This window comes from Aedes albopictus, chromosome 3 (assembly GCF_035046485.1).
Source record: "Aedes albopictus strain Foshan chromosome 3, AalbF5, whole genome shotgun sequence".
In the NCBI taxonomy this organism is placed as follows: domain Eukaryota; kingdom Metazoa; phylum Arthropoda; class Insecta; order Diptera; family Culicidae; genus Aedes; species Aedes albopictus.
Window position 1 is genome coordinate 365513696 of NC_085138.1, and position 72089 is coordinate 365585784.

The window sequence follows — 72089 nt, forward strand, 5'->3', positions numbered from 1 at the left end:
TCACTGCTCAAGAGGTCACCATTCAAACAGCCACCGTGCGACGTACGATGGCAATCGTCGTCTCTCTGTGCACGTAGGAGTAATAGGATTGAGTTTATGGTCAAAATAGAGCATTTGCAGCCTAACGCACGGATCGCATGGACGCGAAAATTTACAATTCAAATGAAATTTCGCTCAAGTAATCTGAATATGTTTTTGATGTAATTTGTTTTGCAGTATTCTTCACCTAACTTTTGAAAAGGATGTATGAAATAAACCTAATAATCTTCTTAAAAAATATAACTCAAAAACGGACTGTTGGATTGAAACGATGTCTTGGAAGATGTTTGGGAGGGCATTTTAGAAACAGAATACACTGATAGTAATATTCATTTCCGATCTATGTTAGATTTCATATAATTACCTTTCCCTCGATTTTTTATTATTTTTTATATAAAGCTCACTTCCAGCCTCATAGCCAGGGATGCCAGATGATTTTTTGAAAAATCTATACGACAAATTTCAAAAATCTGTATCCCATACAAAATTTGGGTGAAAAAATCTGCATCCCATACAAAAATAAAATAGCCCCTCTAGTTCAAAAATATGTATTTCATAAGAATGAAATCTGTACGGATGCCCAAAAATCTGTATAATTCAGATAAATCTGTATATATGGCATCCCTGCTCATATCCTAATATGATCAAATGTTTCTGAATACGAATGGGTGTAATCAGTTGTGTACCGTCTAATTCCACCCTATATTGCTTATCCTTTGACAGATACGCGTTTTTCGACTACCACTTGTAATCTTCCTCAGTGTCAGTTATCCACTATGGATAACTAAAACTGAGGATGATTACAAATGGTAGTCGAAACACGCGTATCTGTCGAAGGATAAACAATACAGGGCGGAATTAAAAGGTACAAAACTGATTACACTCTTTCGTAGAGGGTATGCTGCTTAGAGGGGTCGAAAAGTCGGTACAAGATGTTTCTGAATGTTTTACTTGATTATTTATTTTTCATTGATTTTCAAAACAATCAAAAGTAAACATTTTTTTATATTTTTGATAACAAAATAAGAATCTACATAAAATTCCCAACGAAAAAAAATATATAAATCTTTTCTTCTACATTATATATAACAGCAAATTTAAAAATAAATTAATAAATAGTTTGAACCATTCATGGGATTTCAGTTGAACTTTTCAATGCGTTTAAATTTGTTTTAAAGCGTTACAGTGTACTTCACAGGATTTAATGCGAACCTCAGAGGAGTGAGATTGTATAGGCGTTGTAAGGCGTTTCATAGCGTTTCAGAGGCGTTTCAAGGGTTTCCAGAAGACGTTTCATTTATTACGCTTGTAGATTCGATGACCTTTACTCAGGGGAGTTCTTGAAGATCCTCAAACAGCCATTGATCTCACCACATGACAGAATATAGTTTCATGAGGATGTGTAAGCATGAATTTCAAAACGTATGTAGATCCGATGGCCTATACTCCCGTAACTTCTTGGATAATCTGAGATAGTCCTTGAAGTTATAGCTAGATGAATCATTGATGATGAGCTTTCATGGGTATATTCCATATTTTTAATACAGCAAGAGGTCACGAATAATGTTTGTAGATTTTTAAATGACCTCTGAATACCTTTTCCCATCGCTCACTCTTGCACACGCCTTGAAATTCCCATAACTCTCGCTTTTCTCGAAGCCAAGTTTTATCCCTAATTTTATGACCTCCCCAACCAAATCTTACTCTGGAAATCTTTTACGAGTTGCTTCAGAAATTCCTCCACAGATCCCTTCTGATATTCCTCAAGGGTTTGCTTCGGAAATTTTGATATTTATAACAAGCACTTGGTAGAGCATGGTAACTGGTTGTGTTGTACATACCGAACGATTTTTCTGTGCGAGTAGTGCAGACTTGTACCGCTATCTACTCGGTCGCTTCCAAATCAAATTATCACGCCCAGTGAAGAGAATTGTCAGACAAACGAGGCACAAAACAAGCAACAAAGAAGGTGCGACGATTACTCTTTATCCCTACTGGTAACAGATAATGACACGATTTCGAAATTTTTTGTTGCAGACAAAACGGAAGCTGAATTTGTTGCGTACTTTTCAACTCGTGAATAATCAATTATTGCTAACCCAAAGTCGAAACTGTTTGATGATAGAGCTTCACCAGAGTTGCAGTGTTTACCGACTCGAAGTTACCGTTCGAAAATCGCAATGCAGGGCTTAAAAATATCTAAACTCGTAGTGTACGATGTTAATCCCATTATTTTCAAGTTGGGACAAACTTATGTCGCATGGGTTTGTTTGTCGCAACAAATACAGGTTGCGACATTGTCATTATTGTTGCGCGATGGTTGAATTTTGATTCACTGATCACGCCATATTTCAGAAAATCTTTCATGTTTTCCTCCAGAAGTGTCACATAGAATTCTTCTACGAAATTTAGAATGAATTGCTTCATCACTTCCTCCATGATTTTTCACAGATTGTTTGAGAAATACGCCCAGGGATTACTTCAGAAATTCTTCTAGAAATTTATTCAGAAATTTCTCTAGGCATTCATTTGGAGAATCTATATGAGATTCGTTTAGAAAATCTACCAAAAATTTCTTCAGAAGTTCTTCTAAAAAATCTTTCTTAAAAAAAATCTTTCGGAAGTTTGTGCGAATATCCTTTAAAAAAATCTTCCATGTATTCATTCGGAAATTTTCATCAGGGATTTGTTTAGATACTCCTCCTATTCTAATAATTCCACAACGAATTCTTTCAAACCATCTTGAATGACCAACTTCTGAAATTCCTCCATATTTTGTTTCTTAAAAAATATGCATGAATTTGAACAGAAATTCCTCCAAGAATTAAATCGTTCAGAGATTCCTTCAGAAACTTGATTCGAACATGTATCAGAGATTCCTTAACCCTGAAAGGGATACCTAGGGTCCATTGGACTCCAGGCGCCTTTCAGAGCTCGTCTTTGATGGAACACACTCAGCGTGGTGACGAAACTGAGGCCATGAAGGTATTCCTATTAGGATTATTATTTATCTTTATTAAAGAGCCCCGGATACTTGGACATCAGCGAACGGCAATTCGTAATGGACCCCCAATCGGACTGGAAACAGGAACAACCAACAGCCACACATCAGCTTCCTCGTGCTCGTCATTCTACCATGATAGGGTAGAAAGTGAAAGCAGCCAATTCGAATCGCTCACGCAGTGCCCTAGTGGACAACAGAGCTGTAAATTATGTTAAGTGATTAAATAAAAAACTTCCAAGTTCTCCAGAAACTCTAATAGGAATCTCACAGAAGTTTCACAAACTTTTCCAGTTTTTTTTCGAAAAATCCTTCGGGATTTCATTTAAGCATTCTCTCAAACGATCTCCCCAAGATTTATTCCAAAACTTTCCCCGGTGTTTGTTTTAGAAAAAGCTATAAATTTTTTTTGGCAATCTTTAATTTCTGTCATTCAATTTTTTTGAGATATCTTTTGAAATTCCTCCAGGGACTCTTTGAAAAATGTGCGGTTCCTGCAGGGCTTCCTATAGAAATTCCCTTTAAGGGTTGCTTCAAAAATTTTTAGAGGTATTCTTTCAGAACATCTCCCATGGCTTTCTCTGTAAATTCAGCTAATCATTTATTTAGAAAATCGCCAGATTTTCCTCTAGAGATTTCTTAACATTTCTTTCGAAGGATTATTTTGAAAATTTACACAGGTTTTTCGAAAACTGTTTCATAGACCCTTGCACAAATCCATCCTAGCTTAAATATATTTAAAAACTCATTCGCGAGTTCCTGAAAAAACCTCCCAAGGATTCTTAAAAAAACTCTTTTAGGGATTTTTTTTGAAACTCTTCGTAGATTTACTAAAAAAAATGCAGAAATCCTAAATAAATGCAGTCAAAAATTCTTTCACAAAATCTTTTAGAATGTCCTCCAGAAATTTCTTCAAGTAGCTTTCAAAAATGTTGCATAGATTCCTTCAAAAAATACTTCAAGAATTTCTTTCAAAAAAATGCAGATGTTCCAGCAATCTACGAAATTCATAAATTTTATTTTCCATAGTGATTCTTCCAAAAGTTTTTTAAAGCATTCATCTAGAAAATCTTCCATGAATTTTCTCAAAAATATTTTATGAATTTTAATTTTAGAAAATAATTCACGTAAACATTAAAAATCAGAAATTCACAACTCCTTCAAAATTTTTTCAGGCGCTCTCTAAAGATTATTAAGGAAATTTACATGACTTCTTTACATTCCTTTAGATATTTCCTCAAGACATTTCTTTTCCAGACATTGCTCCAAGGATTTCGTAAGAAAGATTTAGAAAATCCTCCAAGGATTCCTTCATTTCTTTTCTACAGTTTCTGTTAGAGATTCTTAGAAGGATTCTTACGGACTGCAAGACATTCTCGTAGACATTACTGCAGAAAATCACACAGAGATTCCATCAGAAATTCTGCTGGGTATTATTCTAGGATTTTTTTTCTAGGATTTACCTCTAGAAATTTCTCTTGGATTCCTCCACAAAGAAGTTTTGTTACGTATTCCACCAGGGGTTTCCAAGTATTTCTTCAGGTATTCCAAATGGCATTTTCGCAGAAAATCCATCTATGGATTTTGAAAATTTTCCTGTTTTTCAGAAATTCTTGCAGACATTCATGTGAAATTTTCTTCAGTTTTTTTTTTAATTCATTCTGAAATTTCTTCAACGATACTATCGGAAACATTCTTAGAGACTTTTTGAACATTCCTAAAATTATTTCAGAAATTTCAGCAGAGACTTCTTCAAAAGTTATTCCATGGATTCTTTCAGAAGGTGGTCTAGCAGTTCCTTCCGGAATTCATCATAGGATTGCACCAGTGAAGGGGTGCTGAAATCGGGGAACCTTGACTATCTAGCTCGGATTTTACAATGACAGCACTGGAAATAATTTATCATACATCTTATTCCACAAAAAGGTCATTGTAATCTGCCGAAGCATTACCATGACCTTTTCGTGGAATTTTCTAGCGAATCGCTGAAAATTATTCGAGTTGTATATCTAACCGTTCCAAAGGATGCTTCAAACAGAATGAGTTTCTAAAGTCATGGTGAAATGTCTGAAAATGAAATAAAGTGGGTTCAACACTTATCCAAAATACCCGTAGAACGTTTGAGGAATTGCGTCAAAAAGAATTCGGGTTTTCATCTAAACATCAATAAGAGGTCATCAACGATTATTCCAGTGATCGACTTAACTGTAGATCTTAAGATAAGTTTCGCAACAGCTTTTAAACATATTTCTCAAGACATTCTTCCATTTCTTTTTTCAAATTTCCTAAAAGTGAATTTTTAAATTTTTAAAAACAAATGTTATGAATGCTGGAAGATTCTGTACGAACTTCTTCCTTTCTGCTATATTCTAAAAATTAAGTTCAACGTTTTAATTCATCAGCTTCATCACTGGTCCTAAAAACTTCCTGGATCATGGATCTAAGTTTTCGCTGTATCTTCCTAAAATGGGCGAAGTAGCATTTTTTTAATTCCCAGGATTATTTCAATGAATGGTTGTGTTAGAGAGCAGCTTATTTTTCTAATGTTGGATTTCATGTTGTCATTTAGGTTCAAACCATATAAAAAGAGAGCCACCGAGTTTGAGGCAATATACTGAAATTTTGAGATGGCGAGAGATCTCAAAGTTTTTCGAGAAAAAAATAAAAAAACTTTCACATGATTTTGTCAACGTGCAATCATTTTCCAATCTTCTAGCATGGCTTCTTTTGAATTTCAAGCTAGTTTGTTGAACATAACCATTTTCTGAAATCACATAAAACATAAGTTCAAGTGGATTTACCGTAATTTCGGGTGAAATTAACCGACGTCAGGGGCATTTTTATTATCAAAAAAAAAAAAAAAAACTAAAAACTAAAAAAAAAATGTGTGGGAAATGACCATCATCTGGATCAAGGGTTATTGAATGATAAGTTTGCATGGTTTCAATAATCAATAAGTTTGCAGTTTATTACAAACATGTTTCTGCTCAGAAGAAATGTGTAATTAAGATTCAGCCAGAAATCATGCACATAAAGGGAATGCTAGAGTTAGTGCACTTTTACATAAGATATAATGTAAAATTACATTACCATCGTGTAAATTTCCGCCAACCATCGCGTAAACCATCATGGACTCCAACCGGTTACGCGACTATTTGCGGAAATTTACACGAACGTAACGTAATTTTACATGATATCTCTTGTAAATATGCACTAACTCTAACATTCCCTTTATGTGCATGATTTTTTGCTGAATTTTGCTTGAATATTTTTTTCTGTGTGTATTAAATTCAATATTTTCCAAAACTGCGTGTTGGACAAGCTTCAAAAGCACTTTCAAACTGATATTACCGTAGCAGCATCGAACATGTAATGAATATTCGAATGAATGTTTCTAGCTGATAAGTATTCGCTAAACCAGTTTTTGTCATAAAAATTTCAATAAATATTCAAATCCATAAATAAAATTTTACTTTTCGATGGTAATCACATATTTAGTTTCGACATTGCTTACTTTCAGACGTGTTCTTTGGATTTATTAAACTAAAAACTTAAATAATTAAAAATTAGAAAACTTTTTAAAGTTAGCTTTTCGCATTCTGGAATGGCTAATTCTGGTGGAAAAAATATTTTCAGCCATTATAAAAACGTTTCACCGACTGATCATTCCTTTTCTTTTGCAAAAGTTCCAGTGTTTATCCTGATTTTTTCTTAAGGTCTCTTTACGAGTTATTTCTAGGATCTCTCCCGTTAAATCACCATTTATTTATCCAAGAATTATTCCAGTGATTTCTCCACAAATGCCATTCGTTATGAACCGTCATTGACAAACATTTGAAAGTAGTTCTTCAGTAAAAATAATTGTTTTGCTATGAACATGTTATATTACTATATATGCCACATCAGGAATAAAATACAGTGAAGGAATTTTTAAAGTAACCGTTTTGATGTACTTCGAGTAATTTTAGAAAAAAATCGATGACAGTTGCTTGAGCCTTGTGGTGGTTTCGTCAAAACCTCATTTATCGTAACAATTTTTTTTTATCTGTATTAACGAGATTTTTAGCCCTAGGCTATCTCGGGACCCACGCTTTACTTCCCTTCCGAAGGAAGAACCCACATTTTGTGAGTTTGTCGGGAGTGGGACTCGATCCCAGGTCCTCGGCGTGATAGTCAAGTGTTCTAACCATTACACTAGGTCCGCTCCACATCGTAACAATTAATTTAAACCATAAAATTGATCCTATTACTCCTATGTGCATCCCCTCAACATCAGACACTGAGTATCGATTTTACAACACAGAGCACCGAGAGCTAGACCGAGAACGACCTCTTCGACAGCTAACACACTCCAGCCTGCGTCGGCCTAGCAAAACACTGAAGTGAGAGGACTTCAACGTGCGTCGCCGTCGTCGTCGCCACCATCGTCTGCGGTGGACACGACTGTGGTGGCGCCGGCTATTCCACTCGCGAAAACCTCACTCAACTCGACGTGTAGCACTTTGCAAGCGCGTACCGCGGCGACCTCCGGAGGTCCTTATTTGGACAAATCCACTTGTGGGCATGGTCGAGCCGTGGCCAAAAATTCCAAACACTTTTCGGCCCGAGTAGCAATCCTATGAATATCTATGACATTGACTCCGACTCGGCCGCATTGGCACACGCGGGCCTGGAGATCAATGTGAACCACTTTTGAAGTTCTGGGTCGCCGCTGGGATACTCAACAACACCTTCGCACACCGAAATCGATTCGGCGGATACTGCACCGTCACACAGTTGGACGGGCAACGAAATGCCTACACACTACTGTGCAATCGAAACCGAAATCACCGGAGCCGCGGAATCGCGTGTCGCTGCTGCTGTATGCAAAAGCAGTGCGCTCCACCACGCGCGTGAGATGCAAAACTGGCGAGTTCCGAAATGCCACTGCCGATGCGGAGGCCGGAAAGCAAACTCAGAGTCGTCGAGTTCGGTTCGGTGGTCCTATTTTTCGACTTTCCTATTTTCCGTCGTCCTCGCCGTCCTCGTGGATTTCGACGACGACGATGACTACGATAAAAAAAAATCGGTACTGGCACTAGCCCGGCAGGATAACGAACTTCTGGTGTGTGCGGTTGGGGGCTTCCGCATTAACAGCAATGAGTGAAAAAACAAATCTCAATGGGATGGGGTAAACGAGAGGTACATGGGGACAACGGGACGTTCGGAAGCCAGTGTGCTGGGGATTGATGGGGCTGCGAAAATAAAAACACACTTATAGGCGGGGTAAAAAGGACGTTCGAAAGGACGACGACGTCGACGGTAGCTACTATTTCTGAACTAGGTCTTGCCGCTCTAGGCAAGGACCGGCTAGTGGAAGTGTATCTTATAGGGTGTCCCAAAAATGTAATATGGCTTGAAATCCCGGTGAACTTTGTGTCATTTTTGGACCCTACACACTCTTCAGAAACTTAAAAGCTTGTGCAGGTTTCTTTATTATACATATGTGTTTCAACCCTCGAGCAGTCGCGTCTTCGACTAACTGTAGCGACACCACGCTCACGTTGTATACCACAAGCGTGCATTTTCCATGGTTGCGTGTACTTAGTACACGATGCGACCGCTCCCGGGCTTCCCAAGTAACACACATGTTATATAAAAGTTACGACCGCGCAAGTTTTGGTTGTATAGAAGTTTATTTTACGTTATTTCAACACAATGTTGAAATTACGTAAAATAAACTTCTATACAACCAAAACTTGCGCTGTCGTAACTCTATTATAACATGTGTGTTGCTTGGGTTACTTCTTTAATAAACTTCCTTATCCAACGTCTTAAGAATATGATTCAAGTTTTAATAAGGAAATAGTGAAGCGAAATATAGTGCATTGTATCTCAGCACATCCTATGGGCCCGTTGGACAAGAATGTGTTAAAGTTCACATGGTTTTTTCGAAGCATATCAAATCACTTCAAAATGTGCATGAAATCGAATATTATGATGTTAAATATTTAAATTTAAGTTAGTACTTTGATCCACCATATCATATTTAATTAATTAACACACTCACAAACACTTTTTGAGTGATAACTAAGAGAACAAACCAAAAACGGCCTAAATAAATTTGATCTTCCGTTTGCAAGTTATGCGCGGTTCAAATTAGCAATGTTCTCTATACCGCGTATAAACTAAAGGCAAAACTGGAAGCATTTCCTAATTTTTTTGGTTTTTGATTTTTTAATTACATAATGAAGTAATATTTTCAAAATCAGTTTTCGTACACATGTTGTGTATTCAGGTATCTTCTGATTTTTTTTGTGACTGGAAATGTTTTTCGTTGTTGCAGAAACATTTTTTTTTTTCGAAAAAAAATTGGTAAAAAATAGTTTTTGAAAAAACGAAATACACCTTGATAATATTGCTCCATTATGTTATAAAAGATCCAAAACCAAAAAATAAAGAAATGCTCCAGTTTCGCCTTAATTGCCGTTTGCAGTATAGTTGTCCCATATTTCCAAACAGTAAACTGAGACAAACGCTCCTTTCTCTACATGTGTTATGAAATACACGGCAAATTCATCAGGATAGCATCATTGTAGAATCGAAACAAATTATCATGGACATTCAATTAACTTTAACTTTTTAAAGGAAAACGGATTGTAATAAAATGGATATTTTCTGGATTTTCTCGGCATAAGCTGTCCTATGCCCCCATGATTCTTTCCACACTGGTAACTCTTAACTACTCCTTTCTCATTCCTTACAGAACCACTCTCTCGATCCTCAGCATCTACATTTCATAGTTCAATCCTCACTGATTACTTTTCACTCTCTCTTCACCCCTCACTCTAATTTACCACATATTAATTCCTCACTTTTCACTCCTCAATACTTCACTGCTCATTCCTTACGGTTCACTTCTCTCTCCCACCCGAGTAGCACATATGTTCTACAACAGTTTATATTGCTCCTATATGACTTAATATGGTCATATAAGAGTTGCATAGACTCATAAATAACATGTGTGCTACTAGGGCATTTGCTCACTCTCCACTTCTCACTCATAACTGCGTACTTATGACTACTCACTACTAAGAGCTTAACACTCATTACTTTCTTTCTTCACTGCTTACTCCTCACTCAACACTGCTTACCTTTCACTCCTCACTTTTCACTGCTCATTCTCCACACACTTTTCTTAGGGCCAACTGCTCTCTGACTGCTTTTTACTCACTCCTCACTAGTTTCCTTAAGCTCGCTTCGAACTTTTTATTGGTGACTACTCACTTCTCGCTTCCCCACAGTCTTCATTTCTCATTTTTCACCGCTCACTCATCACTTCTCACTTTTCAATTTTTTTATTTTTTTATCTGTATTAACGAGATTTTTAGCCCTGGGCTAGTTCATCTCGAGACCCACGCTTTACTTCCCTTCCGAAGGAAGAACTCACATTTTGCGAGTTTGTCGGGAGTGGGATTCGATCCCAGGTCCTCGGCGTGATAGTCACGTGCTTTAACCATCGCACCAGGTCCGCTCCACCACTTTTCAATTCTCATTCCTCACTACTCACTTCTTATTCCTAACCAGTGGTGTCATCGTGGTTACTCCAAATTACTCACTGAGTAACCAGCTCTTCAGTTCAAAAAAAAAAAAAATTTTTTTTTCAGGATGCAAAATATAATAAAATACCAATTTTGATTATTATGGGTGCACACTGTTAACGCCCTGACCACATCAGTTTTAGTGAATATGGATTTTTAAACAATTCGACATTCTGAACCGCCCCCTCAGGAAGCGAAATATTATAAAATGCCAATTTTGGTTATTTTGGGTGCACACTGTTAACGCCCTGACCACATCAGTTTTAGTGAATATGGATTTTTAAACAATTCGACATTCTGGACCGCCCCCTCAGGAAGCGAAATATTATAAAATGCCAATTTTGGTTATTTTGGGTGCACACTGTTAACGCTTTGACCACATCAGTTTTAGTGAATATGGATTTTTAAACAATTCGACATTCTGGACCGCCCCCTCAGGAAGCGAAATATTATAAAATGCCAATTTTGGTTATTTTGGGTGCACACTGTTAACGCCCTGACCACATCAGTTTTAGTGAATATGGATTTTTAAACAATTCGACATTCTGGACCGCCCCCTCAGGAAGCGAAATATTATAAAATGCCAATTTTGGTTATTTTGGGTGCACACTGTTAACGCCCTGACCACATCAGTTTTAGTGAATATGGATTTTTAAACAATTCGGCATTCTGGACCGCCCCCTCGGGCAGTGGTGTCATCGTGGTTACTCCAAATTACTCACTGAGTAACCAGCTCTTCAGTTCAAAAAAAAAAAAAATTTTTTTTTCAGGATGCAAAATATAATAAAATACCAATTTTGATTATTATGGGTGCACACTGTTAACGCCCTGACCACATCAGTTTTAGTGAATATGGATTTTTAAACAATTCGACATTCTGAACCGCCCCCTCAGGAAGCGAAATATTATAAAATGCCAATTTTGGTTATTTTGGGTGCACACTGTTAACGCCCTGACCACATCAGTTTTAGTGAATATGGATTTTTAAACAATTCGACATTCTGGACCGCCGCCTCAGGAAGCGAAATATTATAAAATGCCAATTTTGGTTATTTTGGGTGCACACTGTTAACGCCCTGACCACATCAGTTTTAGTGAATATGGATTTTTAAACAATTCGACATTCTGGACCGCCCCCTCAGGAAGCGAAATATTATAAAATGCCAATTTTGGTTATTTTGGGTGCACACTGTTAACGCCCTGACCACATCAGTTTTAGTGAATATGGATTTTTAAACAATTCGACATTCTGGACCGCCCCCTCAGGAAGCGAAATATTATAAAATGCCAATTTTGGTTATTTTGGGTGTACACTGTTAACGCCCTGACCACATCAGTTTTAGTGAATATGGATTTTTAAACAATTCGACATTCTGGACCGCCCCCTCAGGAAGCGAAATATTATAAAATGCCAATTTTGGTTATTTTGGGTGCACACTGTTAACGCCCTGACCACATCAGTTTTAGTGAATATGGATTTTTAAACAATTCGGCATTCTGGACCGCCCCCTCGGGCAGTGGTGTCATCGTGGTTACTCCAAATTACTCACTGAGTAACCAGCTCTTCAGTTCAAAAAAAAAAAAATTTTTTTTTCAGGATGCAAAATATAATAAAATACCAATTTTGATTATTATGGGTGCACACTGTTAACGCCCTGACCACATCAGTTTTAGTGAATATGGATTTTTAAACAATTCGACATTCTGAACCGCCCCCTCAGGAAGCGAAATATTATAAAATGCCAATTTTGGTTATTTTGGGTGCACACTGTTAACGCCCTGACCACATCAGTTTTAGTGAATATGGATTTTTAAACAATTCGACATTCTGGACCGCCCCCTCAGGAAGCGAAATATTATAAAATGCCAATTTTGGTTATTTTGGGTGCACACTGTTAACGCCCTGACCACATCAGTTTTAGTGAATATGGATTTTTAAACAATTCGACATTCTGGACCGCCCCCTCAGGAAGCGAAATATTATAAAATGCCAATTTTGGTTATTTTGGGTGCACACTGTTAACGCCCTGACCACATCAGTTTTAGTGAATATGGATTTTTAAACAATTCGACATTCTGGACCGCCCCCTCAGGAAGCGAAATATTATAAAATGCCAATTTTGGTTATTTTGGGTGCACACTGTTAACGCCCTGACCACATCAGTTTTAGTGAATATGGATTTTTAAACAATTCGACATTCTGGACCGCCCCCTCAGGAAGCGAAATATTATAAAATGCCAATTTTGGTTATTTTGGGTGCACACTGTTAACGCCCTGACCACATCAGTTTTAGTGAATATGGATTTTTAAACAATTCGACATTCTGGACCGCCCCCTCAGGAAGCGAAATATTATAAAATGCCAATTTTGGTTATTTTGGGTGCACACTGTTAACGCCCTGACCACATCAGTTTTAGTGAATATGGATTTTTAAACAATTCGACATTCTGGACCGCCCCCTCAGGAAGCGAAATATTATAAAATGCCAATTTTGGTTATTTTGGGTGCACACTGTTAACGCCCTGACCACATCAGTTTTAGTGAATATGGATTTTTAAACAATTCGACATTCTGGACCGCCCCCTCAGGAAGCGAAATATTATAAAATGCCAATTTTGGTTATTTTGGGTGCACACTGTTAACGCCCTGACCACATCAGTTTTAGTGAATATGGATTTTTAAACAATTCGACATTCTGGACCGCCCCCTCAGGAAGCGAAATATTATAAAATGCCAATTTTGGTTATTTTGGGTGCACACTGTTAACGCCCTGACCACATCAGTTTTAGTGAATATGGATTTTTAAACAATTCGACATTCTGGACCGCCCCCTCAGGAAGCGAAATATTATAAAATGCCAATTTTGGTTATTTTGGGTGCACACTGTTAACGCCCTGACCACATCAGTTTTAGTGAATATGGATTTTTAAACAATTCGACATTCTGGACCGCCCCCTCAGGAAGCGAAATATTATAAAATGCCAATTTTGGTTATTTTGGGTGCACACTGTTAACGCCCTGACCACATCAGTTTTAGTGAATATGGATTTTTAAACAATTCGACATTCTGGACCGCCCCCTCAGGAAGCGAAATATTATAAAATGCCAATTTTGGTTATTTTGGGTGCACACTGTTAACGCCCTGACCACATCAGTTTTAGTGAATATGGATTTTTAAACAATTCGGCATTCTGGACCGCCCCCTCGGGCAGTGGTGTCATCGTGGTTACTCCAAATTACTCACTGAGTAACCAGCTCTTCAGTTCAAAAAAAAAAAAAATTTTTTTTTCAGGATGCAAAATATAATAAAATACCAATTTTGATTATTATGGGTGCACACTGTTAACGCCCTGACCACATCAGTTTTAGTGAATATGGATTTTTAAACAATTCGACATTCTGAACCGCCCCCTCAGGAAGCGAAATATTATAAAATGCCAATTTTGGTTATTTTGGGTGCACACTGTTAACGCCCTGACCACATCAGTTTTAGTGAATATGGATTTTTAAACAATTCGACATTCTGGACCGCCCCCTCAGGAAGCGAAATATTATAAAATGCCAATTTTGGTTATTTTGGGTGCACACTGTTAACGCCCTGACCACATCAGTTTTAGTGAATATGGATTTTTAAACAATTCGACATTCTGGACCGCCCCCTCAGGAAGCGAAATATTATAAAATGCCAATTTTGGTTATTTTGGGTGCACACTGTTAACGCCCTGACCACATCAGTTTTAGTGAATATGGATTTTTAAACAATTCGACATTCTGGACCGCCCCCTCAGGAAGCGAAATATTATAAAATGCCAATTTTGGTTATTTTGGGTGCACACTGTTAACGCCCTGACCACATCAGTTTTAGTGAATATGGATTTTTAAACAATTCGACATTCTGGACCGCCCCCTCAGGAAGCGAAATATTATAAAATGCCAATTTTGGTTATTTTGGGTGCACACTGTTAACGCCCTGACCACATCAGTTTTAGTGAATATGGATTTTTAAACAATTCGACATTCTGGACCGCCCCCTCAGGAAGCGAAATATTATAAAATGCCAATTTTGGTTATTTTGGGTGCACACTGTTAACGCCCTGACCACATCAGTTTTAGTGAATATGGATTTTTAAACAATTCGACATTCTGGACCGCCCCCTCAGGAAGCGAAATATTATAAAATGCCAATTTTGGTTATTTTGGGTGCACACTGTTAACGCCCTGACCACATCAGTTTTAGTGAATATGGATTTTTAAACAATTCGACATTCTGGACCGCCCCCTCAGGAAGCGAAATATTATAAAATGCCAATTTTGGTTATTTTGGGTGCACACTGTTAACGCCCTGACCACATCAGTTTTAGTGAATATGGATTTTTAAACAATTCGACATTCTGGACCGCCCCCTCAGGAAGCGAAATATTATAAAATGCCAATTTTGGTTATTTTGGGTGCACACTGTTAACGCCCTGACCACATCAGTTTTAGTGAATATGGATTTTTAAACAATTCGACATTCTGGACCGCCCCCTCAGGAAGCGAAATATTATAAAATGCCAATTTTGGTTATTTTGGGTGCACACTGTTAACGCCCTGACCACATCAGTTTTAGTGAATATGGATTTTTAAACAATTCGACATTCTGGACCGCCCCCTCAGGAAGCGAAATATTATAAAATGCCAATTTTGGTTATTTTGGGTGCACACTGTTAACGCCCTGACCACATCAGTTTTAGTGAATATGGATTTTTAAACAATTCGGCATTCTGGACCGCCCCCTCAGGAAGCGAAATATTATAAAATGCCAATTTTGGTTATTTTGGGTGCACACTGTTAACGCCCTGACCACATCAGTTTTAGTGAATATGGATTTTTAAACAATTCGACATTCTGGACCGCCCCCTCAGGAAGCGAAATATTATAAAATGCCAATTTTGGTTATTTTGGGTGCACACTGTTAACGCCCTGACCACATCAGTTTTAGTGAATATGGATTTTTAAACAATTCGACATTCTGGACCGCCCCCTCAGGAAGCGAAATATTATAAAATGCCAATTTTGGTTATTTTGGGTGCACACTGTTAACGCCCTGACCACATCAGTTTTAGTGAATATGGATTTTTAAACAATTCGGCATTCTGGACCGCCCCCTCAGGAAGCGAAATATTATAAAATGCCAATTTTGGTTATTTTGGGTGCACACTGTTAACGCCCTGACCACATCAGTTTTAGTGAATATGGATTTTTAAACAATTCGACATTCTGGACCGCCCCCTCAGGAAGCGAAATATTATAAAATGCCAATTTTGGTTATTTTGGGTGCACACTGTTAACGCCCTGACCACATCAGTTTTAGTGAATATGGATTTTTAAACAATTCGACATTCTGGACCGCCCCCTCAGGAAGCGAAATATTATAAAATGCCAATTTTGGTTATTTTGGGTGCACACTGTTAACGCCCTGACCACATCAGTTTTAGTGAATATGGATTTTTAAACAATTCGACATTCTGGACCGCCCCCTCAGGAAGCGAAATATTATAAAATGCCAATTTTGGTTATTTTGGGTGCACACTGTTAACGCCCTGACCACATCAGTTTTAGTGAATATGGATTTTTAAACAATTCGGCATTCTGGACCGCCCCCTCGGGCAGTGGTGTCATCGTGGTTACTCCAAATTACTCACTGAGTAACCAGCTCTTCAGTTCAAAAAAAAAAAAAATTTTTTTTTCAGGATGCAAAATATAATAAAATACCAATTTTGATTATTATGGGTGCACACTGTTAACGCCCTGACCACATCAGTTTTAGTGAATATGGATTTTTAAACAATTCGACATTCTGAACCGCCCCCTCAGGAAGCGAAATATTATAAAATGCCAATTTTGGTTATTTTGGGTGCACACTGTTAACGCCCTGACCACATCAGTTTTAGTGAATATGGATTTTTAAACAATTCGACATTCTGGACCGCCCCCTCAGGAAGCGAAATATTATAAAATGCCAATTTTGGTTATTTTGGGTGCACACTGTTAACGCCCTGACCACATCAGTTTTAGTGAATATGGATTTTTAAACAATTCGACATTCTGGACCGCCCCCTCAGGAAGCGAAATATTATAAAATGCCAATTTTGGTTATTTTGGGTGCACACTGTTAACGCCCTGACCACATCAGTTTTAGTGAATATGGATTTTTAAACAATTCGACATTCTGGACCGCCCCCTCAGGAAGCGAAATATTATAAAATGCCAATTTTGGTTATTTTGGGTGCACACTGTTAACGCCCTGACCACATCAGTTTTAGTGAATATGGATTTTTAAACAATTCGACATTCTGGACCGCCCCCTCAGGAAGCGAAATATTATAAAATGCCAATTTTGGTTATTTTGGGTGCACACTGTTAACGCCCTGACCACATCAGTTTTAGTGAATATGGATTTTTAAACAATTCGGCATTCTGGACCGCCCCCTCAGGAAGCGAAATATTATAAAATGCCAATTTTGGTTATTTTGGGTGCACACTGTTAACGCCCTGACCACATCAGTTTTAGTGAATATGGATTTTTAAACAATTCGACATTCTGGACCGCCCCCTCAGGAAGCGAAATATTATAAAATGCCAATTTTGGTTATTTTGGGTGCACACTGTTAACGCCCTGACCACATCAGTTTTAGTGAATATGGATTTTTAAACAATTCGACATTCTGGACCGCCCCCTCAGGAAGCGAAATATTATAAAATGCCAATTTTGGTTATTTTGGGTGCACACTGTTAACGCCCTGACCACATCAGTTTTAGTGAATATGGATTTTTAAACAATTCGACATTCTGGACCGCCCCCTCAGGAAGCGAAATATTATAAAATGCCAATTTTGGTTATTTTGGGTGCACACTGTTAACGCCCTGACCACATCAGTTTTAGTGAATATGGATTTTTAAACAATTCGACATTCTGGACCGCCCCCTCAGGAAGCGAAATATTATAAAATGCCAATTTTGGTTATTTTGGGTGCACACTGTTAACGCCCTGACCACATCAGTTTTAGTGAATATGGATTTTTAAACAATTCGACATTCTGGACCGCCCCCTCAGGAAGCGAAATATTATAAAATGCCAATTTTGGTTATTTTGGGTGCACACTGTTAACGCCCTGACCACATCAGTTTTAGTGAATATGGATTTTTAAACAATTCGACATTCTGGACCGCCCCCTCAGGAAGCGAAATATTATAAAATGCCAATTTTGGTTATTTTGGGTGCACACTGTTAACGCCCTGACCACATCAGTTTTAGTGAATATGGATTTTTAAACAATTCGACATAATGGACCGCCCCCTCAGGAAGCGAAATATTATAAAATGCCAATTTTGGTTATTTTGGGTGCACACTGTTAACGCCCTGACCACATCAGTTTTAGTGAATATGGATTTTTAAACAATTCGACATTCTGGACCGCCCCCTCAGGAAGCGAAATATTATAAAATGCCAATTTTGGTTATTTTGGGTGCACACTGTTAACGCCCTGACCACATCAGTTTTAGTGAATATGGATTTTTAAACAATTCGACATTCTGGACCGCCCCCTCAGGAAGCGAAATATTATAAAATGCCAATTTTGGTTATTTTGGGTGCACACTGTTAACGCCCTGACCACATCAGTTTTAGTGAATATGGATTTTTAAACAATTCGACATTCTGGACCGCCCCCTCAGGAAGCGAAATATTATAAAATGCCAATTTTGGTTATTTTGGGTGCACACTGTTAACGCCCTGACCACATCAGTTTTAGTGAATATGGATTTTTAAACAATTCGACATTCTGGACCGCCCCCTCAGGAAGCGAAATATTATAAAATGCCAATTTTGGTTATTTTGGGTGCACACTGTTAACGCCCTGACCACATCAGTTTTAGTGAATATGGATTTTTAAACAATTCGACATAATGGACCGCCCCCTCAGGAAGCGAAATATTATAAAATGCCAATTTTGGTTATTTTGGGTGCACACTGTTAACGCCCTGACCACATCAGTTTTAGTGAATATGGATTTTTAAACAATTCGACATTCTGGACCGCCCCCTCAGGAAGCGAAATATTATAAAATGCCAATTTTGGTTATTTTGGGTGCACACTGTTAACGCCCTGACCACATCAGTTTTAGTGAATATGGATTTTTAAACAATTCGACATTCTGGACCGCCCCCTCAGGAAGCGAAATATTATAAAATGCCAATTTTGGTTATTTTGGGTGCACACTGTTAACGCCCTGACCACATCAGTTTTAGTGAATATGGATTTTTAAACAATTCGACATTCTGGACCGCCCCCTCAGGAAGCGAAATATTATAAAATGCCAATTTTGGTTATTTTGGGTGCACACTGTTAACGCCCTGACCACATCAGTTTTAGTGAATATGGATTTTTAAACAATTCGACATAATGGACCGCCCCCTCAGGAAGCGAAATATTATAAAATGCCAATTTTGGTTATTTTGGGTGCACACTGTTAACGCCCTGACCACATCAGTTTTAGTGAATATGGATTTTTAAACAATTCGACATTCTGGACCGCCCCCTCAGGAAGCGAAATATTATAAAATGCCAATTTTGGTTATTTTGGGTGCACACTGTTAACGCCCTGACCACATCAGTTTTAGTGAATATGGATTTTTAAACAATTCGACATTCTGGACCGCCCCCTCAGGAAGCGAAATATTATAAAATGCCAATTTTGGTTATTTTGGGTGCACACTGTTAACGCCCTGACCACATCAGTTTTAGTGAATATGGATTTTTAAACAATTCGACATTCTGGACCGCCCCCTCAGGAAGCGAAATATTATAAAATGCCAATTTTGGTTATTTTGGGTGCACACTGTTAACGCCCTGACCACATCAGTTTTAGTGAATATGGATTTTTAAACAATTCGACATTCTGGACCGCCCCCTCAGGAAGCGAAATATTATAAAATGCCAATTTTGGTTATTTTGGGTGCACACTGTTAACGCCCTGACCACATCAGTTTTAGTGAATATGGATTTTTAAACAATTCGGCATTCTGGACCGCCCCCTCGGGCAGTGGTGTCATCGTGGTTACTCCAAATTACTCACTGAGTAACCAGCTCTTCAGTTCAAAAAAAAAAAAAATTTTTTTTTCAGGATGCAAAATATAATAAAATACCAATTTTGATTATTATGGGTGCACACTGTTAACGCCCTGACCACATCAGTTTTAGTGAATATGGATTTTTAAACAATTCGACATTCTGAACCGCCCCCTCAGGAAGCGAAATATTATAAAATGCCAATTTTGGTTATTTTGGGTGCACACTGTTAACGCCCTGACCACATCAGTTTTAGTGAATATGGATTTTTAAACAATTCGACATTCTGGACCGCCCCCTCAGGAAGCGAAATATTATAAAATGCCAATTTTGGTTATTTTGGGTGCACACTGTTAACGCCCTGACCACATCAGTTTTAGTGAATATGGATTTTTAAACAATTCGACATTCTGGACCGCCCCCTCAGGAAGCGAAATATTATAAAATGCCAATTTTGGTTATTTTGGGTGCACACTGTTAACGCCCTGACCACATCAGTTTTAGTGAATATGGATTTTTAAACAATTCGGCATTCTGGACCGCCCCCTCGGGCAGTGGTGTCATCGTGGTTACTCCAAATTACTCACTGAGTAACCAGCTCTTCAGTTCAAAAAAAAAAAAAATTTTTTTTTCAGGATGCAAAATATAATAAAATACCAATTTTGATTATTATGGGTGCACACTGTTAACGCCCTGACCACATCAGTTTTAGTGAATATGGATTTTTAAACAATTCGACATTCTGAACCGCCCCCTCAGGAAGCGAAATATTATAAAATGCCAATTTTGGTTATTTTGGGTGCACACTGTTAACGCCCTGACCACATCAGTTTTAGTGAATATGGATTTTTAAACAATTCGACATTCTGGACCGCCCCCTCAGGAAGCGAAATATTATAAAATGCCAATTTTGGTTATTTTGGGTGCACACTGTTAACGCCCTGACCACATCAGTTTTAGTGAATATGGATTTTTAAACAATTCGACATTCTGGACCGCCCCCTCAGGAAGCGAAATATTATAAAATGCCAATTTTGGTTATTTTGGGTGCACACTGTTAACGCCCTGACCACATCAGTTTTAGTGAATATGGATTTTTAAACAATTCGGCATTCTGGACCGCCCCCTCGGGCAGTGGTGTCATCGTGGTTACTCCAAATTACTCACTGAGTAACCAGCTCTTCAGTTCAAAAAAAAAAAAAATTTTTTTTTCAGGATGCAAAATATAATAAAATACCAATTTTGATTATTATGGGTGCACACTGTTAACGCCCTGACCACATCAGTTTTAGTGAATATGGATTTTTAAACAATTCGACATTCTGAACCGCCCCCTCAGGAAGCGAAATATTATAAAATGCCAATTTTGGTTATTTTGGGTGCACACTGTTAACGCCCTGACCACATCAGTTTTAGTGAATATGGATTTTTAAACAATTCGACATTCTGGACCGCCCCCTCAGGAAGCGAAATATTATAAAATGCCAATTTTGGTTATTTTGGGTGCACACTGTTAACGCCCTGACCACATCAGTTTTAGTGAATATGGATTTTTAAACAATTCGACATTCTGGACCGCCCCCTCAGGAAGCGAAATATTATAAAATGCCAATTTTGGTTATTTTGGGTGCACACTGTTAACGCCCTGACCACATCAGTTTTAGTGAATATGGATTTTTAAACAATTCGACATTCTGGACCGCCCCCTCAGGAAGCGAAATATTATAAAATGCCAATTTTGGTTATTTTGGGTGCACACTGTTAACGCCCTGACCACATCAGTTTTAGTGAATATGGATTTTTAAACAATTCGACATTCTGGACCGCCCCCTCAGGAAGCGAAATATTATAAAATGCCAATTTCAGGGTGGCCACACAAAATCAAAATTGAAATTCCCGCATTTTTCCCGACTTTTTCCCGCATGGATTTTGCATTTTCCCGATTTTACTTTAATACCTGTGGATCATGTAAAACCTCCAAGAATCCGAACTTTCAAGTGGATCTGTAAAACTAACTGAAATATTTACAGTGTCATAGTGATGCTATGAAAGTTTCACAATATTTTGGATACATCAAAAGCATATCAAAACTAATTTACATGTAACATATGCTTGAAATATGCTTCTTATTCTATATTATGTAACGTTAACCCATTCTTCAAAATATTTGTGTCGCAATTCCCAAAAGATATTTCGTGAATTTCTTAAGATATGCTTGATACTATAAATAATCTAGTAGTCTAACTGAAATACTTGGTAATTTCTTATAGGAGTTTTACGCTATCCCGAGAATTTTGAAGGTGTGATGGACGGCATTTTCAATGTAATTCTGTTATAATTCCTACATGCAGGATTATTGGAGTGTATTCTTTTGAAATTCTTCGAGAATATCCTAACAAATTTCCTGGATAGAAGTTTATTGCAAAAATACGTTTGAGATATTTTCAATTAAAGTCCGTTATATTAACAGGTTCATATATACAAACCACCAGATTTAAAATTATCCAAAATCCGTCAAGTTATGCATATTTTAATATTTCATATACATAAAAGATTTTTACAAAGACTCGCTGGTAATTAATTTCAAAATACTTGGAAGCTAAGGAAACTAGCTTCTGAAGGTGAGTCTAGAAAAAAACAATGCAGAACTCAGATAAATTTTTGTTGGAGCTTCTCAAAACTCATGTGAAAAATTCCTGTTTAGTGGGAATTGGTAAGATTCATAAAAGAAAATATGAGTTTTACTATGAGAGCGCTAGCAATGAATTCCTAAGCGGAATTTTCTCAAAAATTTTGAAAATATCTGGGGATTTTCAACAAAGGTTTTCTATTCATTTCTAGCTGAATGTTTTGAGAATTCCTCAAACCCTCAAAAAACATGGACATTCCTGACGGAACAAAGAAGACAAAAAGAGGATAGCGGAAGCGATGAATACGACGAAGGATAAAATAGATTTTTTCATTGACTCGTTATAATTAATTTTATGTACATACTTTTAATTCTATATAAAACAAAAATTGAAACTCGGCTCCGTAAAGTGCTATATACGTCTGAGCCTGTTAAATAAACGGTAAGAAAAAACTTGGAAAAAAAACCCAGAGCGGTAGCTATACCCCATCATTGACTAATAAGCTTCAGAAACATGTGGGAGCATGAGCAATCAAAATTATAACTGAGAGTGAGAAACGATGGTTCAGCAGCGAGGTGGCGTTCTGCTTCTTTCTTTTCGCCGCTGCTTACGCAATGAATATACATGGTTTTCAACCCGTTGTTATCCGCAGTTGGTTGCTGGTGTTCTTTCGTAGTAGGTGCTGACGCTGATAACTGGTCGTATTTTTCATATTCACTCAAATTCAAGCACTAGCACAAGAGGTGTTCTTCTGTGTTCTGACATTCAAGTTTTTTGAAAATGTTTCGCAAACCCTGCAGAAATGCGGTGAACGACTGAATTAATAATGCCTTTTCTATAAGCTCATTCTGAAATTTCTAGGAATACCGCTAAAAACTCCTACAAAGTAATAATTTAAGAAAGTTTCTACTAGGGAATTAAGGAATTATTTTAAAAAACTTCTATGAAAACATTAATAGACTTGTCCCAAAGCTCAACCAAATATTTAAAAAAAAAAAAATCCTAACTACTACAAGGAAATACTACAGAATTAGTCTGGATAGAATCTCTAAAATTATGTCACTAATTTCTCCATGGTCTCTGTCAGAAAATCCTTTTCAAAGTTTGTCAAAATACAAAATCTCAGCTAAAATAAATTGGCTTCTTTAGCGGTGTTGAGATAATTCCATATTCGGAATCTGCAAGCCAAACTGAGCCGAAATCCAAATTTTCATTCATTTTGCTGCCCGAGAACCTATTCAAAAATCAATTTGAAGTTTGTATGGGAGCGATTTGTCGAATCACCCCTCGTCGCATTTTGTACTGGGCGGAGCTGTCAAGCAGTTGCCCAGCTGTCAAAAGGTGATTTCAAAAAATCTCTTTGAAATTGATTTTAGGCACCAAAACAAAGTTCTTAAAATCTGAAAAAAATCATGGTGGTTCAGAAAAAGGTGCTCTTTCGTATAAAATCAAAAAATCAACACATTTTCTAAAATTTAAAAACCCAATTTTCTTAGTGTTCCCAGCCAGTAGACAGTTAAACTCTAAATGATTTCTCGTTAAACAGCGTTGTGAGATATTCTGCGGAAAATCATTGAAAGAATTTCCTACGAAATGCATATTCTCTTTTCATTAGAAATTATCAAAATCATTCGCAAAAAAACTATTATTTTAATCACGTTTTTTAAGCTAGATTTTTCTAGTTGTTCATAGTGGTTTCTGCTTTTAGTGGTGTTGCGTGTACGTACACGCTGCATTACACGAACACTACCTGAGTTACTGGTTGAAAATAGTAAACAAAGATCAGCTGTTCCCGGCAAAATCAAATGGGCATATTTTCAACCAGTAGATTTGCATTAGTGTTCGTGACACCGCGCTGCGAAACCACTATAACCTAATTTTAAAAATTGTGTTTAAAAATATGTTTGTGCTAAAATTTTAGGTCTAATCTTTGACTCGAGTATCCGGACAATAAAAACCATTCGGTTCGTATAATCTCTAACAAACCAGAAATCACTCGTAATTCAGAAACCAAAGCTCATCTTCGTCCAATGAGAGTATATTACAGGTGGGGAAGAAGAAGAGATGGCTATGTATTAGTAAGGAAAGGAAAATGTAAACACAAATAGTGACGTCACTATTTGACACGCGTTCTTATGGGAGCTCGCTTTGCTTGTAGTAGTGACATGTTTTGCACCAGACACGGATCTCACGCACACGAAATATCTTCTTCCACACCTCTATTAGACTCTCATTGATCTTCGTCATTTGGATTTTAGAAGTCCTGTGTGAGGTTTGGGAAACTGCATAAGAATCTGGATTTGAAGTGAGTCAAGTGCTAAATCTAGGTTTGAGTTTACATTCTGGAGGCGTTACACATCATTTTGAAAATTCCCGATCATAAACAAAATTCCCGACTTATTCCCGCATATTTCCCGATGAATTTCAATTCCCGACTTTTTCCCGCATTTCCCGAATTTCCCGAGTCTGTGGCCACCCTGCAATTTTGGTTATTTTGGGTGCACACTGTTAACGCCCTGACCACATCAGTTTTAGTGAATATGGATTTTTAAACAATTCGACATTCTGGACCGCCCCCTCAGGAAGCGAAATATTATAAAATGCCAATTTTGGTTATTTTGGGTGCACACTGTTAACGCCCTGACCACATCAGTTTTAGTGAATATGGATTTTTAAACAATTCGACATTCTGGACCGCCCCCTCAGGAAGCGAAATATTATAAAATGCCAATTTTGGTTATTTTGGGTGCACACTGTTAACGCCCTGACCACATCAGTTTTAGTGAATATGGATTTTTAAACAATTCGACATTCTGGACCGCCCCCTCAGGAAGCGAAATATTATAAAATGCCAATTTTGGTTATTTTGGGTGCACACTGTTAACGCCCTGACCACATCAGTTTTAGTGAATATGGATTTTTAAACAATTCGGCATTCTGGACCGCCCCCTCGGGCAGTGGTGTCATCGTGGTTACTCCAAATTACTCACTGAGTAACCAGCTCTTCAGTTCAAAAAAAAAAAAAATTTTTTTTTCAGGATGCAAAATATAATAAAATACCAATTTTGATTATTATGGGTGCACACTGTTAACGCCCTGACCACATCAGTTTTAGTGAATATGGATTTTTAAACAATTCGACATTCTGAACCGCCCCCTCAGGAAGCGAAATATTATAAAATGCCAATTTTGGTTATTTTGGGTGCACACTGTTAACGCCCTGACCACATCAGTTTTAGTGAATATGGATTTTTAAACAATTCGACATTCTGGACCGCCCCCTCAGGAAGCGAAATATTATAAAATGCCAATTTTGGTTATTTTGGGTGCACACTGTTAACGCCCTGACCACATCAGTTTTAGTGAATATGGATTTTTAAACAATTCGACATTCTGGACCGCCCCCTCAGGAAGCGAAATATTATAAAATGCCAATTTTGGTTATTTTGGGTGCACACTGTTAACGCCCTGACCACATCAGTTTTAGTGAATATGGATTTTTAAACAATTCGACATTCTGGACCGCCCCCTCAGGAAGCGAAATATTATAAAATGCCAATTTTGGTTATTTTGGGTGCACACTGTTAACGCCCTGACCACATCAGTTTTAGTGAATATGGATTTTTAAACAATTCGACATTCTGGACCGCCCCCTCAGGAAGCGAAATATTATAAAATGCCAATTTTGGTTATTTTGGGTGCACACTGTTAACGCCCTGACCACATCAGTTTTAGTGAATATGGATTTTTAAACAATTCGACATTCTGGACCGCCCCCTCAGGAAGCGAAATATTATAAAATGCCAATTTTGGTTATTTTGGGTGCACACTGTTAACGCCCTGACCACATCAGTTTTAGTGAATATGGATTTTTAAACAATTCGGCATTCTGGACCGCCCCCTCGGGCAGTGGTGTCATCGTGGTTACTCCAAATTACTCACTGAGTAACCAGCTCTTCAGTTCAAAAAAAAAAAAAATTTTTTTTTCAGGATGCAAAATATAATAAAATACCAATTTTGATTATTATGGGTGCACACTGTTAACGCCCTGACCACATCAGTTTTAGTGAATATGGATTTTTAAACAATTCGACATTCTGAACCGCCCCCTCAGGAAGCGAAATATTATAAAATGCCAATTTTGGTTATTTTGGGTGCACACTGTTAACGCCCTGACCACATCAGTTTTAGTGAATATGGATTTTTAAACAATTCGACATTCTGGACCGCCCCCTCAGGAAGCGAAATATTATAAAATGCCAATTTTGGTTATTTTGGGTGCACACTGTTAACGCCCTGACCACATCAGTTTTAGTGAATATGGATTTTTAAACAATTCGACATTCTGGACCGCCCCCTCAGGAAGCGAAATATTATAAAATGCCAATTTTGGTTATTTTGGGTGCACACTGTTAACGCCCTGACCACATCAGTTTTAGTGAATATGGATTTTTAAACAATTCGACATTCTGGACCGCCCCCTCAGGAAGCGAAATATTATAAAATGCCAATTTTGGTTATTATGGGTGCACACTGTTAACGCCCTGACCACATCAGTTTTAGTGAATATGGATTTTTAAACAATTCGACATTCTGAACCGCCCCCTCAGGAAGCGAAATATTATAAAATGCCAATTTTGGTTATTTTGGGTGCACACTGTTAACGCCCTGACCACATCAGTTTTAGTGAATATGGATTTTTAAACAATTCGACATTCTGGACCGCCCCCTCAGGAAGCGAAATATTATAAAATGCCAATTTTGGTTATTTTGGGTGCACACTGTTAACGCCCTGACCACATCAGTTTTAGTGAATATGGATTTTTAAACAATTCGACATTCTGGACCGCCCCCTCAGGAAGCGAAATATTATAAAATGCCAATTTTGGTTATTTTGGGTGCACACTGTTAACGCCCTGACCACATCAGTTTTAGTGAATATGGATTTTTAAACAATTCGACATTCTGAACCGCCCCCTCAGGAAGCGAAATATTATAAAATGCCAATTTTGGTTATTTTGGGTGCACACTGTTAACGCCCTGACCACATCAGTTTTAGTGAATATGGATTTTTAAACAATTCGACATTCTGGACCGCCCCCTCAGGAAGCGAAATATTATAAAATGCCAATTTTGGTTATTTTGGGTGCACACTGTTAACGCCCTGACCACATCAGTTTTAGTGAATATGGATTTTTAAACAATTCGACATTCTGGACCGCCCCCTCAGGAAGCGAAATATTATAAAATGCCAATTTTGGTTATTTTGGGTGCACACTGTTAACGCCCTGACCACATCAGTTTTAGTGAATATGGATTTTTAAACAATTCGACATTCTGGACCGCCCCCTCAGGAAGCGAAATATTATAAAATGCCAATTTTGGTTATTTTGGGTGCACACTGTTAACGCCCTGACCACATCAGTTTTAGTGAATATGGATTTTTAAACAATTCGACATTCTGGACCGCCCCCTCAGGAAGCGAAATATTATAAAATGCCAATTTTGGTTATTTTGGGTGCACACTGTTAACGCCCTGACCACATCAGTTTTAGTGAATATGGATTTTTAAACAATTCGGCATTCTGGACCGCCCCCTCGGGCAGTGGTGTCATCGTGGTTACTCCAAATTACTCACTGAGTAACCAGCTCTTCAGTTCAAAAAAAAAAAAAAATTTTTTTTCAGGATGCAAAATATAATAAAATACCAATTTTGATTATTATGGGTGCACACTGTTAACGCCCTGACCACATCAGTTTTAGTGAATATGGATTTTTAAACAATTCGACATTCTGAACCGCCCCCTCAGGAAGCGAAATATTATAAAATGCCAATTTTGGTTATTTTGGGTGCACACTGTTAACGCCCTGACCACATCAGTTTTAGTGAATATGGATTTTTAAACAATTCGACATTCTGGACCGCCCCCTCAGGAAGCGAAATATTATAAAATGCCAATTTTGGTTATTTTGGGTGCACACTGTTAACGCCCTGACCACATCAGTTTTAGTGAATATGGATTTTTAAACAATTCGACATTCTGGACCGCCCCCTCAGGAAGCGAAATATTATAAAATGCCAATTTTGGTTATTTTGGGTGCACACTGTTAACGCCCTGACCACATCAGTTTTAGTGAATATGGATTTTTAAACAATTCGACATTCTGGACCGCCCCCTCAGGAAGCGAAATATTATAAAATGCCAATTTTGGTTATTTTGGGTGCACACTGTTAACGCCCTGACCACATCAGTTTTAGTGAATATGGATTTTTAAACAATTCGGCATTCTGGACCGCCCCCTCGGGCAGTGGTGTCATCGTGGTTACTCCAAATTACTCACTGAGTAACCAGCTCTTCAGTTCAAAAAAAAAAAAATTTTTTTTTCAGGATGCAAAATATAATAAAATACCAATTTTGATTATTATGGGTGCACACTGTTAACGCCCTGACCACATCAGTTTTAGTGAATATGGATTTTTAAACAATTCGACATTCTGGACCGCCCCCTCAGGAAGCGAAATATTATAAAATGCCAATTTTGGTTATTTTGGGTGCACACTGTTAACGCCCTGACCACATCAGTTTTAGTGAATATGGATTTTTAAACAATTCGACATTCTGGACCGCCCCCTCAGGAAGCGAAATATTATAAAATGCCAATTTTGGTTATTTTGGGTGCACACTGTTAACGCCCTGACCACATCAGTTTTAGTGAATATGGATTTTTAAACAATTCGACATTCTGGACCGCCCCCTCAGGAAGCGAAATATTATAAAATGCCAATTTTGGTTATTTTGGGTGCACACTGTTAACGCCCTGACCACATCAGTTTTAGTGAATATGGATTTTTAAACAATTCGACATTCTGAACCGCCCCCTCAGGAAGCGAAATATTATAAAATGCCAATTTTGGTTATTTTGGGTGCACACTGTTAACGCCCTGACCACATCAGTTTTAGTGAATATGGATTTTTAAACAATTCGGCATTCTGGACCGCCCCCTCGGGCAGTGGTGTCATCGTGGTTACTCCAAATTACTCACTGAGTAACCAGCTCTTCAGTTCAAAAAAAAAAAAATTTTTTTTTCAGGATGCAAAATATAATAAAATACCAATTTTGATTATTATGGGTGCACACTGTTAACGCCCTGACCACATCAGTTTTAGTGAATATGGATTTTTAAACAATTCGACATTCTGGACCGCCCCCTCAGGAAGCGAAATATTATAAAATGCCAATTTTGGTTATTTTGGGTGCACACTGTTAACGCCCTGACCACATCAGTTTTAGTGAATATGGATTTTTAAACAATTCGACATTCTGGACCGCCCCCTCAGGAAGCGAAATATTATAAAATGCCAATTTTGGTTATTTTGGGTGCACACTGTTAACGCCCTGACCACATCAGTTTTAGTGAATATGGATTTTTAAACAATTCGACATTCTGGACCGCCCCCTCAGGAAGCGAAATATTATAAAATGCCAATTTTGGTTATTTTGGGTGCACACTGTTAACGCCCTGACCACATCAGTTTTAGTGAATATGGATTTTTAAACAATTCGACATTCTGGACCGCCCCCTCAGGAAGCGAAATATTATAAAATGCCATTAACGCTAAGGAGTTTTATTTTAAAGCCAAAAACGCTTTATTTCAAAATTCCCAATGAAATGGGTAATGTTATTATTACCACCAGCTGGGTGCACATCTTCAAAAATTTTCAGATCACTTCACTTCACTGAACTGAACTGAAACATTAGTATATTATATATGGTAAATTCACACCCTGTGTACTCCTCATGCATGTCCATGTTACGTTTGCGATACTGTCGTTGGATTGAAAATGATTAACTTTTTCTTATAACTTGTATACGGTTGATTTCTTGTGCATACATTTGGGCGTTTAAAATTTGTTTTCCTTGGCAATAATTTCCAATCAGAAAAATGTGTGTACATTTGCATTGTTCCAATTTATACATGTCCTTGACAAATAAAAAACCAGTTGGAAACTTTAGCACACAGTTTTTGTTCCCTGATTCTTTATTTTTATGTATTCACTAGCTGACCCGGCAAACCTTGTATTGCCCATTTCAATTGTGGCTCTTGCACTACGACACTTGGTTTAATCGAGATGGTTTTAAATTTCTCTCTTCTTATAAAGCTTATAAGAATTTCACAGTTTTTCTAATGTTTTTTGTTTATTTTCATAACACAGTCACCCCGCGAACAAATTGATCATTAGTTTTGATAATTTTTTCTTTCGTTTAATAGTTATATGTCTACTCATATACATTGGAAGGCCGGCTAAAGAGGCACGTTATTGTGGATTTACCGGCTACTTGTATTCTACCGGTTACTTAAGTAACCGTTACAAAGTAGCCGTTTTCATATAAAAATCAACTTGATTGTCAAAAAATGAATGTCGCTGAGTAGCTAGTGGCAACGAGGAATAGCGTGTACAATAAAAAAATTTTAAAATTATTTTTAAGTTACTCTTTTTATAAAACGGCTACTTTGGAGGCCATACTGAAGCGACCGGTAGAATACAAGTAGCCGGTAAATCCACAATATCTTCCATTTGGGGCATTTGTTCCCATGTGTTTCATGATTCCATATACTTGACTAAGAAAGGAAGGTCCACTATTTCGTAACAGTGTAATTCGAATGCACAGCCTATTTTTAAAAGATGGAAAAATCTCATTTGAACTATGCAGTTTGGTTGCTAGTAAAACCTTTATCAGTGTAATTACGGAAAAAATCTACCATAGAGTTAACAGTTCAACTGCCATAAGCTACACAACAATGCCACTCGAAAGAAAAACCTTTGATTAACCCGTTTTGGTCATAGTTAGAAATTTAATTTCAGAAAATCGCCGTGACTTCATTTTTCAACCGATATTTACAAAATTTGGAATGAAGACCGCGCTACATCCCTAGTTGCATGGAAAAATATCAAAATGGTTTTTTGGTTCTTGGGGTTTGAGTTATTGAAGGGGGGTCAAATAGGGTCAAAAATGGACCAACTTCCTTTTAATCACTGATTATTTGTGAGAAACACATGGAAAAAGATTGCAAATGTGTTCAATTATCGTTTTATTATTGCAAATGCATTGTTTGAGTAAATTGGGATTACCTGGTTCTGGTTTCGGATGTTCTGGGTCACGTTTGGGGTGCCTTCAGGAGACACATTTCGCAAGTTCCTGACACCTGACATTTTGCATAACATAATTTTAAAAAACACATTTGTCATGTCCCATTCTACATAGTGTCGCAAATCAAGTATTTGGGAGGAATATTCAGAAATTTTTGGACATATTGACCACCATCCCGGATGTTTCGGGAACCTGGGGCTACCCGGAAATAGTGGCCTTTTCCCGAACAATTACGAAACCTGGCTTGCGACACATCCAACATCATGATTTTGCAAATCAAGAGTGTTGGAGGTGAATTCGGAGGTTTTTGGACAATGTGACCATCAGAGGGAACACCGTCAAGCTCGGTATGGAGGGTTTCCGCGATAGTCAATCGGAGACAGCTGCCGGAATTCCAGGGGTTTTGTACCTTTCGTCGCCTGCAATCACTTATTATAACCATAATAAATATGAATATGGTATGGAATTCGGAAATTCCCATAAAAAGTCCAAGAACAATTATTTTCTCTTCGACATTATTTTATATAAATTTGATCGGAAAACTTATTTGTGAATTCTTTTAGAAGTTTATTCAAAATTCTCGAAATCATTTTTGGTTTTTATTTTATGTTATTTCAACTTAAAGCTAATTCTACGCTTAAATATTTTTTTGGGAAATTTATTTGGCAATTTTTATAGAAATTCCAGCGGTAGTATTTGGAGGAATTATTCGTAGTTCCTTTATAAGTTTCTTCGGGAAATAATATAATTATTTCAACAGCAATTTCTGAAATTCCTGCGGCAATATTTAACAAATATTGTCGTAAATCGTTTTAAAGTTATTTTGTCAAATTCATCAATAATTCTTTTGGCAATTTATTTGGGAATTCATTAAGCAATTCTTCCGCGAATTTATTCAATATTTTCAGAATTTTCCAGACATTATTTTCAACTTTCCTGCGACAACGTTTTCAGCAATAATTATAAAATCCTTTCAGAAGTACCTACTTTTGAAAATTTCTTTAAAAACTCTTCCGAAAAATAATTTGAAATTTATTTTAGGCAATTTTTAGAAATTCCTTCATAATTTTTTTTTGAGGGATTTCTCCAGCAATTACTTTGCAAATTCATCTTACATTATGTTGAGGGATTCTTTCGGCATAATTCGGGAAAATATTCGTATATTATTTTGAACGTTTCTTCGGCAACTAATGAGAAAAAATTCGGAATTTATGAGAAAAAAAAATCGTTGATTCTTGTGAAGATTCGCATTCTTTTCTGCAAGGATTCCTCCAGGAATTCCTCCAGAGATTCCTCCAGGAATTCCTCAATAAAAAACTTCAGGGATTCTTCCAAGAAATCATCCAAGCATTCCTTCAGGAATTCCTCCAGCGATTCCTCGAGGGATTCCTCCAGGAATTCTTCCGAAGATCCCTCCAAAAATTCTCCAGAGATTCCTCTAGGAATTTCTCCAGGGATTCCTCCAGGAATTTTTCCACAGATTCCTCCAAGAATACCCCCAAGGATTGCTCCTGGGAAACTGCCAGAAAATCGTCCAAGCATTCCTCCAGCGATTCCTCAAGAGATTCCTCCAGGAATTTCTCCGGCGATTCCTCCAGAAATTTCTACACGAATTCCTCCAAAAATACTTCCAAGTATTCCTCCAGAGATACCTTTAGGAATTCGTCCAGGGATTCCTCCAGGAATTTCCGCAGGGATTCCTCAAGAAACTTCTTCAGGAATTTATCCAGGGATTCTTTAAGGAATTAAAATTCCTCCAGGGCTACCTCCAGGGATTCCTCCAGGGAATCATCCAGAAATTCCTCAAGGGATTCCTCCAGGAATTTCTCTAGGGATTCCTCCAGGAATTCCACCAGGCATTCCTCCTGGCATTCCCCCAGGAGTTCTTCCAGGTTTTCAGGAATTTCTCAAGGAATTGTCCCAGTAATTCCTCCAAGGATTCCTCAAGGAACTCCACCAGCGATTCCACCAGGAATACCTCCAGGGTTCCTCCAGGAATGTCTTCAGGAATTTCTCTAGAGTTCCTTCAAGAATTTCTCCAAGGATTCTTCCAGGAATTTCTCCAGACATTCCTCCAGGAATGCCTCAAGGGGTTCCTGGAGGAATTCCTCCAGGCTATCCTCCAGAAATACCTTCAGGGATTCCTGGGATTCTTCCAGGAATTCCCCCAGGCATTCCTCCAGGATTTCCTACAGAGATTCCGGAAGAAATTTCTCCAAATATTCCTCCAGGAGTTTCGTCAGGGATTTCTCCAAGAATTTCTCAATGGTTCCCCCAGCAATTTCTCCAGGGATTCCTCAAAAAATTCATGCAAGGATTCCTCCAGAAACTCCTTCAGGGATTCCTCAAGGAATTCCCCCAGGGCTTTCTCTAGGGATTCCTCCAAGGATTCATCCAGGAATTCCTCCAAAAATAACCTCCAGGGATTTCTCCTGGGCTTCCTCCAGGGATTCCCCCAGGGATTCCTCCAGAAATTCTTCAAAAAATACCTCCAGGGATTCCTCCTGGGCTTCCTCCAGGGATTCCTGCAAGGATTCCTCTAAAAAATACCTGCAGGGATTCCTCCAGGAATTCCTCAGGAAATTCCCAAATGGAGGAGAACGTGCCTCAGGAGCCGACCTACTGATACCTGAAGGATTCCTCCAGGAATACCTCCAAGAATTCCACCAGGAATTTCTCCAGGGATTCCTCCAGGAGTTTCTCCAGGGATTCCTTAAGGAATTCCTCCAGGGCGCCTCCAGAAATTTCGCCAAGGGCTCCTCCAGGGGATCTTCCAGAAATACCTCCAGGAATTGCTCCAGGGATTCCTCCAAGTATACCTTAAGAAATAACACCAGGAATTTCCCCAGGGGTTCTTCCAGGAATTTCTCCAGGGAATCTTTAAATAATTTTTCCAGGATTCCTCCAGGAATTTCGTCATGGATTCCTCCAGGATTTCCTCCAGGGATTTCTCTAGGGAATCTTCCAGAAATTCCTCCATTAATTCCTTCAGGGATTCCTCAAGGAATTTCTCCAGGGATTGCTCCAGGAATTCCTCCAAGGACTCCTTAAGGAATTCATCCAGGAATTCCCCCAAAGTTTCCTTAAGCAATTCCTCCAGGGATTCCTCCAGGAATACATCCATCGATTCCTCCAGGATTTTCTCCAGGGATTCCTTAACGAATTTCTCTAGGGGGGTTTTTTTTTTCAAGTATTCCTCCAAGGATTTTTTTTTCATGAATTTCTCCAGGGATACCTCCAGGAATTCCTCCAGGGCTTCCTCAAGGGTTTCCTCCAAGAAATCCTGCACGAATTCTTTCAAAAAAAAACGGAGATCGACCAGCCAAGGGCTGAAAATTTCCATAATAAAGCTCCTCCTCTTCTTGGCGTAAAGTCCCAACTGGGACAAAGCCTGCTACTCAGCTTAGTGTTCTATGAGAACTTCCACAGTTATTAACTGAGAGCTTCCTCTGCCAATGACCATTGTGCATGTGTATATCGTGTGGCAGGCACGAAGATACTCTATGCCCAAGGAAATTTCCATTACGAAAAAATCCTGGACTGACCGGGAATCGAACCCGTCACCCTCAGCTTGGTCATACTGAATACCCACGCCTTTATAGCTGTGGCTATAGGGGCCCTGTCCTTAATAAAGCTAATTATCATAATTCTTTCAAAAATACCTCCAGGGATTCCTTCAAGCATTCCTACAGGAATTTCTCCAAAAATACCTACAGGAAATCCTCAAGGAAGTCCTCAGAAAATCCTCCAGGAATACTTACTGGATTTCCCCTAGCGATTGCTCCAGGAGTTCCTCCAAGGTTTCTTCAAGGAATTCGTCCAGGGATTCCTCCAGGAATACATCCAGCGATTCGTCGAGGAATTTCTCCAGGGATTTCTTAAGGAATTTCTCCAGGGTTCCTCCAAGAATTTTTCCAAGTATTCCTCCAGGAATTCCTCCAGGGATTTCTCCAGGGATACCTCCAGTAATTCATCTAGGGCTTCCTCTAGGGCTTCCTCCAGGGATTCCTCCAAAGATTCCTCCAGAATTTCCTCCAGAAATACCTCTAGGTATTCCTCCAGGAATTTCTCAGGAAATCCTCCAGGAATTCCTACAGGAACTCCTCCAGGGATTCCCCCAGGAATTCCTATAGGCGTTATTCCAGGAATACCTCCAGGGATTCCTCCTGGGATTCGTCCAGGATTCCTCCAGGGATTTCTCTTGAATTTTTTTTAGTTAATCCTCAAGAAATTCTTCCAAAAATTCCTCCAGGAATTTCTTCTGGGAATTCTCCACAACTAGTTGATGAACTTACAGTGAAAATTTGAGAATATTTGATGCCCTTTTCAAAAATTTACAGCGAATTGAACATTTTTTGACAAGTGAAAATTTTACCTGTCCCAGTTATTTTGAGTATCCCCTGTACATTTTTACTGTATTGTTGTTGAAATGCTAGATTAGCAAAGAAAATAATTCGAAAACATCCAATATTCGTATGCACAATATCAATCGCATCACTCACGAATCGCATTCGCTTGCGATGCGAATGTTGACGAATGAGTAATTTCCAAGTGTGGCTTTCCACCGTTCGCCGGAGTTTGCTGTCGTCGCTGACAAGCATACACACGAACTAAAGCGACAACCGTTCGCTGCTGACTGTCTTCGAATGTGGAAGAAGATAAAAAGTGGAAATCAGGAACCCGGCTCAGGACATCTGCTTGTTTATCACCCTCAACCTTAATCATTGTCTTTACGGTGGCTCAACGCGATAGTCGAAACGAAACGAATTTCTTTCCGTGCCAGCAATTGGGGACTACGAAGGTGATGATTTTGTTTGCGGTTTTCTGTGAGAAAGTGAAGGAAAGAAGATTTTTTGCTTTTTTTTCACTCATACTCCCATAAGAAACCCCGTAGGAAGAAAGAGTGTTTCCCGGCTCATCAACCTTCGTAGTCCCCAATAGGCTCGACCAACCGAACCGACTAAACGAGACGACGAACAGTCGTACCTCACCGACGCCGACGACAACGGCACGGGTTAACGAACCACGACGCGAGTCGTGTGCAATGATAAAGAAGCAGCGTAGGTACTCACTCAATGACGGCAGCAGCAGTCGATCCCTGTTGTGGCTGGCTGGCAGAGAATCCTCGGGAACAGCATGGAAAATGAAACGCGAGCAAACGAACGGCAGTTCGCTCTTTGCTCTGCTCTCGCCGACGCACATAGGGGCTGTCCATTTATTACGTAAGGGGATTTTTGCGATTTTTCAACACCCCCTCCCCCCCTTGTAAGATTTTTTGTATGAGAACTTTAATATTTTTGTATGGCGCGTAAGATTTCTCAAACCCCCCCCTCCCCCTATAAACCCTTACGTAATTAATGGACGGACCCATAGCAGCAGCGCAGGTAGCATACACGCAAATAATCCTCGGTCTGCGTGGGGAATACACAGCAACAACTGAACGGCGCACTATTCTCTTCTCACTTGGATGGCCTGTACCACTCAGCCGCAGTGGTCGGGGTAGCCACCACTAAAGACACTCACAAGTGCCGTATCTTCTCTGCTTTCTTTCCCCACAATACACTGGCACTGTACTTCGTGATCCAAGTTGGATCTCCTTCACTCACACACTCTGAAACCTGGCTGAATCTCGTGGAAATTTCTCGGCACAAGATGGCCGCCCTTGAACTTCTCTTTTCTTTCGGTGGCGCTTCGAGAAATTTTACAGCGCAATTTCGGATATCGACCGAATTTCGTCGATTTTTAGCCACTTTCGCACTTTTTTCACCGTTTCTCGCACAATTTTATGTGGAAGATTCAATTTCACTACACCTTGTCGGTGTCAGCCAATCCTTGGCGTAATTTCACAGCAGTGTGTGGATTTTTATCGCGAACCACTGAATGGTCCATGCTCAGCAAGTGATATATTCGCGAATGTAACATTTCATGAACCAACATGCTCGGGAACGCTCCCCGAAATGCTGTTCATTCTCTTGCCCGGTTCGAAACGAGAGCGCAATCAAGAGAGAAGATGCTCGATGACGCTAATGAAAGCGATGCATTCGGTAAGAATATTTTATTGCCATAATTCTTTTTTTATTGTGACTACACAACCTGCAACGTCATGAATACAGTTAAATTAAATAGTATTTCACGTTTTTAAAGCGAAAACGCATTAAACACTTATGAAAATAACGATTATTCACAGTTGCCCCAAGCCAACGATGAGCGATCATCGGTAAGTGTTACACTTAGCGATACCCGCTCATCGCCGCAGCTTGTTTATATCGGAGTATCCTCTTTGTGTTCCTTCGTGAAACATGCGACTCGACGAGAGAACATACACCGCTTGGTAATTGAAACAGAACCAACAGAAGGGAAGAAAAACTGCCGAGTGGTTCACTGATCACTTTTTCGTCCAAACACTGAATTTCACAGTAACACGAGTCGGAAGGATTTGCACTTTTGCATACCGGGAAAACGACCGAACCGAAAATCCGAGCCGAAGGACCATGTAAAATCCAGATTTTTTTCCGGTCCCGGTCACAGCTCACAACCGACCAAATCTCGGGAACCGGCCTTCGAGGGTTTCGCAGCGGACTTCGAATATGGCGGACTTCCAACTCGCGGGGAATTATTCGGACGGGGAGAAATAACGAAAGAACGCGCCCGAACAGCTTTACTGTTTGCAATTAGCCTCTGCATGCTGTGAGATTTTGACTTTTACTGCGAGCACTGTGTTCAAAATTCCTGTATGAGTGAGCAGGATAGCACCTAAACAGAGCTCGCAGTATAAGTCAAAAGCCAAAGGAATTTTGACAGCATATGCTGTGTGTACACAGGCTAATAGACTCATTTTATTTCTGTTCTGACTGGGTTACACAGGTTGTCTATAGTGGTAATCACGTTCAAATGTATGCGTGTCTCTTTTGTAGATGTAGTAGTGAAACTTGGGGGAAAATATGTGCACTCTTACCCCGGTTGTTAGTTTTATCATTACTTAGCCGTTTTACCCAAATCAGTTGGGTAATATTTTCATATGCAATCTGAATAGCCTTTGAATTGGCGTGCATTTTTGTGTATGGAAAAATTCAAGCTAGTGTTCGTGTGATGAAATGTCACTTATCTCTATAGTTGTGGTAGTGTAAGTTTACTTGGAAAGAAAAACAAGTTACATCTAGTTCATTAGGGTAATTCAAAGTAGTTAACGTATTAGGGTAGGTCAAATTTTTCTAAGTTAGCGAAAGTTTTTTCTCTTTTGGCCAGTTAACAGAAATCGTTTCAGTTTTCAGTTTTTTTTTTAATATTATGAGGAGAGCGAACATTTTTACATGTTTGATGAGCGCAATTTTCAAATTATCTATTTAATATGACAGCAACATTTTTCCAACTAAGTACGCGACTCTTTTATTATAAAGAGCGACGAAGTTTCATATGGCTATCCGATGAGTGAAGTTTTATGAATATAAGATCGCCGCCTCGATCGCCGCTTCTATTTTGGGGAGCCGACAAATTAATTTCTGTTTTTAATGTATGAAGAGCGCAATGGTCTCATCTAACATTCAAACTCGTTTATTTTGTTTAAGTATTTCAAAATTGTCTCAATGTTTTCAATTAGATAATATATTTTATCATCTTAGATTGCAAATCCTTTATTTTAAATGTGTAGACAGACATTCTCACATTTTTATCAATTTGCGATGAGAGCAATTTTCTAGTATAAATAGAATATAGTTAAATTGAATTAAAATTTGTCACATTCTACTTGATATTATGAGTGCAAGTTTTTCATCTGATATCACCACTAGTTTTTTTTTTTTATTTTATGAAGTTTGCAGCTATTACACCACTTATCTTTGAATTATGATATGTATTTTTTTCCGACCAACAAATTTGATAAATTGAAAACTATTACACTATTATTTTTCAAATATGATTAAACTTGTCCAAACAAAATCATATAAATCCGTAATTTCATATATTACATTGTTAATGATATATTTTGAGGGAATTTTTACGACTGAGATCGCAGCTCATTGAAAAGCGAAGGAATTTTCACATTGTTATTGATTTACGATGACAGCTGTTTTCGAATCTGAGATAGCCACTTTATATTTTGGGAACTGAAAAATCTATTATCCTTTTTTGGTATAAGATGAGCGCAATTTTAACATCCAAGACTAACACTTTTTTGTGAGCGGGAAAATTGTCTTGTTTGCTTTATTTTGGGAACAGCAAAATAGTTAAATTGAGCGCAATGCTTGAATTATTTATATGGGGGCGTAGCATCATAAGGGGCGCAGCTATTTTGAAAACTTGGGTAACCAGCTCTGATTTTAGCATGACAGCACTGTTCCTAACCTATCACTCCTGGTTTTGCTGCTCACTCCTCAATTAACACCTCTCATTTCCCATTTTCTCTTCTCAGTTCTCACACTTCATAATTCAACGCCCCCTAAACCCCCAGAAACATTTCTGAAACTGCTTGGAATGCCACTGAAACCCCTTGAAAACTCCTGGAATGCTTCTGAAGCCCAGACAAACCCCTAACACTTCCTGAAATCACACTGAAACTATTCGACAATTGCTAGAACACTCCTAAAACTCACTGAATACCGTGGAACGTCCCAAAAACCATTTGTAACACCCCAAGAACACCCAAGGAACCACCAGAAACACCATGGAATGCGCTAGAACATTCCTGAAACACTATTGAACGCCCTGGAAACCCTCTGGAGTACTCCGGAAACACCCTGGAACACCTTTGAAAACCATTGAATCGTTCCTGAAACCCTCTGCAACTTGTCGGAACATCTCTGAAACCCCATGAAACGCCCTTGAAGCCCCCTAAAATACCCTGAATCATCCCTGAAACCCCCTGGAACACCTTTGAATCTCTCAGGAACTCCCTGGAACGCTGCTAAGCTCCCAAGAAGTCCTATGGAATGTCTCGAAAACCTCGTGAAACGCTCACGAAACCCCACGGAATGCCCCTGAAACCCCGTGTAACTCTCCTGAAAACCTTTGAACATTTCTGGAACGCCCCTGGAACACCCATGACATCCTTTATTCTATGACACAGCCTGAGACCTAAACCCAAACCTTAACCTAAAGAACGCCCATGAAACTCCCTGGCACACCCCTCAAATTCCTTCAAGACCCCTAGAATGCACCTCTGATATCCCCTGAAATACCTCTGGAACGCCCCTTGAATTCTTCGAAACCTGATACCACAGCCTGGCCAAAACCCCATGAGCCCCCCTCGAACACCCCTGAAATCCCCCGTTAGACTACTGTACCCTTCTGTTAATCTCTACTGAAGCTCTCCGAAACCCTCTAAAGCTCCATGAAACTCTCGAAAATGCCATGGATAGCCTTGACGCATTTTTATTTTTCTTGACGCAACGCCCCTACTGGGATATAGCCTGTATCTCAGTTATTAACTTAGAGGCTTCCTCTGTCAATGACCATTTTACATGTGGCGGCATCAAGATACTTCATGCATAAAGAAATCAAATAATTTCCATTACAAAACTTCCTGGACCGACCGGGAATCAAGCCCATCACCCTCATGATACTGAATACCCATGTCGTCACAACTGTGACTATGTGGGCCCCCAAGGAACACGACTTGTTTCAAAGCCAGCCTTAGTGCAATTTATTCACTGTCCGTATTATAGACGATACAACACAATTACTTCTTAAAACCCAAAAAGCGCAGATTTTGAATCGTTATGCAACTTGAATGAGAGGGAATGTTAAAAAATGGAAAAAAGATTTTGTCCAGACTCGAACCATGGACACTAGGAGTATAAACTACTCACCTTACATACTACTCCAAGCGCTCTGTGAGTGAATTGCTGCACAACATACCATAAAAGCTACTGACGATACTTGTTACTTCATTGCACCTTCTTTGTCACAAGTTAGAGAACTGTCAAAATGAAAAGACGCGCAAGTTTTTCGCACCACATTTGGAACATAATCTGAACAAACAAACCAGAGCTAGATGTTGCATGACTGTATCATAGCACATTTAATGCAAGCCTAGATGCAAGCTGACTATTTTATCGCTAGTGAGAATATGTAAGTTCCGCCTCTATGAGTGGATGTCAAGCACGAGGTATTTGGTGATTTCTGTAAAACAAAGCGGAAACTTTACGAAATTTGATGTTTAAATGCAACTCAATTGACAAGATAGAAGCTGCAATGCAACACTAAGTTGAAGAGAGGCAGGCCAAGTTCCAATGTGAACGTCGAGCCATAAAGAAGAAGATGCTGCATGTTCTTTCGGTGCAACTCATTTAGACCAACGCATAGAAAGCCACATTTTGGATGATGTTGCAGGTGCTGCTTGGGCCTCGAATTCTAAAACCCCATTTAAACATAGGAAGCTCTTTACACCTGGAAGCCTTCCCACAAATCTCCGGGGATCGAAACCCCTCTAAAACTTTTCTGAAACCCCTTTTAGATCTCCATTAACTTATCCTAAAGTGTACTTAAACTGTCTGAAACGCCTTGCTGAAGTTTATAAAACTATTTTTGAAATCCCCGGGAATTTTCCCAAATCTCTTGAATTATCTGAAATCAACTGACTGAAACAGCAAATGCACAAAAGAAAACAAGACAGTAATACTATCCGATTTGTATTCGGATGATCATGAGTTCAATTCCCAGCAGCGTCACCGAGCAAGTTTTTCGTCAAGCAGACACTATATGATGATTGACACTGACCCTCCTCTGAGCAAATGCTGTAACACGAAACCCCTAAACATGAACGACCAATTCAGCGATGTCCTTCGCAGCGAGTGGTCTTCGAAAGGACTGATAAGGAACAGCAACATTATGCTCTTCGTTACATCGCCGACGAAGTGAAAAGAATCAGCAGCTTAGTGATCAGTGCCAACGGTTAGTAATAAAAAAGTGGTCCACAAACTCTGAGCATATAGAAGCACAGAGGATAAAATGTTCCCTACTCACGTAGTGCCCTCGGAGACAAAAGAGCTGGGAAATGAAGAAAAAAATATTAAACCAGACACAATGGTAACGATCTACGCTACGGAACAGGACTTGCGATAGGAAACTCGGTACGTGGTACTGCAGATCTCTCAGTTTCATCAGAAGCACCCGCACCGCATTCTCGACTATGTACTTAAGGACCAACGTTTCGGCATCATAGCGCTGCAGGAGCTACGTTGGACAGGATCAACGGCGCGAACGTTTCGACACGCGAGCTGGAAACAGCTTCCGATTCTTCAACTTCAGCCTAATCAACGTAATCGATGCCCAAGCCACGATGTCCATAGGAGAACTAAACGCTCAGGTAGGCCAGGAGGAAGAATTCAGACCGACGATTGGACAATCAGTATCAGAACCTACCAGCTCATGAATGAAACGGCCTACGGTTCGCTTGCATAGCAACTTTTTCCAACACAGACACCCTTATCGTTGTATTTCGACATTACCACAGCAGATAGGATCACAAATAGACCTCGTTCTGGACCTATCGTAGAGCTACCATCGACTCGGACCACACCCTAGTGATGGTCAAATTGCGCCAAAAACTCTTCGTCATCACTATTGTACGGTACCGGCGACCGCCTCGGTACAACCTAGAGCGACTGGAAAAAACGCTTGTTGCCTCAGCATACGCTCAGGATTTCGAGGCAGCGTTGCCAGACGCGGTCTCTCTATAGTACTGCTGGAGAACAGTAAAATCAGCCATCAACGACGTAGCCTGGAGCATCATTGGGTACGTGGAAAGGAGTCGACGAAACGAAGGGTTCGACAAAGAGTGCAGAGTGATTTTGGAGGAGAAGAACGCAGCACGGGCGGTAATGCTGCTACAAGGAACCCGGCAGAACGTTACAAACAGAAGCGGAAGCAGCAGACCCCCCTATTTCGGGGGAAAAAAGTGCCGCCTGGAAGAAGCGAAGTGCGAGGAAATGGAACTGCTGTGCCGTTCCCATGAAACACGGAAGTTCTACGAGAAGCTCAACGCACCGGCAATCCCGCAACGGCTTCGTGCCGCGAGACGAAATATACAGGGATAATGACGGAGACCTCTTGACGGACGGACGTGCGATGATCGAAAGGTGGAAGTAGCACTTCGATCAGCACCTGAATGGCGTGAAGAACGTAGGCACGGGAGATCACGGACAACAACGCCATTGCAGCAGAGGACAGAACTGAACCAAATCCCATGCTGAGGGAAGTTAAGGATGCCAATTACTAGCTCAAAATCAACAAAGCAGCTGGTAAGGATGGTATTGTTGCTGAACTCATCAAGATGGGCTCAGAAAAGTTGGTCATCTGTCTGCATCGGTTGATAGTCAGGATCTGGGAAACCGAACAGCTACCGGAGGAGTGGAAGGAAGGGGTAATCTGCAGGTAGAAAGGCGACCATTTGGAATGTGAGAATTTCAGAGCGAACACTATGTATTTTGAATGTTGCCTACAAAGTGCTGTCCCAGATCATCTTCCGTAACTTGTCACCTAAATGAGTTCGTGGGAAGTTATCAAGTCGGATTCATTGACGGCCGGTCGACAACGGACCAGATCTTCACCGTATGGCAAATCGTCCAGAAATGTCGTGAATACCAGGTCCAAACGCATCACCTGTTCATCGACTTCAAAGTGGCATACGACAATATCGACCGCGCAAAGCTATGGAAAACGACTTTCCTGGGAAGCTGACTGCACTGATTATAGCAACGATGAACTGCGTAAGCGTTACGGGTGAACTATCCAGTTCATTCGAATCTTGCCGGGGACTGCGACAAGTTGACGGACTCTCATGCCTACATTTCAACATCGCTCTGGAAGGTGTAATGCGACGAGCCGGGCTCAACAGCTGGGGAACGATTTTCACTAAATCCGGTCAATTTGTGTGCTTCGCGGACTACATGGACATTATCGCCAGAACGGCAAAAAAGATATAAAACAAATTCTCACTCGCATGCGCATCTTCTTACACGATGTCCTGCAAGATGTGCAAGAAGCTAACACGCATACTATGATTGCGTGTCAAGCGTGTCGGTTGAGCTGTGGTCTTCTGTTCAAGCATGCATGGATGGATATTGATTAATAACTTTTGACTCGTGAGTCGAAATGAGTTGCGGTCTTCGGCAACATTCATCATTGAGATCTGAATAATTTAATTTGACTTTGAGCGAATAACTTCATCCATGTATTATTGCTCTGCAGCGTGGAGAACCTTCTTTGAAAATTCTCCATAGTAATTCCCATTGTAATGGATTGTAATGAACATATGGGAGCTTTAAGTTGTTAACATTTTTGAAGTCTGAACTACCCTACTGTACACCCGCCTGAACGCGAAGCAGCAGAGGTCGGACTGTTGGTGAATGCGTCCAAAACAAAGTACATGCTGGTAGGCGGAACCGAACACGGCAAGATCCGTGTGGGTAGTATTGTTAAGATAGACGGGGATACCTTCGAGGTGGTGGAGAAATTTGTCTACCTCGGATCCTTACTGACGGCTGACAATAACGTGAATCGTGAAATTTGAAGGCGCATCATCAACGAAACTCGGACATACTACGGGCTCCAGAAGAAGCTGTAGTCTAAAAAGTTTCACCCACGCACCAAATGCACCATTTTCAAAACGCTAATAAGTCCGGTGGTCCTCTACGGGCACGAGACATGGGCCATGCTCGAGGAGGACCTGCAAGCACTCGGAGTTTTCGAGCGACGCGTGCTAGGCACGATCTTCGGCGGTGTGCAGTTTGCTGCACTTTACGGCAAACCCAGCATCCAGAAGGTAGCCAAAGCCGGAAGGATACGGCGGGCAGGGCATGCGTTGCAAGAATGCAGGATAACAACCCTGCAAAGCTGGTGGTTTCAACTGATCCGGTTGGCGCAAGAAGGCGTGGAGCGCAGAGAGCACGATGGGCGGACCAGGTGGAGCGTGACCTGGCAAGCATTAGGCGTAACCGAGGATGGAGAGCGGCAGCCACACACCGAGTGTTGTGGCGTACTATTGTTGATTGTGTCTTATCGTAGATGTAGTGGTGAACAAAGAAATGTAAATAAACTTTGTGTGTTCTAGCCCAAGATCATGCTTCATGATTCCCAAGACCAAACTTTGTACTACTCGCGGGTTTCATAAAAGGCCTCTGAGGGGAAGAGCTCCAGATGCAGTACAATGTACGATGATGATAAAAATTTCTGTTATGGGTCACCCTAGTCTCCGTGTATACGACGAAGACGTATCAGGACAAAAAGCGGACCCCACTGGCGATTACGGTAACAAAGCAGATTGATACACGTGCAGTCGGAACGTTTGATTGTGCTTTCCGAATGTATTAGTGTGTATGTGTGCTGAGTGTGGGCGCGGAACACAATGGAAAAGTGGCTATTTTGGCTCATCGTCGGGACTAGTGCTGTGTCATACTGCGAGAGTAATCGACTCTGGTCTTTATCAACTACCAGAGTAGCGAGAATGAATTGAGTTGATTTCGGGAATGTAGGAAGAAATGAGTTTAGCAAATAACTTAACTGTAGAGTTTTTAATCCTATACTTGACTATCACGCCGAGGACTTGGGATCGAATCCCACTCCCGACATTTTCACAAAATGTGGGTTCTTCCTTCGGAAGGGAAGTAAAGCGTGGGTCCCGAGATGAACTAGCTTCGAGTTGAAAATCTCGTTAATAAAGACAAAAAAAAGTTTTTAATCCAGTGTGATAATTTTATGTATTTCACGGCATACTCTAATGGGCCGAACATGAACCAAGACTGCTTATATACAAATCAAAACCTACACAGTTGTAGTCAGCTGGACAACCTTTGGCTATCAACACCTTGTGTTTAGTTTTAGTATTATAAATAAATAAATGAAGTTGTATGACCTTTCGACATCAAATAACAACTTGATTTCTGTTCCTCAGAAGTTCAACCTCCACATGAGTAACCTACAAATTCTTCTCATTTGTAACACATTCCACTTGAACTGGTAAGCCAGACGACTACTGGTGACGTCCTGGTATACACTTTCCTTGGTTTGAACTTACATAAGCTCGGAATCAGACGACGACAGTTCCAGTCAGTGACGTTGACGACGGGCGACGACGACGACAACCAGTCTAGCACGACTCGGTCGTCCTCCTCCAATTGAGAGAACGTGAGTCAGAAAAATTGACCTCCCTCCACCCCGGGTTTCCCCTCCCCATTTTTCCAAGTCTGCCACAACCAACTATGCTGGAAATGCGCGCTGCATTTCCCCGAGCATATTTTCTCCATTTTGCATGACATGGTTACGTCGTCATCGACGACGACGACGACGCTGAACTGCCTTTTGAATATTGCAAACTTCCACCACGGCCATGTTGGTAGGTATAGAATGCGACTTTTCACTGCTTCCGATTTGATTCGACTGTGAGTGGGTTGGAACGAATGATTGTGGAAAGTGGTGGCGGGTCATGGAACGGCTGGGAAATGTTTACGTAATTTTATTACAAAAAGTTTTGTTGGTCGTCGGTGCGGTAGCGAGTTGTAATGCTGCTGGGCTTGTGTGGAAGGCGGTTGAACTCTTCGTCTGTGCCGCAGTCAGGTTTGTTTTTCTTGCGAATCCTATCGTACTACGGAAAGCGGAAAGTAGGACGCGAGAGCCTCCAAAGAAATGGGAAGTGATGGAAATTCAGTTAGCAGGCGAGAGATTTCGCAAACTTTTTGGCTTACATCCGAATGGCATTTGTTGAGTTAGGGTAATAAAATGGTGCGATGATCGCTGCTGTGAGGATTCAGGGAAGTTTTGCTCAACGACGGTATGGTTGGATGATAGTCTGTTTTATATGGTGGATTTGCTGTGATGCTTGATAGTTAGGAAACATTGGCGTCACTTGGCGAAATGAAAGCCAGCAGGTTGTAGGGCCAGTTTCAATATCCAAGAGGGTTTCGTGGTGTAGGGAAGGGCTCTTTGGTTTCTAGGAGAGAGGAGCTCCGATCCCCCATATTTACGCCAATGTTAGGGAAATCGACGGAAGTGTGCAATATGAATATTGAAAAAAAAAATTAAAAAATAATTTTTATATGAAAACACCTAAACGATGTCTCATAATACAGACCATAAGTTTATTAATAAGCAATTTGTAATGAGTAAAGTTGATCACCAACGGTCATGATGCATACCTGGAAAAGAAAAGACAAAACCATAGATTAGTTTAAATAGTTTAAATTTTTATTAAAACTAATTGATTATTAACATTGAGGAAGACTGCAAATGGTAGTCGTAATATGCGTATCTGTCAAAGGATAAGAAATAGAGGGCGGAACTAAAAGGTGCAACACTGATTACACTCAATTATATAAGCTCATAACGCCTAATAATAAGGACGCCTAACAAGAAGGACTCGAGCCATGAAGAAGATCCCAAAAAGGGAGGAAACGTTGGCGAAGATTTAAATTAATCAACGCAAGGTTTCTTTGGTTGTTATGTCGGAAAATATCTACAAACTATAACACTAGTCGTATTTTTAACATTGCTTTTGGCGAAACATATTCTTCTGACGATTGTCTCATATTCTCCTCTGAGGAAGAAACCCAGTAACTGTGGTCTTGCTTTTTTTTTTGTAAAAACATGTTTAAGAATATTTGAAAAAATGTTGAGCGTAAAAAAATCGTCTCTTGACCAAATGAGAAACTTTTAAACCTTGAGGAATTACAAATGTTTAACCCGGGAGCGGTCGCGTCGTGTACTGAGTACACGCACCATGAAAAAAGCACACTTGTGGTACACAGCGTAAGCGTGGTGTCGCTGAGGGTGGTCAAAGACGCGACTGCTCGAGGGTTAAGGAATTCCTTGGAAATATCAATTAGTTAGAACTAACCTCTTGAGAAGCTTCTGAACTATGAATATGAAAATTTTAAAGAAAATTCTCAAGGAAGTGCAGGCGGAGTCCTTAAGAAATTTTTAATCGTTGCTGGATCGCGAAACTGGATCCATTTCCTCACTTTTTTTTTATTTTTTTATAAAATAACGAAGCTATATTTTCAAAATCGGTTTTCGCGCACATGTAGAGTATGAATCAAGGTATCTCCTGTTTTTTTTTCCCAGAAGGAAAATGTTTTTATTTTTATCAGAAACCATTTTTAAACAAAATTTCACAAAAAAAATGGTTTCTGCAAAAACGAAAAACATTTTCCACCTGGATAAAAAATCAGGAGATACCTTGATCCATACTCTACATGTGCGCGAAAACCGATTTTGAAAATATAGCTTCGTTATTTTATGAAAAATCAAAAACCAAAAAAATGAGGAAGTGCTTCCAGTTTCGCCTTATGAATTCCAAATTTCTTTAAGAATTCCAAAAAAAAATCCCGAAAGTATCCTTCAAGCATTTATTAAGGAATCTGCAAAAATATTTTAGAAATTCTTCAGACTTTAAACAATAAATTACTTGAGGAAATAATAAAAATTGCTTGAGCATTCCTTAAGAAACCCTTGAAAAATTCTTGAAGAAATCTTTAAATAAATACTGATGGAATCATTCTCAAATCCCTGAAAAACCCTCAAAGCACTCGAAGAAATTCTTGAGCCTACGAGATAAACCAGCGGAGGGCTGAAAATCTCGAAAATAAAGACAAATAATAATAGTAACAATAAATTCTAGAGGAATTCCTGAACGAATCATTGAGAATGTTTGAAGAAATCTTCAAGCTATCTCCGAAAGAAACTTAAAAATATTCCATGGGAAATCCTTGAAAAAAATCTGGCAAATATTCTGAAGATTTTTTGTAAGAATTGTGTTGAGGTATTTCTGATGGGACCCTTTAGCAATTTTTTTTAGAAATCCTTGAAGAATTCTTGGAAAATTTCTTGCAAAATTTTTGGATGAATCCTTGATTACTTCCTGATGAAATCCTGAATTTTTGACGCTTTTTTGACGAATTTCCCAAGACATTCATAAGGAATTTCCAGAGGCAACCTTGAGGAATGTTTAAAGAATTTCTTGAGAGACTCCTGAAGAAATTCTTGATGAATTTCTGAAGGCATCTCCAAGGGATTTCTGAATAAATAATTGAGAAACCAAGGGTTAATTCATCTCGGTACCCCTGCTTCACTTCCCTACCGAAGGAAGAACTCACATTCTGTAAGTTTGTCGGAAGTGGGATTCAATCCCAGGTTCTCGGTGTGTTTGTCACGTGCTTTAACCATCACACCAGGTCTGCTTCACGAGGAATTACTGATGAAATCCTTACATAACCTCTGTATGTCGAGAAACGAACGAATGTCTGAGAGAGTCTGGAAGTCATCCCTATGGATTTTTTGAAAGGAATTTCTGAGATACTCCTGAAAAATCCTTTGAGAATTCTTGATGCTATTCTTGTGGAATCTCAGTATGAATCACAAAACTAATCTTCTGAAAAATTTCTGTAAAATATTCTTTTAGATTCCTGATCAATTCCAGGAGGTACCTCCGAATGCTTTTAAGAAGAAACTCCATAGAAAATCAGTCCCTGAAAACACCCTTGAGAAATTCTGGAATCTTTGCCGAAATTGTAGAGTTTTTGTAGGAATTTCAGAAGTATTTGAAGTAAATCTTAAGGTAGTCATAGAGTAATTCTTAAGAAATTTCAACAATTTCTTCTCTAATCTCCTAGCAAACTTCATAGAAATTTTGAGGAACTTTCAAAAGAACTCGTAATTAATTTCCCAAGGTGTTCACGAGAATTTCATGGAGGCATCTTTAAGACAGATTTGATGTTTTCTTTGAGGATTTAACTGTAGAATCCTTGAGAAAATCCGGTGGAATTATCATTGAGAAATCTTCATTAGAACTATGGAGAAATTTGAAGGAACCTAGAGGATTTCTCAAAAGCAGAAGCATCTTTGATAAGTTTAGAATTTGATTCATTCTGAGGAAAATTCTGGAGAAATTTTTGATAAAATCTTAGTGTAATTTCTGCACTCTCGATTTTTTTTTAAGAAATAAATCTTCAAAAAAACTGCTTAAATAACACTTGAGGAATTCTTGAAAAATTCTGGGGAAATTTCCAATATACAGGGGATGGCCAAAATGTTTGGGATAGGCAACTTTTTTTTAACTAACATGCTATAACTTTTCATAGAGTGTATCAAAAAATCTCAAATTCTGACTGTTTGTCAACCTATTATATGTGCATCATTGGTACAAATTTGGGCTCGATTGATTGTTACTTCGCAAAGTTAGAATCGTTCGGGTAAAACACTATTTTTAAGACAACTCATTTTTGAACTGTCATATCTCGGAAACCAGTGAACCGAATTGAATGAAATTTTGAACGTTCACTAACAATATGTATATGCTTCACAAGCTATTAAAACATAGGTACTTTTTAAACGTTGAAAAAAGTTATCATAAATTGACATTTTTTGGTTTTTTTCTCGAAAAAATGTATTTTTTTTACATCAATGTCAATCAATTTTAGTATTGATATTCGAAGATTTTCCACTTCTGTTCTCAAGTTATCTCTAATCAAACATATTGGAGCCTATTAAGATTGAAGAAAGAACACATTTTGTAATTTTGGTGTGGTATTTGTAATTTGACTTAGTTTCCTCTATTTGGGTAAAAATTTCAACCTGGTATAACTTAATTCGCCGTGAGAAAATATTACATTTTATACCGTTGTATTTAGTTTCAATATATTGTTGATAAACGTTAAAAAATTCATTCAATTCGGTTCACTGGTTTCCGAGATATGACAGTTCAAAAATTAGTTGTCTAAATAATAGTGTTTTACCCGAACGATTCCTACTACGCGAAAAATTAATCATTCGAGCCCAAATTTGTACCAATGATGCACATATAATAGGTTGACAAACATTCAAAATTTGGGATTTTTTGATGCACTCTATGAAAAGTTACAGCATGTTTAATTTTTTTGTGGGAGAAAAAAAGTTGCCTATGCCAAACATTTTGGCCATTCTCCCCAGTATTCAGTAAAATTTCTGAAGGTGTTTTGAGGAATTATCGACATACCTTTTGAAGGATTTTCGAAGGAATAATTTTGCTCGAAGTAATTTTTGAAGTCATCACTGAGAAATTCCCAAAGGACTTTTGTTTTCTGGGGGAAATAATTTAAAAACGGGGAAATAATTTAGAAAAGAATTAGAATAATTTTCTGAAAGTCATTTTCAAGAAATTCCCAAAAGTATATTTGAGAATTTCTAGATGATTCGTTAGAAATTTTTGAAAGAATTATAATGGAATTTTGAGCGAGAGACGAACCAGCCAAGAGCTGAAAGTCTCTTAAATAAAGACAAATCAATCAATCAAATCAATGGAATTTTAAAATTCATTCTCTAGGATTTTGCAGATGATTCTTATTTTTGCCTTTCTCGTACACCAAGGTGTACCGAAAGGCTATATGTTCACTCCAAAAACGAAAATTTGATAGAGCCTCCGGAGGGGTCAAGTCTTATATACCAATCGACTCAGCTCGACGAATTGAGGTGATGTCTGTGTGTGTGTATGTGTGTGTGTGTGTATGTGTGTGTGTGTGTATGTGTGTGTACAAAAAAACTCACATCACTTTTTGGCAGTAAACCTCAACCGATTTTATTGACCGACGGTTCATTCGACGCGGAATCTGGTCCCATTGTTTCCTATTGAAAATGGTTCAGATCGGTCCAGCCGTTCCGGAGTTATGGCCATTTAGGTGTTCCGGACCGGTACCCCAGGAAGGGACCAGATATGAAAACGCTACAAACCCATCCATGCGGCACATCAAACTACGGCATTTTCGATAACTTGATGAATGGTAAGCAGAAAAATAGTCTCAGACCATATCTGAACCGGTAGTGTCCCGGAACCGGTTCCGGTTGTCCCGCCGGAAGTGACCACACATAAAAGTGAACTTAACCCATGCATGCGACATATCAAACCGCGGCTTTTCCGATAACGTGGTGAACAGTAAGCAGGAAAACATTCTCAGACCATATCGGAACAAGTAGTGTTCCGGAACCGGTTGCAAATGTCCCGCCGGAAGTGGCCAAGTATTGCAGTTAACCAAACCCATGCATGCGACATATCAAATAGTGTCTTTTTGATAGCCTGATGAACAGTAAGCAGGATAATATTCTCAGACCATATCTGAATCGGTTTTGTCCCGGAACCGGTTCCGGGTATCCCGTCGGAAGTGGCCAAATATAAAATTGAAATAAAACCATGCATGTGACATATCAAACCACAGCTTTTTCGATAATCTGATGAACAGTTAGCAGGAAAGCATTCTCAGACCATATCGGAACCGGTTCCAGATGTTCCGCCGGAGGTGGCATAGTATAAAAGTTAATTAAACCCATGCAAGGGACATATCAAATCGTGGCTTTTTTTGATATCTTGATGAACAGTAAGCAGGAAAATATTTTCAGAACATATCTGAATCGGTTGTGATCCAGAACCGGTTCCGGGTGTCCCGCCGGAAATGGCCAAATATAAAAGGGAACCAAACCCATGCAAGCGACACATCAAATCGCGGATTTTAAGGCATCTTGATTTAACAAAAAAAAAGTTTCCGGCCATATTGGGGACAACCGGTAGTGTTCCGCAACCGATTACGGTTGCCCCGGAAGTGGTCAAATGTAAAGGAGAACCAAACCCATAAATTCGACACATTTAATGACTTTTTAGGTAAGCTGATGAACGGTTAACAAAAAAAATCATAGACCATACTTTGGAAAACCCATAGTGTGCCGAAACCGGTTCCAGGTGCCCCGACGGAAATGGTCAAATGTAGAAAAAAAAAACCAAACGCATACACGCAGCACACTAAATAACGGCTTCTTTGATAACGCGAAGAACGGTCAGCAAGAAAATAGTCTCAGGTCAGTAGTGTTCCGGAACCAGATTCGAGTGCCTCGCCGGAACTGGCGAAATGCACGAATGAACCAACCCATACATGCATTACATCAATTTGCGACTTTTTAGGAGAACTGATTAATAATTTGCATGAAACTAGTCGTTGATTAGACCGGTCGTCCTCTATGGGCACGAAACATGGACCCTACGTGCAGAGGACCAACGCGCCCTTGGAGTTTTCGAACGGAAGGTGTTGCGTACCATCTACGGCGGAGTGCAGATGGAAGACGGGACTTGGAGAAGGCGAATGAACCACGAGCTGCATCAGCTGCTAAGAGAACCAACCATCGTCCATACCGCGAAAATCGGGAGGCTACGGTGGGCGGGTCACGTCATCAGGATGTCGGATAGCAACCCGACTAAAATTGTTCTCGAGAGTCATCCGACCGGTACAAGAAGACGTGGAGCGCAGCGAGCTAGGTGGGTCGACCAAGTGGAGGACGATCTGCGGACCCTACGCAGAGTGCGGAACTGGAGACAAACAGCCATGGACCGAATGGAATGGAGGCGGCTACTATGTACAGCAGAGGCCACCCCGGCCTTAGCCTGACCGATAAGGTAAGTATGAAACTAGTCTAAGACCACATCAGGGACAATCGGTAAGTGGTAAAATGTGAACCGAAAGTTGTAAATGTGAAATTGAATCAAATCCATGCGTGTCGTACCACCACGCTGATTCGACAATGATTGCTGTCAAATTACCTGTGTAAACTTTCAATTCGATAAACTAGCTCTATTTTAGTTTTGTTTAGATTGTATGATTTGTTTTTGAACACAAATCTTACAGATATTGTGGTGGTACGAATTGATAGCTTGTACATTTTACGATTGTTGGCTTCCGAGGTTCACTGCGGTCAATAAAATATAACCTAAAATGTGCAAAAAAAACTTTATTGAAGACCACAAAGTGATCTGTGAATGTGTAAAAAGTTATATCTTAGCTTGTTAGTATCGTCTTGATATTGATCAGCTCCCAATGTTAGTGAAGGTACTCAAGCAGTCAACTGTGAGAAATCTGATATTATTCAGCTCTGCTTTTACGCTGAACACAACGTCGGAGCATGTGCCATCAATAAGTTTCAAGTCAATTCAATGATGGCTTTGATAAAATGCTTGCTTTTCTTAAAAAAATATCAGGATTCAGGAATACTTTGACTTACGTCGACGGAAAGATCGTGAGAACATATACGACGAGAAAGGCACTATCACCTCTAGGTGGATTAATTTGGGTTTTTCATTTACATTTATGTGTGAAGAATTAGCATTAAGTTAAAATTCACAAATACAAAGAAATAAAAAAAATAATTTACATTTACATTTTTATTTTTTTGCCTTTCTCGTACTCTAAGTGTACTGGAAAGGCTATATGTTCACTCCAAAAATGACTTTTTGATAGGAGGCCCGGAGATTCGAGTCACATATACCAATCAACTCAGCTCGACGAATTGAGGTGATGTCTGTGTGTGTGTATGTGTGTGTGTGTGTGTGTGTGTGTGTGTGTGTGTGTGTGTGTGTGTGTGTGTGTGTGTGTGTGTGTGTGTGTGTGTGTGTGTGTGTGTGTGTGTGTGTGTGTGTGTGTGTGTGTGTGTGTGTGTGTGTGTGTGTGTGTGTGTGTGTGTGTGTGTGTGTGTGTGTGTGTGTGTGTGTATGTGTGTGTGTATGTGTACAAACGAACTCACGTCACTTTTCGGCAGTAAATCTCAACCGGTTTTAATGACCGACGGTTCATTCGACGCGGAATCTGGTCCCATTGTTTGCTATTGAAAATGGTTCGGATCGGTCCAGCCGTTCCGGAATTATGGCCATTTAAGCGTTCCGGATCGGTACCCCAGGAAGGGGCTAGATATGAAAATGCAACAAACCCACGCATGCGACACATCAAACCACGGCATTTTCGATAATATGATGAACGGTAAGTAAGTAAATAGTCTCAGACCGTATCTGAACCGGCAATGTTCCGGAACCGGTTCCGAAGGTCCCACCAGAAGTGGCCAAATATAAAAGTGAACCAAACCCATACATGCGACTCATCAAATCGCAGCTTTTTCAATAACCTGATGAACGGTTAACAGGAAAATAGTCTCAGATCATATCTGAACCGGTTCCGGGCGTCCCGCCGGAAATGGACAAATATAAAAATGAAACAAACCCATGCAAGCGACACGTCAAATCGCGCCTTTTGCGATAACCTGATGAACGGTTAGCAAGAAAATGGTCTCAGATCACATAAGAAACTACCGGTGTTCCATAACCGGTTCCGGAGGTCCCGCCGGAAGTGGCCAAATATAACTGTGAAGCAAACCCAGGCACGCGACATATCAAGTCGCGGCTTTTTCAATAACTTGATGAATAATAAGCAAGAAAATAGTCTCAGACAACCTAAGATTCTACCGGTAGTGTTCCGGAACTGGTTCCGTATGTCCCGCCAGATGTGGCCAAATATAAAAGTGAACCGAACCCATGCATGCGACACTTAAAATCGCGGCTCCTTAGGCGACCTGATGAATGGTTAGTAAAGAATAGTTTTAGACCATATTTGAGACAACCGGTGGTGTTCCGGAACCGGTTCCGGGTTCCCTCCGGAAGTGGCCAAATATTATTTTTTTGCCTTTATTAACGAGATTTTTATCTCGAAGCTAGTTCATCTCGGGACCCTTCCCTTCACTTCCGAAGGAAGAACCTACGTTTTGTGAATATGTCGGGAGTGGGATTCGATCCCACACACTAAGATCTGCTGTTGAAAACTCAGTAAAAAGATGGAAAAAAATACTGAACTCAATGAAAAAATTACTGAGCTGGAACATCTGAATCGTAGTGTGCAGGCCCTTGGCATGATAGTCTAGTGTTCTAACCATCAAACCAGGCTCGCTCCACCGCCAAATATTTAGGTGAACCAAACACATGCATGCGACACATCAAATCGCGGCTCCTTAGGTAACCTGATGAACGGTTAGCAAGAAAATAGTTTCAGACCATATTTGGGACAACCGATGGTGTTCCGAAACCGGTTCCGAGTGTTCCGTGAGCCGTAAAGTGGCCAAATATAAAAGCGAACCAAACCCATGCATGCGACACGTCATATCGCGGATTTTCCGATAACCTGATGAACGGTAAGCAGTTAAGCAAGAAAATAGTCTCAGACCACATAAGAAACTACCGGTAGTATTCCAAAACTAGCGTTGGGTGCTTCGTCGGAATTCAAAAATGAGAAAAATTAAAGCAAGTGATAGATATCTTGACAAAACTAAGACGATCTCGTCCAATCACACCATTTCAGATTCCTGAGGTGTAATAATGCAGAAAGATGGGTTAACGTTGTATGGAAAAATTAAAATTTAATCGTAATAACTCCGAACAAACTTTTTCAATTCTCTTTCGCGTCTAAAATTTTTGTGCGACTGGTTGCTCTCTCACGCACTGTAATGTGGTTGAAAGTTGAATGGGATTCAGTATGAAAAATTTCAGTTACTTGCATGTTTTCGTCAAATTTTACATGCATCTTGTAGCCAATGATAATAAAATGTAGCGTGTGTAGAAGTGTGTAAAAAATACTTTGTCGAAAATCGTTAAGGTATCTGTGTTTGTGAAAAAGTTGTATCGTCTTGGTGCTGATCGGCCTCCAGTGATAGTGAAGGAGGTCAAGCTGTCAACTGAGAGGTCTCATATTTTTCAGCTCTGCCTATGCGTTGAACATAACGTCGGAATATGTGCCATCAAAGTCAATTCAATGATGGCTCTGATAAAATTCTAAGTATTCTCATGATTCAGGAACATTACAGCTCACGTCAACGGAAACGTCATGAGTACATATTCGACGAGAAAGGCACTATCACCACTAGGTGGATCAATTCGGGTTTTTAAATACCAATACGGTATTCTTCAGAACTGTGAGAATTCACACAGAGGATTCCTCGACTCGCGAAAACGGTTTTCAGCTAATGGAAAACCCCTTATCTCTCGCCGAGATCGCAAAAAATTGTGTTATTGCTACACCACAGCAAAAGAATAATTGTAAAGTTTTTAAATAAAAAAGATCTTGCAGAAATGCTTGAAGCATTCCTAAACAAATCATTGAAGAACTCCTCAAGGAGTATTTTAAGAAGTTCTACTTGTAATCTTGAGTTGTTGCTGCAGTAATTCTCCAGGAGTTTCTTTATGAATCCTCTAGGATTTTCTGGAATAGATTTTGAGAAGTTCTTTGAGGAGTAATTGAAGAATTCCCAAAGGAATCTTTCTAAATTCCTAAGCAATCCTTGACGAATCCATTTAAGAAGTCCTTGAGGAATAGCAGAATTTATCTAATATTTCTAATATTTTCATTCGATATTTGCTTGGGGTTTCTGGAGGTAGTTTTGGAACTGAACTTGTAAATTAGAAGAAATTTTTATTCGATTCCTTACTTTGAAGGCATTCTTGACGAATTCCTGTCAACGTTTCTTAGCATTTTGCAAATGATAAATATGAGAAAATCAAAGTACCCAAAACTATATATTCGAAAGGTTTCGATGGAAATGGTTGGAGTTTCCGGAAAAAGTCTGGAGAAATTGTTAAATGATTTTTTTAGAAATCCCGGAGGAGTTATCGAGGAATTTCTGATAGTATTTTGAAGGGGAATTTATTAAAAGGTTTAAGAAAATTTTGAGAAGAAACTCCTACAAGAGAAAGAGAAAGGAGGAAGATTGAATTATTGGGAAATTCTCAAGGAAAATTATGGCTTATTACTGGTGAAATTCTTGAAAAATTTGCAAATGAAGTGAAAATTATTTGTGTCCTTTTTGGAAAGCTGAAAGAAATGTTTGAGGAATTTCTGAAATAATTGTATAAAAATCATGAGCAACACTTGGAGATTGAAAAAGAAAACAAATTATATGGAAATTGTAAAGATTTTTATGTTGTATTTAAAATTATTCTTGAACAACTGACGATAGGATTCTTGAGGACTTCTCGAAAAAGTGTACCTCAAAATTATACCGTAATCCGGGGTCAAATCGATCACTTTAAAACAACTTTTGCGTATAACACTAGTGACAATTCAAATATTGCCAAAATAATTTCTGTAAAATCAGTACCCAGTGGATCTCCATGAAACGATGTGACAGAATTTTGTTCAACAAATTTAAACTTTTAGTTAAGTTACTTCAAAAATAAAAAAAAATTAAGATGCCACTTTGGGGCGAAATTGATCAGTATACAATTAAGCATCGGTTAAAAAGAAAAATTGCCTTATCCACATAATTTTGCTCTTCTAAACCCGAATAGCGCGTCAAAACTCTTACAACTAGTGAATTTGACACTTAAAAAGCAAGTTTAAATTTTGAAATTTCCTCTTTAACGCCTAAAGGTAGGCAATTCCCTTTGAAATATGTGATTTTTGTTACAATAAATTACTTTTTCGTCAAAAAAAAAAGAACTTTTTTTAACTTATTCATATTCAGAATAGCTTCATAACCTTACAACCAAGGCTACACAAAAATGTTAAAACAAAAAAAAATACGGGAAGTTCTAGTGGTAATCGATTGTTCAGAAGCAATGATTTCAGTTAAATACATTGCAAATTCCTAAAAAAAATAATCCAAAACCAACTTTTTTCTAAACAAATAAAAGTATAAACTCATCTCTAGACATCTGTGAACTAGATTACGTAAGGAGTTTGAGATCATCGCGACCCTTAGAAGTTCCTGGTACGCAATTACAATGTAGTACCCAAATGATCAATTTGACCCCGGTTTACGGTACCAGTATTTTATAAAAAATCTCGATGGAATTCTTGTGGAGTTCTCAGCTAAATTTGAAAAAAAAAATCGTTTTTTAAGAACGTTTGGGGTAATTTTCGAAAGAATAGTAAAAGAATTTCCAATTGCATTTCCAAAGACCTCCCGAAGGGATTCCTGAGGAATTGTTGAATAATTTAAACAAAAATCATATGAACTCTTGAGAATTTTCACGAGGATTTCATCGACAATGTTGTCAAGTATCTCTTCTAGGGATTTTTCAATGAATACTCTAGCCACAATATTCGCCAGTTACATTCATCGAAATAATGAGCAAAATGAAAAAAAAAATCAAAATTTCTTTGGAACTTCAAAAATACTTTATACCGGAGTCTTTTGAGGTAAGTTACGCGTGTAGTGTTATTTCCACAGAGATCTGCTTAAATGAGTAATAGCCAAGCTTTCAGAAGAAAATCATTTGGAGATTCCCACAGTCATTCATCTAAAACATTTTGGAGGATTTGGATTACTTTGGAAACTTTTTAAAATTTCAAAAAATTGTCATGATTTCATATGACAAAAATTTCATTTTGTGAGTTTGTCGGTAGTGGGATTTGATCACAGGTCCCCGGCGTGATCGTCACGTACTTTAACCATCACACCAGGTCCGCTCCACTGAAGTATTTTAGGTTTTTACCTGAAATTGCCACATAACTCGAAATCTTGCCCCAAAACAAATTAAATCATCATTCTTCTTGTTTCTATAGCATGATGTAGTCGTCTCCTTCGTATTTCAACAAAACAATATTTGGAAAAAATTTTACATATTATGCATACAGGACCGTTGAAGTGAAATTGACAATATCAGTTAGGCCCTAAAGAAAAATCAGTGTCGATTTCTCAGTTTAGAGAAAGGTTGCTTTAGAACTTCGCTCTGTCTTTATCTAAATATTGCTTTTGTTCGCTCTAAAATTTTCCAATAAGTGCATGGTTGAAGAGGTATAGAGTACATTAGAGAATCTTTCAAACTTATTGAATTGACTTTTTATTTAAAATTTTTCTTGAGATATTCCACGTATTTTTTCAGAAGATTCTGAAATGATTCCTAATGAATCCATGTCCTAGTCATAGAATCCAAGAATAACATTCCTTAAAAAAATACTCTTGTAATGCATCCATTTGCCTATCAAACAAATTTCGCACATCCCTCGAAGACGCAAGTGATTATGCAATTGCTGAACCAGAGCAAAAGGAAACCCTCAACTCCGGTAGTCCCATTCGGCTCCACCGCCCAATAACAGCACGAGGGTCAAACCTTTTCGAAGAGAGACTACCGTACAGACTGCAGCACTGCCGCCGTCGCCGTAATCGTGCGGGATCTGGTTGACGTAGTCTCGACCCGACCGGCCCGGTCGACCGCCTCCTGATGGTTTTGTGCACTGGGTAGAGCCGCATTACGTGTGTCTGGCTTCGGGGCGAATTTGGGTTTCATTACCTCGATGAAAAGAATCAACTATGTACCTACTACGGTTCTTACTCAGCGTCGACCCTTTGATTTCGGTTCCGTACGGACGGCCTGTAATCGGAAGCAATTTCATCTTAGCCGGTCCCAACTTTGAAAGGAAATTTGTTTGAGAAAGGGGCGCTATAGAACAAGTAGCCGCGGGGGATTGACCTGCGGCTGGGATTACGGAGCGTGGAATAATTTGAGGAAGTGCAAATGGTTGACACCAGGATGACCGCCACGGGGAACAGTTTGCTTCGAAAGAATAGACGGGTGACTCACAATTAGGTTCACTATTTTTATGAAAATGAATAAAACAAACAATAACGACGACATGTTAATTTCCTGCAAAGTATCTGCAAATTGATCGTCGCGGTCTCAAAATAAATTTCAAGAATTACGGCTTCTGTCATTGAATCCAAGACGAATTTCGGAATGGTCATACACAATTAAGCCATGTTATGTTAAGTGCTCAAAGAGCGTGACCGTTTTTTTTCGGTGTCTCTGTTTGAAACCGTCAATCGAATTGTCTAAGAAGAAGGCCCATTGTTTGCGTGTCTGGTCTTCTGCCAGTAGTGACGACATCCATAAAACGTTGCGACGGCTGTTGTGCAAAGCAAGTAGGTGCAAAACTTGATGTTATCCAAAAACCGTTTCGCTTAGAGTTGGTAATTTAATACCGCAAAGATAGCATCTAATGTGTTCTTAGATGGTTCCCGGTTCGACTCGTATTCTAATCGCCAATGACGAGTTTATGTGATATCTCGGTTTACGACCATTGCATCAACAGCCGGCAACAGTTTTATGGATCCCCCTGTAAATGATCGCAATCAACTGAGGATTTCATCACCACGGCAAGGTTTTAAAATTCAAACGCTATCCAATATCGATTTGTTATAATCAGGTTGATCAACTGTTTCTGCTGCTAGATCGCCAGCAAATGTGCGTAATTGAGCTTGAATAACGTGACAAGAACGGGGGCCATAAATACTAATGATTGTTCGTTTTTCAGTTCGACGAAGACTTAGACGACGGGGAAGATGAGAATAAATAACAAAATAACCGTATTGAGTACCGTTGTGGATTGCGCCATTGTCGTAACTCCGACATGCTTCAAGGTAAAATAAGTTGGAAGCAAATTTGCAACTCGAAATAGAAAGGTGAAATATTCATGAAACTTTTTACCCAGATGAAAGTCATACACTTCATTTCAAATTCTGTTGGAAACCTGAGCAGGGTCCTGTTGGAAACCTGAGCAGGATTCTGTTGGAATCCTGAGCAGGGCAGGATTCTGTTGGAATCCTGAGCAGGATTCTGTTGGAATCCTGAGCAGGATTCTGTTGGAATCCTGAGCAGGATTCTGTTGGAATCCTGAGCAGGATTCTGTTGGAATCCTGAGCAGGATTCTGTTGAAATCCTGAGCAGGATTCTATTGGAATCCTGAGCAGGATTCTGTTGGAATCCTGAGCAGGATTCTGTTGGAATCCTGAGCAGGATTCTGTTGGAATCCTGAGCAGGATTCTGTTGGAATCCTGAGCAGGATTCTGTTGGAATCCTGAGCAGGATTCTGTTGGAATCCTGAGCAGGATTCTGTTGGAATTCTGAGCAGGATTCTGTTGGAATCCTGAGCAGGATTCTGTTGGAATCCTGAGCAGGATTCTGTTGGAATCCTGAGCAGGATTCTGTTGGAATCCTGAGCAGGATTCTGTTGGAATCCTGAGCAGGATTCTGTTGGAATCCTGAGCAGGATTCTGTTGGAATCCTGAGCAGGATTCTGTTGGAATCCTGAGCAGGATTCTGTTGGAATCCTGAGCAGGATTCTGTTGGAATCCTGAGCAGGATTCTGTTGGAATCCTGAGCAGGATTCTGTTGGAATCCTGAGCAGGATTCTGTTGGAATCCTGAGCAGGATTCTGTTGGAATCCTGAGCAGGATTCTGTTGGAATCCTGAGCAGGATTCTGTTGGAATCCTGAGCAGGATTCTGTTAGAATCCTGAGCAGGATTCTGTTGGAATCCTGAGCAGGATTCTGTTGGAATCCTGAGCAGGATTCTGTTGGAATCCTGAGCAGGATTCTGTTGGAATCCTGAGCAGGATTCTGTTGGAATCCTGAGCAGGATTCTGTTGGAATCCTGAGCAGGATTCTGTTGGAATCCTGAGCAGGATTCTGTTGGAATCCTGAGCAGGATTCTGTTGGAATCCTGAGCAGGATTCTGTTGGAATCCTGAGCAGGATTCTGTTGGAATCCGGAGCAGGATTCTGTTGGAATCCTGAGCAGGATTCTGTTGGAATCCTGAGCAGGATTCTGTTGGAATCCTGAGCAGGATTCTGTTGGAATCCTGAGCAGGATTCTGTTGGAATCCTGAGCAGGATTCTGTTGGAATCCTGAGCAGGATTCTGTTGGAATCCTGAGCAGGATTCTGTTGGAATCCTGAGCAGGATTCTGTTGGAATCCTGAGCAGGATTCTGTTGGAATCCTGAGCAGGATTCTGTTGGAATCCTGAGCAGGATTCTGTTGGAATCCTGAGCAGGATTCTGTTGGAATCCTGAGCAGGATTCTGTTGGAATCCTGAGCAGGATTCTGTTGGAATCCTGAGCAGGATTCTGTTGGAATCCTGAGCAGGATTCTGTTGGAATCCTGAGCAGGATTCTGTTGGAATCCTGAGCAGGATTCTGTTGGAATCCTGAGCAGGATTCTGTTGGAATCCTGAGCAGGATTCTGTTGGAATCCTGAGCAGGATTCTGTTGGAATCCTGAGCAGGATTCTGTTGGAATCCTGAGCAGGATTCTGTTGGAATCCTGAGCAGGATTCTGTTGGAATCCTGAGCAGGATTCTGTTGGAATCCTGAGCAGGATTCTGTTGGAATCCTGAGCAGGATTCTACTGGAATCCTGAGCAGGATTCTGTTGGAATCCTGAGCAGGATTCTGTTGGAATCCTGAGCACGATTCTGTTGGAATCCTGAGCAGGATTCTGTTGGAATCCTGAGCAGGATTCTGTTGGAATCCTGAGCAGGATTCTGTCGGAATCCCGAGCAGGATTCTGTCGGAATCCCGAGCAGGATTCTGTCGGAATCCCGAGCAGGATTCTGTCGGAATCCCGAGCAGGATTCTGTCGGAATCCCGAGCAGGATTCTGTCGGAATCCCGAGCAGGATTCTGTCGGAATCCCGAGCAGGATTCTGTCGGAATCCTGAGCAGGATTCTGTTGGAATGCTGAGCAGGATTCTGTTGGAATCGTGAGCAGGATTCTGTAGGATTCTGTACAGTGAAATCTACAGAATCCTGAGGAGGATTCATATTCCTACAGAATCAGGATTTCTACAGAATCCTGCTCAGAATTTCCAGAGAATCCTGCTCAGGGTTCCACAGAATCCTGTTCAGGATACAATCTTCATCTTAATTGAAACTGTCAACCAAAACAATCTTTAATTCTCGAACCAGTCTAAAACAACCCTACCTACATATACACGAATGACTGTTTGACCCTTGATGTTTCCTAACGGGGCAAAGTCATAGCTCCCCATTTTTCTTCATGTCGTGCATATCCGGTGTCGATAATGACCTCCTTTATGTTCCATCTTCTACAGCCCTTTTTGTTGTTGTGCCTTGCACCCACTATCACACTTTTCTGTGGTTCATCACCACCACCACCACCACCAAAACCAATTGTACTCTCCGTTCTGCACTGGGTTTGTAGAACCATAACAACGACGCACCACTACCAAATTGGGGTGCAAATTTCGGACAGGAAGGGAGAGCGATTCTGCGCAGTGGTCATCATCAGGGAGAAGGATTTCCTACTCAACTGACCGGAATGGAAAAGTGGTTCTCCACAGTGCATTGTATTGCATGTTTCAGTGTGTTGGAGACAAATGTGGTGGGTGGAAAACATGTTGCTCCTTGCAAAGGACGCATTTACCCCACCCAAATGCCGGAATCCGACGTGGGCGATTGATTCAATAGAGTGGCTGAAATATGTGTGTTATTCAGTCCATAAATTTGGCACGATTAACGCGTAATTTATTTGCTCGGAAGCTTATGCGATAGCTCGAAAGACTTTCTCTTTAATCTCTACCCTCATCATCTTGACTTCTACGGTTCATCAACAATCAACAAAAAATTTTCCCAAAACATCTCATCCAAAGCCAGATAAAGTTTCCCATGGCCACAACAAGTATCTGTCTCCGCCACAATCGTCACCACACACAGTCGTCAAATCCACGTCTCCCCATGACCAAACCACGGCCGTATCAAATCGCGTCTAATCGTAAAACCGCAAAGTGCTGGTTGGGCACTGCTATATTGGCAAACACCTTTCAACGTTGAGTTTATCACCGCCATCATAGTCACCCTCATCCACCGCGGTAAACACCTGAGGTTGAGGTTAGCTGCTCAATCGACCTTTTGTAAGAGTTCGACCGATCGCACTATGGTTCAGGAATGCAAGTTTCGCGTCAAATTTTAAGCTTCAAATTCACGTTGAGAAATATTTTTTTGGAACCCATAAGCAGTTTTTTTTTAAATTCCGCCAAAGGTTCTATCTTTCGAATAGTTTTGGCGTTTCAGTCTTTTCGGGGTCAAAAACAACTAAATGTTTTCTTCTTCCAACGTTCTATCTGCAAAAAAATATGAAAATCAAAATGCACGTAAATTGAAGATCAACTGAAATTTATGGCAAAAATTTGCGAATCACCAGCATTTAAACTGAGATAGCCGAGAGTGCTCGGGAGTGCTACTCACACCCCAAGGATCCGAGTTCAATTCTCGCTCGGAGCTCAATTTTGCTTCACATATTCTACCAGATATCTGCAATGTTATTTTAAGGCCGCACAAAAAGTTCCATCATATATGACGGGGTCCTTTTGTAACATTGGATTCGACGTAATTTTACAGATTTTGTTCGAACTGTGTAGTAGTTTCTACGGTTATTCTTTCAGGACTTCAACCTTTTTTGATTACTGTAAGATTCGCCTATGATTCCTTGGGGTTTTTTTCTGTGGTTATTTCTGAAACTTCTCTAGGATGCCGTATTCCGACTAGAAGATACTAACACAAATATAACATAATTATAGCAAACCATGATATGTATAACTCATTGTGATATAATCATGTTCAACATGATTGGTGTTTAAAAATATTATAACTCAATTGTATCATATTATGTTATAAATGTTGTACAATAACTCATTGTGAAATAATTAAGTTGACTTTCAGAACATAGTTTTACACAATTGTATTAAAATATGATAGAAACTAGTTTTCTTGAGGCTAAAATTTATATCATGTTGTGTTATAATTTTGTTCTGATTATAACAAAATAGGTTATTCTTTTGATTAGACCAGTGTATTTTTGATACAGTTTTAGTTATTTTAACATCATCCTACATCTAATTTATATCAAAATAAGTTATAAAAAAATTTCATATCATCATAACACAATGTGATATAAACTTGATATATTTTTCTAGTCGGGATGACTTTGAAATTCCTCAAGGATTTTTTTCCTGAACTTCGTCAAGGTTGTTTCTTGGAATTTTTCAGAAATTCTTTTGGCACTCCTTAACCCATTCTGTAGTAGCGTTGTTGTATCCTGTACAACATGTTGCAAAAATTTTGCTTGCTGCACAAAGCATCAGCGAGGTACTGGCGATGGTGGACGTGTAGCTGCCGGAAGGTTAAAAAGTTTCTCCTGGGCAGGGATGGGAACACTCACTTGCAAAGAGTTACATTCACTTGCTATTTTCTCAGCTCAGAAGCGTCCTATCAAGAAACGATGTATGGACGACTTTTGCCTTTTGGTTTGTCTAAAAGTTTGCCGAATAAAGTATGGATCGCACATGCATACCAAAGTCGTGACAGAGCTGTGAAAGCGACTCTCCACGAGGTGAGTGTAATTTACATTCACCTTGTGGAGAGTTGCTTTCACAGCTCTCTAACGACTTCGGTATGCGCGTGCGACCCATACTCTATTCGGCAAACAACAAAACCAAAAGGCAAAAGTCGTCCATACATCGTTTCTTGATAGGATGCTTCTGAGCTGAGAAAATAGCAAGTGAATGTAACTCTATGCAAGTGAGTGTTCCCATCCTTGCTCTTGGGATTTCGCATTGGCTCCTTTTGCAATCTCTCCAGGAATTCCTCCGAGGATTCTCCAGAACTTTCTTTTGGAGTTTAGATTAGAAGTTCCACCAATATTCTTCCATGAGTTTCTTTTGATTTTTTTTTTGTTCTTTCGAATACTGCAAATAAATTTAAATAATACGTTGAGATTCCTCCAGTACTACTTTTAGGTTACCTCAAGAGGTTCCTTGAGGACAATTCATAAACCACCCTAATAAACCAGTACCATACACGAACCGTAATGTAGACGGTTCAACAATACCGCATACTGTTCGAACTGTATCCCGAATGGGTGGTTAAGCACATCTTATGGTTATCGTTTATGCGGGCACGTAGACTTTTTGTGGGGAGGGGGTCTAGCCAAAGTCTACATTCCATTCAAATTTCATAATATTTGTATGGACGAATGTCTACGAAGAGGGAGGGGGGTCTGAGCTGGCCAAAATTTGGTCTACGTGGTTTATGAACAGCCCCTTGTGGGAAATGAGCTTTGTAGTCTAGTGGCTATCGCTTCTGATTCTTATGCCAAAGGAGCTGGGTTCAATCCCTGGCTCGTCTCTCTCCTTCCACTTTGTATCATTCTATCTCATTATAAACGTATATTCATAGCAATCGCTAGAACTAGAAACGGATTGAAAAAAGCCGTATTTATTTCTTCCAACTTGCACAGCACAGTGTAAATCTATCACTTAACGCCTACAAGTTGTGCAACCAAGCGAACTATGCCGCTTCACAGTAATCTTCACACAATCTATTACTTTACGCCTGGCATCCACGCACCAATGTGTGAACCCCTATGCCAAATATTACCATTTACCAACACTCCGACATCCGCATGACCTTGTGCAGGCACAGAGGTCTCGACGGTCTGTTGGCAGCAAGTAATAGGAATCATCATATCCCTCCCCATTCCCACGTTGATCTGCATCCTGGCGTAGCTGGCGCCATCAACACTCACATTGAAGATGCCGGTTGGTCCTAATGAGCCATCTCATTGGTTCCAGCTACACTCACTCTGGCTATACTCGAGTTGCAACTACGGGCGGTCAATCATTTTTTCCCCAAGAAGTTCCTTGGGAGATTCCCTCGAGAATGTTTCTGAAATCGTATGGATTTTGATGAAATCGTTTATTTGGATTCCTAAAATAATACCTGAGCGCTCCTATACAAGCTTCTGAAATTTCGCTAGAACTGCTTACTAGGACTCTTCCAAGAGTAGCTTCTGAGATTCCTACATAAGCTCCTCTTACAGTTTTCTCTCGGAATCCTTTAAGAATCACTTCAGAAAATCTCCAAGAATTTCTTCTGAGAATCTTTCAGAAGCTCCTTCTTGAAAGCCGGCAAGAGTTGCTACAGAAAATCCTCTGGCACCCCTCCTGGAGTCAAATTTGGATATCCTCCAAGAGTTCCTTTTGAAAATCCTCCAGGAGTTCTTACTGGCAATTCTTCAAGAGTTCCTTTTTGGAATCGTCCATGAATCCCTTCAGGATATTCTCCAAGAATTTCTTCACGGAAATTTCCAAGAGTTCATTCTTATTTTTTTTAGAATTCTTTTTGAATTCCTCTGGGAATCCTCCAGGAGTACTTTCTCTGGGGGTATTTCAGGAGTTGCTTCTGGGAATCCTCCTGTAGTTTTTTTCTTTAAAGCCTCCAAGAGTTTCTTCATAAAATACTCTGGAAGCCTTCCTGGAATTCCTTCTGGAAATACTGCAGAAGTTCTATCTAAGAAAACATCAGAAAATCCTTCTCAGAATCCTTCAAGAGTTCCTCCTGAGAATCCTCCAGGAATTTACTCTAGGAATCCTCCATCTAGAAATCATGCACCAGTGACGTCTGGAAACCCTTCAAGGGTCTCTTTTCGGAATCCTCCAATTGATTTGGTTGATTGATTTGTCTTTATTATAGACTTTCACCCAGAATCCTCCAAGAATTACCTCAGGAAATTCTCTAAGAATTTCGAAAGAAATTCTCTAAGAATTTCTTAAGGAAATTCTATAAGAATTTCCTAAGGAAATTCTATAAGAATTTCTTCTGGGAATCCTCAAGGAGTTCCTTCTAGGGGACCTCCAAGTGTTCCTTCTTGAAATCCTACAAGAATTTCTACTATGGAAACACTCTGGATGCCCTTCTGGACTTCTTTCTAGAAACTCTCCAGGAGTTCCATCTGGGATTTCTCCGGGAGTTCCTTCTGGAAATCTTGCAGGAGTTCTGGACGTTTTAGAAAGTTTTGGTAAGTGATTCTACCGAAGCGTGTATTTTAAGCACAGGAATACGCACAAGTGTTAAGTATTCCCGGGCAGGAATGAATAACTGCCACATAACTGGAGCATACCAAAATCAGGTATCATACCAAGGCAAGGTATTGGTCGGTTATCCAGGTGTTGGAAATAACTTATTTTGGTATTTGGTAGGTATTGATACAATACCTCAACGAGTTCTTGGTTTGGTGTTGAGGATGGTTTGAGGTATTATTCAATTATGGAAAAATCCCTATTTGTATGAAAAAATAGCCGATTATTATTTAGGTATTGCCATACCTGATGTTATTATTCACGAGCTATGCACAGAATACACACCAGTTATTATTTTAGGTATTTTACCTCTTATACAGGGCTACTTAATACCTCATTCAGGTTGTAGGTATTCGATTTTCCATACCTGAGTTAGTTATTCTTCAGCTATTTTCTCCTGCTCGGGTTGTCCATTTGTTACGTAAGGTAGTGGAGTACTTTTCTTGAATTTTTTCTAGGGATTTATCCGACTATTTCCTCTACGATTCCTTCTTGAATTTATACTGGTGACCCTCCAGACAAACACTTAGGTATTTCTCTAATAGTCCTAAAAGTGATTTTTCATGGAGTTTCTCGAAGAATGTCGTTTGGAATATCTCTAGATATTAGTTGAGAAGTGCCTTCAAGGATTCCTCTAGAGATTTCTACTAGGACTCTTTTTAAAAATCGTCTAAGGATTCTTTCGAAAACTTTCCTGAGTCCAAACACTCGCCTTCAGAAAGGCCTCCGAGAATTTCCAGGTGAAATGCTCTAAAAATTTCTTCAATGAACGATTGGGAGAGTTAAGGGCTGAATGGGACAGTTTTGCTACGGAAATGACGAAGCAGTCTCGAGAAAATCAAATGATACTATTTGATTTTACCGAACGTTTCGACTACTTTTTTGATCATCTTCAGGGATGAATCGTTTTTTTTGAAGAATTGATGTCGAAAAATTAGAAATTAGCTACGAGAATCACAAATCGATTTACCCCAATTAAAACAATTAACCAGATCCCGACGGTTCTATGCAGAAGATTTGACGAAAAACGATAATAAAGATTAACCCCTGAAGAAGACCAAAAAAGTGATCGAAACCTTGGGTAAAATCAATTGGTATCGTTTGATTTTCTCTAGACTGCTTAGCTGTTCCCGAAGCAAAAAAAGTCTTAAAAAAAGAATTGCGACAGGAATGTCTGCAAAAAATCTTCCAGAAACCCATCTTCATATTCTTCGAGATTATCCTCCAAGCAATCCTTCAGGAATTCCACTAAGGGTTACTTCGCGAAATCCTTTCAGAATTCATTCAGAAATTTCTTCGAAATTTTGTACAAGTATTCGTTTCTGAAGGATTCCTCCAACGATTCCTTCTGGAAAGTCACAAGAATTTGTTCGAAAATTATTTCAAGAATTCCTTATGAAATTCTTCAAAGGAACCTCCAGGAGTGCTATCAAGGTTTCCTTAGTAAATTTCTCCAAGAATTACTACAATGATTCCTCCAAGATTTTCCTCAAATTCTCAGTCAATTCTCCATTGATTCATTAAGTTTTTTTTTTCAATGATACCTTGACGATTTTTGAAAATTTCTTCAAAAGTTCGCACTAAAATGCCTTCACTGAGTGCAACCAAATATTTATTCAGAACTAGCGGTCCCGGCAAACGTCGTTCTGCCTGCCTACTATGTCCTTTGATATGCAGCTCTGTAGAAAAATGCCCCGCAAAATGGAATTTCAAACTTTTTTTGTTTTCGGTGCGATCCCGGTCGATTTTCCCAATTATTTTTTCGTACGAACACGTCGGAGCCCTGCACGAATGAAACACTGAAAGAATGGTGTAGATCCGCTGGCCCGTTCCCGAGCCTATTCGTGACATACAAACACCATTCCATTTTTATTTATATAGATAGATTCTAGCAGAGGTTCTTCCAAAGATGCTATCAGTGATTTCTCCAAGAAATTGTAATGCAAAATAAAAAAAAATAAAAGTTTTTTTTTGGGAATCCCTTAAATATTCTAGCAAGAAATTCAAATGAACTCCACGAGGGATTTATCACAGTATTCCTTAGCAGATTCATCCTAGTAATCTTACGGTGATGCCTCCAAGGGTTCTATCAGGAAATTCTCCAAAAAATCGTTAAAAAAATGTCTAAGGATCTCTACATATATTTCACCCTAGAGTAGGTATTTCAAGAGTTCCTTTAAAATTTCTTTCGGGAACTTCCTCATGAATTCCTATGGAAAATATCCAACGATTATTTTTAGATATTATTCAAGCGCTCTTTCAGCGATTCCTCCAATGATTCCTTCAGGAACTTCCCTCAGGTAATCTTCAAAGATTCTTCAGGAGTTTCGCAGAGGTTTTTTTAGATTTTTTTTTCATACACTTTTCCCGGAATTCCTCAAAAATTTCCTTAGAAGTTGCTATAAATGATTACTTCAGCTATTCCTCGCAAAACTTTTTCTCAGAAACTCCATCGAGAATTCTTTCACGTAATCCTTCTTTAGGAACTACAACACCAATTCCTCAGATATTCTTCCAAAAGATCCTTCAGGTATTAGTAAACACCTCCACACATTGCCTACATAATTCCTTCCAGATTTTTTTTTTCAAACTCCTGCAACAGTATTCTCTTCAAGCTTTCGTTCACAAGCTTCTGCACTGAATCTCTCAGGAGTTCCTCCTGGGATTTCTACAGATATTCTTCCAATGATTCCTTCAAGAATGCCTCCTAAAGTTCCTTCAGAAATTTCTACAAGAATTCCTTTAGGTATAGTAGGCATTTCTTTAAATGTTCCTTCATGAATCTTCCCAAGTATGATGCCGGAAATTCCTTCACAAAATGTTATCGGGATTTTTTCAAAGGATTTTTGTAAAAAAATCTCCAATGATTTTTGTAGGAATTGATATTGTAAATGGTAAATTTCCTTCCGGAACTCCTCCAAGTTTTCCCTCAAAAGTTTTTTTCAGGAATTCATCCAAGGATTCCGTCAGACACTTCTGCAAAGATTTTTTAAGAACTGCTCCATATTTCTTCAGATCATTTCTAATCAATTTCCCTAGATATCTCTACAAGAAATTTGAGAATTTTATGCCAAAATAACTTTCATAGATTCTTTCAGGAACTTAAAAAG